At 39.8% G+C, this 72,089-nt stretch overlaps 3 protein-coding genes across 3 annotated transcripts; all 3 read left to right on the forward strand.

The window, feature by feature from the left end:
• Positions 1–9,153: 9,153 nt before the first annotated feature.
• LOC132107553 (olfactory receptor 52K2-like) lies at positions 9,154–10,101 on the forward strand. Its single transcript, XM_059513668.1, has one exon. The coding sequence runs from the start codon at positions 9,154–9,156 to the stop codon at positions 10,099–10,101; it is 948 nt and encodes a 315-aa protein (XP_059369651.1).
• A 21,786-nt stretch (positions 10,102–31,887) lies between these two features.
• Positions 31,888–33,136, forward strand: or55e1 (odorant receptor, family 55, subfamily E, member 1). The gene has a single exon (XM_059515196.1). It carries the CDS (start codon positions 31,910–31,912, stop codon positions 32,879–32,881), a length of 972 nt encoding a protein of 323 aa, XP_059371179.1. The 5' UTR covers positions 31,888–31,909; the 3' UTR covers positions 32,882–33,136.
• Positions 33,137–35,339: 2,203 nt separating this feature from the next.
• or55c1 (odorant receptor family 55, subfamily C, member 1) lies at positions 35,340–36,284 on the forward strand. Its single transcript, XM_059515197.1, has one exon. The coding sequence runs from the start codon at positions 35,340–35,342 to the stop codon at positions 36,282–36,284; it is 945 nt and encodes a 314-aa protein (XP_059371180.1).
• The last annotated feature ends 35,805 nt before the right edge of the window (positions 36,285–72,089 follow it).

Consider the following 72,089-nt stretch of genomic DNA (forward strand, 5'->3'; position numbering starts at 1 on the left):
CAGCCTCACTAAAACCTGACAAGTTATGTTAACCCAAACCGTTAGAGTAAACAGATTGCCTTAAACCATTTAAGTTTAAAAACAAATAGTTGTCGGTACTCTGAACTTAATTCAGTTGGGTTCACTGAAAGAAGATATACATTGAAATTAAATAATTAATTGATTCATTAATTGAGTGATAATTGAGCATTAGTGATGAACACCTGCTTTTAACAAAAAGATTTACTGAAGAAAAGAGAAACACAAGAACTACTACAATTGACTTCAGACACAGCCTTAATGAAATCAACTGAAATAAAATACATTTAATCTCTCAAGTTCTGATTAAACAACCCCACAAACAGCATCACCAGCTCCCAGAGGTGTCATGTAACGAAGTACAAATACTTCGTTACCTTACTTAAGTAGAAATTTGGGGTATCTATACTTCACTTAAGTAATTATTTTTCAGCAGACTTTTTACTTCTACTCCTTACATATTCACGCAAGTATCTGTAATTTCTACTCTTTACATTTTAAAAATAGCTTCGTTACTGCTATTTAATTTCGGCTTGTCATCATTCAAAAATAAACAAACCTATCCAGATAAATCGCGCCATCCGGATGGAGTGAATTTGATTGTGGTTGGATGAGAAGTATAAACATATACCATTCCTACACCCTATTGGTTTGTACACGATCTATCACACCTGACATGACATAAATCACATCACACTCCAGCAAGGACATAGCCAATGTTGTGTTCATTTATCAAAAAATATATTTCTTTAAAGTAGGCTTGGGTATGGAACTGGTATCCGATCGCCTCAGAGTCAGTCCCCTTAAATGTCATATGAAACCGGCGTCAGACCGGTCTTCTCTGTCTTTCAGCGCGCTCTTCAATCCACAGACCGCGGCAGAGCAGCGCGAGCGCACTTAAACACAAACAGAGGTCACAAGCCACAAGGTATGAGTTTATCGATAAATTGTTAGAATATCTGTATCTGTGCAGTTCTTTGTCATAAATACAGTTTACAAAAGGTCACGAGGGAGCAGTCGGTTTCTCATCTAGCTACTGTAAAGTTTTCGCTTTTCACACCACAGGCGTTTCCTCCAGCGAAAATCTAGCCCTTAACACATATGAACGACCACATGCTTTAATTACACTTATTTACATATACTTCATTTAAGTATAAAGTATAAAGTATACATACTTTATACATACACTACTGTGCAAAAGTCTTAGTCACGTTAATATTTTCATCCAAAAGAATGGTGTTTGGCCAGTTATTTATATATTTTGCTGTAGTGTGTCAGTAAAAAATATCAGTTTACATTTCTAAACATTCATTTTGCCATTGTCAGACTGCTTGTGCATTCACAATCGTACTAGATTATTATTAAAATTAATGGCAAACTGATATTTCCTACTGACACACTACAGCAAAATATATAAATAACTGGCTTAAAACCCTTTTTTGGGGTGAAAATACTAATGTGCCTTAGACTTTTGCACGGTACTGTACTTTACAAACGACATTGTTGCTACTTTATAGAGAATGAGCATACAGTAATTCACAGAACTGATTAAAGACAGTGACAGACAGCACCCATTTTAACTAAATATCAGAGTGAGTGAGAGATACAGTAGAAACATTATGTGTGGTTTTGTATTAAATAATGAGCCAGATTGTGAAAAACATTTATTAGCCTTAGATTAAGGGAAGCACAACTTGGGAAATGAGAGCATCCAAGGTGAAAGCTATGGATTTATTTTAAATATTTGTAATGTTCTTTAATGTTATCCATAGTTTTTTTGTGGTTCTTTTTTTTAAGTATCGATTCAGGCACCATTTAGGCGCTGGTACCATTTTAAAAGTATTGAAATGGCACTGGACCCTACTTAAAAGTTATTATTTCTCACTGGCTCATTTACCAAATGGGTGCTTTCTCTTCCCCCTCCACAAATTAAGTTCCTGTAGGTAGTTCGGTAGCGAGACGTTTTAATTAGCGTTTGCGATTGACGACGCTATTGAGGCTATACCAACTTTGTAACTCGTTACCAACCCCCCCCCCACTGGACATAGCAGACGTATATAGCGAATACAGGAAGCTATCAATCAAGAAAGTATCAGGATTATGAGTTATTTTTCATTTTTAGTTTTTGATTAATCACTTAGATTAATCATTCATTTTGACAGCACTATAATGTTTATTGTAAATAGACAACCATACAAGAGTAATTGTTACTAAGCCTGCACCAATGTTCTTGTCAATTGCCCTTGCAGATTCCTGCAGCTAAGCTTGGATGTACATTTACATTCCATTAAAGCTTATTGATGACATGTCTCTGAAGTTTGACTTTTTGCACCATAACAATACTTATAGGCAATTAGTCATCATATCTCTAGTCCTTTAATGTATTTGCATTGTACTAAAGTGTGTTCATTTTCAATGGGCATATATGGGCCTGAAACATATATGCGGTAGCCTAGTGCATCCCAAAATTTTCAACATGAACATTTTAATATAATATTATAGTCATTATGGCCTATGGCCTTTAGAAAAATGTTTTTTTGAGGAGGTGGGGTAGTGCACAATAGGCCCCTGTGGCGTGGCCTAAGCTTTTGTTCTTAATGGCATTTTTTTCCTTACATTATTTTTACTTTTATACTTTAAGTAGTTTTTTAAACCAGTACTTTTACACTTTTACTTGAGTAAAAAGCTTGAGTTGATAATTCAACTTAACTACAAAAGTCTTTTTAAACCCTAGTATCTATACTTCTACTTGAGTAATGAATGCCAATACTTTTGACACCACTGCCAGCTCCACTTATTAATAACCAGACTAACTTTATTTCTGTCAGACATCTTCAGAAGATCTTATTGAGAATGAACTAAGGTTTAGATGTTGATTTATTGTTTCATTTGAAGTAACCATGTTAGAGATCAGTTGGGCTCTCTATAAAGGACTATCCAAAAAGTTCCATCTTCTATGGTGTCAATTAGTCACACACAGAGATCAATAATCAGCATATGAATCTCAACAATGGTGACCAAGACAAGGGTTAAGATCCCAACTAAAGCAAACACTGATCTCTAACATGGTTACTTCAAATGAAACAAGAAATCAACATCTAAACTTTAGTTCATTCTCAGTAAGATCTTCTGTAGACGTCTGACATAAATAAAGTCAGTCTGGTTATTAATTAGTGGACCTGGCGATGCTGTTTGTGGGGTTGTTTAATCAGATCTTGAGAGATTTAATGTATTTTATTTCAGTTGATTTCATCTAAGGCTGTGTCTGAAGTCAGTTGTAGTAGTTCTTGTGTTTCTCTTTTCTTCAGTAATTCTGTTTGTTAACAGCAGCTGTTCATCACTAATGCTCAATCAGCACTTAGTTAATCACTTAATTACTTAATTGCAACGTTTTAAAACATACATGGTTTAAATCAAGGCAATCTGTTTACTCCAAAGGTTTGAGTTAAGTTTACTTGTCGGGTTTTACAGTGAAGTATTGCTTGCACTGCTTTCACTGCTTTTTTTTATTGTTATTCTGCATAATATGTGGTTTTTTAAAGGTACACATCTTAAAATCTAATCAATAAACAATTAAATGAGCAAAACCCTTTTTCTTCATCCCTCGTAAAATAGTGTGTATGTCAATGTCAATGTCACCTTTATTTATATAGCGCTTTAAACAAAATACATTGCGTCAAAGCAACTGAACAACATTCATTAGGAAAACAGTGTCAATAATGCAAAAATGATAGTTAAAGGCAGTTCATCATTGGATTCAGTTATGTCATCTCTGTTCAGTTAAATAGTGTCGTGCATTTATTTGCAATCAAGTCAACGATATCGCTGTAGATGAAGTGTCCCCAACTAAGCAAGCCAGAGGCGATAGCGGCAAGGAACCGAAACTCCATCGGTGACAGAATGGAGAAAAAAACCTTGGGAGAAACCAGGCTCAGTTGGGGGGCCAGTTCTCCTCTGACCAGACGAAACCAGTAGTTCAATTCCAGGCTGCAGCAAAGTCAGATTGTGCAGAAGAATCATCTGTTTCCTGTGGTCTTGTCCTGGTGCTCCTCTGAGACAAGGTCTTTACAGGGGATCTGTATCTGGGGCTCTAGTTGTCCTGGTCTCCACTGTCTTTCAGGGATGTAGAGGTCCTTTCTAGGTGCTGATCCAGCATCTGGTCTGGATACGTACTGGATCCGGTTGACTGCAGTGACCCTCTGATCTGGACACAGACTGGATCTGGTGGCCACGGTGACCTCGGAACAAGAGAGAAACAGACAAATATTAGCGTAGATGCCATTCTTCTAATGATGTAGCAAGTACATAGGTTGTTATGGGAAGTGTTTCCGGTTCCGGTTTACCTAATTAATGCAGCCTAAAAATCCTTTAACGGATTTGGATAATAAAAGCATATTAGTATGTTATGTGTATGCCAGGTTAAAGAGATGGGTCTTTAATCTAGATTTAAACTGCAAGAGTGTGTCTGCCTCCCGAACAATGTTGGGTAGGTTATTCCAGAGTTTGGGCGCCAAATAGGAAAAGGATCTGCCGCCTGCAGTTGATTTTGATATTCTAGGTATTATCAAATTGCCTGAGTTTTGAGAACGTAGCGGACGTAGAGGATTATAATGTAAAAGGAGCTCATTCAAATACTGAGGTGCTAAACCATTCAGGGCTTTATAAGTAATAAGCAATATTTTCAAATCTATGCGATGCTTGATAGGGAGCCAGTGCAGTGTTGACAGGACCGGGCTAATATGGTCATACTTCCTGGTTCTAGTAAGAACTCTTGCTGCTGCATTTTGGACTAGCTGTAGTTTGTTTACTAAGCGTGCAGAACAACCACCCAATAAAGCATTACAATAATCTAACCTTGAGGTCATAAATGCATGGATTAACATTTCTGCATTTGACATTGAGAGCATAGGCCGTAATTTAGATATATTTTTGAGATGGAAAAATGCAGTTTTACAAATGCTAGAAACGTGGCTTTCTAAGGAAAGATTGCGATCAAGTAGCACACCTAGGTTCCTAACTGATGACGAAAAATTGACAGAGCAACCATCAAGTCTTAGACAGTGTTCTAGGTTATTACAAGCAGAGTTTTTAGGTCCTATAATTAACACCTCTGTTTTTTCAGAATTTAGCAGTAAGAAATTACTCGTCATCCAGTTTTTTATATCGACTATCCAATCCATTTTTCAAATTGGTGTGTTTCACCGGGCTGCGAAGAAATATAGAGCTGAGTATCATCAGCATAACAGTGAAAGCTAACACCATGTTTCCTGATGATATCTCCCAAGGGTAACATATAAAGCGTGAAGAGTAGCGGCCCTAGTACTGAGCCTTGAGGTACTCCATACTGCACTTGTGATCGATAGGATACATCTTCATTCACTGCTACGAACTGATGGCGGTCATATAAGTACGATTTAAACCATGCTAATGCACTTCCACTGATGCCAACAAAGTATTCAAGTCTATGCAAAAGAATGTTGTGGTCAATTGTGTCAAACGCAGCACTAAGATCCAATAAAACTAATAGAGAGATACACCCACGATCAGATGATAAGAGCAGATCATTTGTAACTCTAAGAAGAGCAGTCTCAGTACTATGATACGGTCTAAATCCTGACTGGAAATCCTCACATATACCATTTTTCTCTAAGAAGGAATATAATTGTGTGGATACCACCTTTTCTAGTATCTTGGACAGAAAAGGGAGATTCGAGATTGGTCTATAATTAACTAGTTCTTTGGGGTCAAGTTGTGGTTTTTTGATGAGAGGCTTAATAACAGCCAGTTTGAAGGTTTTGGGGACATGTCCTAATGACAATGAGGAATTAATAATAGTCAGAAGAGGATCTATGACTTCTGGAAGCACCTCTTTCAGGAGCTTAGATGGTATAGGGTCTAACATACATGTTGTTGGTTAAGATGATTTAACAAGTTTATACAATTCTTCCTCTCCTATGGTAGAGAATGAGTGGAACTGTTCCTCAGGGGGTCTATAGTGCACTGTCTGATGTGATACTGTAGCTGACGGCTGAATGGTTGCAATTTTATCTCTAATAGTATCGATTTTAGAAGTAAAGTAGTTCATAAACTCATTACTGCTGTGGTGTTGGGAAATGTCAACACTTGTTGAGGCTTTATTTTTCGTTAATTTAGCCACTGTATTGAATAAATACCTGGGGTTATGTTTGTTTTCTTCTAAAAGAGAAGAAAAGTAATCGGATCTAGCAGTTTTTAATGCTTTTCTGTAGGATATGTTACTTTCCCGCCAAGCAATACGAAATACCTCTAGTTTTGTTTTCCTCCAGCTGCGCTCCATTTTTCGGGCTGCTCTCTTTAGGGTGCGAGTATGCTCATTATACCATGGTGTCAAACTGTTTTCCTTAACCTTCCTTAAGCGTAAAGGAGCAACTTTATTTAAAGTGCTAGAAAAGAGAGAGTCCATAGTTTCTGTTACATCATCAAGTTGTTCTGAGGTTTTGGATATGCTAAGGAATTTGGATACATCAGGAAGATAACTTAAAAAGCAGTCTTTTGTGTTAGAAGTGATGGTTCTTCCATACTTGTAACAAGAAGTAGAATTTACAATTTTGGCTATATGAATTTTGCAAAGAACTAAATAATGATCTGAGATATCATCACTTGGCTGAATTATTTCAACACCATCAACATCAATTCCATGTGACAGTATTAAATCTAGAGTATGATTTCGACAATGAGTAGGTCCTGAAACGTGTTGTCTAACACCAATAGAGTTCAGAATGTCTATAAATGCTGATCCCAATGCATCGTTTTCATTATCAACATGGATATTAAAATCACCAACTATTAAAACTTTATCTGCAGCCAGAACTAACTCAGATGTAAAATCACCAAACTCTTTAATAAAGTCTGTATGGTGCCCTGGTGGCCTGTATACAGTAGCCAGTACAAACATAACAGGGGATTTATCATTAACATTTGTTTCTTTGGATAATGTTATATGAAGTACCATTACTTCAAACGAGTTATACTTGTAGCCTGCCCTCTGAGAAATCCTGAAAACGTTGTTATAAATTGAAGCAACACCTCCACCTTTGCCTTTTAGACGTGGCTCATGTTTATAACAGTAATCTTGAGGGGTGGACTCATTTAAAATAATGTAATCATCAGGTTTTAGCCAGGTTTCTGTCAAACAGAGTACATCTATATTATGATCAGTGATCATATTATTTACAAAAAGTGTTTTCGTAGAAAGGGATCTGATATTCAATAAGCCAAGCTTTATCATTTGTTTATCCATATTGCGTCTGTTTTTTACTTGTTGAACCTCAATTAAATTGTTAATCTTAACTTGGTTTGGACGTTTTTTGTTTTTTCTAGTTCGGGGAACAGACACAGTCTCTATAGTGTGATATCTAGGTGAAAAAGTCTCTATGTGCTGAGAATTAACTGACCTCTGTGACGGGAGGCAGCTAGCAGACGGTCGGTTTAGCCAGTCTGTCTGCTTCCTGACCTGGGCCCCAGTTAGTCAAGTATAAACACTAAGACTTTTTGCCATATTTCTAGAGAGAAGAGTGGCGCCACCCCAGGAGGGATGAAGACCATCTCTTTTAAACAGGTCAGGTCTAGCCCAAAAGCTTGTCCAATTGTCTATGAAACCTATGTTATTCTGTGGGCACCACTTAGACATCCAGCCATTGAGTGATGACAATCTGCTATGCATCTCATCACCACGGTAAGCAGGGAGGGGACCAGAGCATATTACAGTGTCTGACATCGTGCTTGCAAGTTCACACACCTCTTTAATGTTATTTTTAGTGATCTCCGACTGGCGAAGTCGAACATCATTAGCGCCGGCATGAATAACAATCTTACTGTATTTACGTTTAGCATTAGCCAGCACTTTTAAATTTGCCAAGATGTCAGGCGCTCTGGCTCCCGGTAAACATTTGACTATGGTGGCTGGTGTCTCTATATTCACGTTCCGTACAATAGAATCACCAATAACTAGAGCACTTTCATCAGGTTTCTCAGTGGGTGCATCACTGAGTGGGGAGAACCTGTTTAATGTTTTGATCGGAACAGAAGAGCGGTGTTTTGACCCACGACTACGCTGCCTCACCGTCACCCAGTTGCCCTGCTGCTGGGGCTCTGTTTCCGGAACCGAACAATGTACAGGAATCCCTGAGCTAGACGCATCCAAAGCCGTATCTAGAGCCCTAACATTTTTACTGTCCTCAATTAAAGTTTGGATGCGTGTCTCTAATTCTGAAATCTTCTCTGTCAGCCTAACTATTTCCCTGCATTTATCACATGTAAATCCCTCATCAGCGACAGAGATAGATAAACTGTACATGTGGCAAGAGGTGCAAGAAACAATGATAGGAGAAGCCATTACTCACCGTGCTTGATGAAATATTCTTACTGCGGTTGTTTGATGAACTTGTGAAAAACTGGAGCGAGGGAGAGGAGAAAAGAAAACAGCGATAGGTTCGAATGAAGACGCTAATGACAAGCTAACGAGTGCTAACGCTTTGCAGGTGTACTGCACTCACGGAAATAAAATAAAAGTGAACGATCAAAGTTAATCTGATAAGATTGATCGATAATATCAGAAATATGGTGTGAATTAAGTTATATTTTACCACTTTAAAAAACAGAGAGTGATAGTAAGATAAAGATTCTAGAGAAAAAAATAAAATAAAAACAGCTACACGGAGCTACAATTTGCTACAGAAGGCCAACAGGAAGTAGAGAAAACACTGTCCAACAGCGACGATGTATGCTTGTATGCTTTACAAGTTTGTGAGGGTGATCTCTGTGGGAGCAGCACATAGACTCTTGGGGAGAAAATATGGTGTATTTAGAGACTATGATAGGTTTCTACTTTTCATTTCATCCTGAGAGGTAAAGAAGACAAGGCAGTGACTGAAAAATTATTTTAAGGAGAAAGACGTGATTTCTGTTTTTACCACATATACATATATTTTTTATTCCTCAATTTTCTGCCTGTCAAATGATCTTAAGTATCTAGTTTGGACCCCTTTTATTTAGAAAGTTCTCATGAATAGATTTATGTCACAGTAAAAACAAAGCCTCAGATTTCATAAACATAATTTGAACAGAATATTGCATCTACAGAGGGTTTTATCCAGCATGAAGGATCTTCCTGCAGAAAATTTTTCATGCACAGACTTCAAACTGATTGGTTTCTACAGTCTAGGAGAATGGAGACCTTTATTATTTTTGCCTTTCTTTCTGATTTTTTTATTAGCTATAACAACAAATTCTATTCTCATATATTTAATCACCTCTCAGAAGTCTCTGCATTCTCCTATGTATGTACTAATTGGTCTTATGGCTGTTGTAGACCTTATGTTGCCTATATTTTTTGTACCTAATATGCTTCTAAACTTTTTGTTTAATTGGACTGGGATATCGCTAACTGGTTGCTTGATACAAATGTTTAGCCTTCATTTTGTTGGAACATTTCAGTCCACTTTGCTTTTGTGGATGGCACTAGATCGTTACTTTGCAATTTGCAAACCTCTTTATTATCACAAATACATGGAAATCCCTAACTTTCTAAAGTTTGTTTTTGTGCCAGTAATCAGAAATGTACTCCTGGTAGTCACCACTGTCTCTCTGGCAGGAAAACTGTCATTTTGTGTAACAGATATCATTGATCATTGTTTTTGTGAACACATGGTATTGGTTCAGTTAGCATGTGGAGATATAACTATTAATAATTTTGTAGGACTTTTGACTGTTTTCTTTATCCCAACTGCAGATTTTATTCTTATCAATATTTCTTACTTTGTGATTTTCACCTCTGTGTTCAAGTCTGGCAAAACTAACATGAAGGCCTTAAACACCTGCATTACTCACTTCATTGTTATGTCAGTTACTTTGACCTTTGCCTTAATTGCATTTTTGTCATACAGAATAAGAAATAATTTTTCTCCTAGTGGTCGTGTGTTTGTGAGCACAATGTACTTACTTTTTCCAAGTTGTTTTAACCCAATAATTTATGGAGTGAGAACAAAAGAAATTAGACAAACATTTATGAAGTTCATTAAAAATGTAAAAGTATTACCATTGTAATGAATCAAATAAAAATTAATGTACATAGGTTACTGTACTATAGCATGGTAATATGCTGACTCTGTCTTGATATTGTTTTGATAAAATAATAAGAAAAAAAGTCTATTAAGTAGGTGTATTAATTACATAATTAGTATGTATATTTATTTAGATTATGTACATAAAATTTAATTTCCAGAGCAAGATATCTGGTGGTGTTAATAAACTTGCAACATCTTTCAATACACTCATGTTCAAAACAGTTATAGCATTTCCGTGGTGATTATTTTGAATGTTGCTTATAATGTTTGCTTTTAATGTTGCCGTCTCTACTAATGTGCTGATGACCTGAATCAGATGTGATTGATTAAGGAGACATTCAAAATGTACAGTTTTGAGGGGGCTTCAGCATGCAACACGGTCAGGTACAACATTGACATAAGGAAAACACATTTAGAACAGGATGTTTTAACTTTAAAATCAACAGTATATTTGATCATAGATAGCTCAGGCTGATAAAATTCAAACAAAACCATATCAAGATTTTTAGTGGCATACTACTCTTTAAAAATGTCAGGGACTAAGGGGAGTGGTTGGGGGTTTAGATATATGAAATAAAAAAATAAAAAAAAGTTGTCATTTAATTCTCTCCATCAGAACATTATCAGATGTCTACAACAAATAAAAATGACTTTTACTGTCATGCCGCTTGAAAAAAAAGAGGCATTTTTGTTTTGTTTCAAGAGTAAAGCATGATTTTCATCCTTGTAAGACTATGAGAAGGCTAAGTTAGCTTTACATTTATTACTGCCGATTGTTTACAAGCTCGATTGCATTTTATAGATCACCGCCGTGTAAATAATCTGTGCTGTTTTCTCGGTCACTTGTATTTGGATTTTATAATGATATATACAAGCGGCAGTTTCAGTGATTTAGCTAAATTGTGGTCGGGTTTCATTTAAATTTTTGTATCTGTTAATATTAAATATTTTAACTACAGTGTTGTTCTTTCATTTTCCACGACTGCAGCCATCGAATATAACACATCAGTCAAGGCAAAGGTAACAACTATTTGTGAAAATGTGCTTTGATCCTTTGTTTGATAACTTGTGGTCAAAGCACCACTTAGCGGTCAAGAGCTGCAAATGCACTTTGCATACGTGGTGGCGGTGGCACTCGCCGTGGTAGAAAAGAACACTCTGGTTGGCCACCTACTGTACGTGTTTTTAATCCATTATTTCACTTGTTGCCATTTAATTACAAATATATTTATTAGTGATGAAATAGGTTTGTTATTATACATTTTTTATTATTATTATTTTATTTTATTAGGGGCCAAATACCGGAGGTGCTTAGGCACCTATTGTATCCATTAGCGTGATTTTTTTTCTTCAAGTTGATTAGTCATATAGTTTCTGAATAGCAAGTCAATGAATTCTGTGAAAAACATGCAAAAGTGGACATGAGGCTATATCTCCACAACAGTTTGCCATTTTGAGATCAAACTTGGTGTGTGTTATAACAAGCATGACCTGAGACTACCTGCAGTGTTTCGCGCTGTGCCCCCTAGTGGTCAGAAGATATGAAAAATGCTAATTTTTGCTCATTACTTCTCAATGCTTTGTCCAAAAATGGTCTCTTTAGATTCAGTGCATCATGCCGAATCGAATGATACCCAGTTTTCCCATGTCAGCAATTTTGGGTGTCGGCCATTTTGAATTATGTTCTAAAATGCTGTATTTTACTAACGCATTAGCGTATCATTATTACTAATTACAAAAATCTTCGGCTTCATACCTTCATGGTTCTCAAAGAGTTTGGGGGCAGCGCCACCTTGTGGTCAAAAGTTATGATAAAATTGAGAAAAATGCAAATTACTTTTGGTTACATTAACCTATTGTAATTGGACTGATATTGCTATATTCCATGGATTAAGACGAGAACACAGATACCAGTTTTACCAATATTGGCTGAACTTCCCGTCCACCATTTTGATTCATGTTGACAACTTACTTTTTGAACTCCTCCTAAATAGTTGGTCCGATTTTCATCAAATTTGGCTCGGATCATCTTCAGACAAAGCTGGCAAAATGTTATGGATTTTGTGTCTATACACAAAATTGTTTTCATTTACCACATGAACGAATTTGCTGAAAAGATGCCAATCTGCATCTGAGGGCTATATCTCTGCAAAGATTTGATATATTTACACCTAACTTTGTATTTGCCATTGTCACTTCATACTGACCACGGCACATCAATTTTGGTAACAGCGCCACCTATTGGCCAAGAGTAATAAACCATTCATTAACCTTTAATTATGAAATTTCCCAAAATGCAAATTACTTTTGATTGCATTAGGCTATTGTAATGAAACTGTTCTCAAAATATTCCTTGGGTCATGCCAACAACATACATACCAATTTTTGCTTAGGATTTCTGAACTAGCTGTCCACCATTTTGATTTATGTTAAACACCTACTTTTTCTAACTGCTCCTCAACTTTTGGTTCGATTTTTACCAAAATTGAGTCAGATCATCTTTAGACTGTACTGACAAAAAGTTGTGCACTTTGCGTTGATTGACAAAGATTGTTTGGAGACATGGTGCCAAAATGAGTCTGAGGCTATATCTTTGCGAAGGATTGACATAATGACAACAAACTTTGTGTCTGCCATTGTCTCCTCACACAGAACACACCAAGATGACTTGATTACAGTGCCACATGTTGGTCAAAAGTGATTTTATCATATTGCTAGAGGTTGAATTTATGATTTTTCAGCCATTTCAATTGCAATCATCCTAAAATTGCTTCTGTTACTCATTGTTGCATTTGGTCTGATGCTCCATGCCATCCTTAACTCTTAATTTTGCTGCTGGAGTGCTTGGCCCAATAATTGCTGCTTGCAGCTATATTTATTTGTCACAATCAGCAGCTGACCCAAACCACAGATATATTACTTTAGCTTGGTCAAATTCAAATTAATACCAATATATCTAAGATAACTGAGCCCTTGGTGATGTCAACTGTGCCTCCAGGTCCAATCTAATCTTAAACCTGTGCTCCCTGGAGTGCTACTTAATGTGTTTACTGGCAAGGTAGTATCTTTGACCTTTGATATAGTAACAAAAACCTAGTGGGCCATTGAGATGGGCTTAATCAAACAAAAGTACAGTAATTAGAGCAGTGTTTCCTAACCTGTATCACATAACCTGAATAGCAGAAAACAGGTACACAAGACAATGCAAAAACAGATCATGTAACCACAACCTAAACACATCACAACCCTGTGGCGCTGCAATTGTCGACAAGCCGTGGCATGCCACAAAAGCTATGCTTAAGGTCGTAACCTTCCCAAAGCCCCAGTGCAAATTCACTGACCTTGCTATCAAAGGGGCCAAAGTGTGAGTACCTCGCTGCTGGAGAAGGCCACGCTGTTGTTCCGCCCACACAAAGTTAGTGGAAGGGTTTTCAACCTTCGGAGAAAGATTGCTTCAAATCTTCCCTATTTTTTCTTACAGCTTGGCAAGACGATGAGGAAGCGAGCCTTAGGAAAAGGTCGCTACGGAGACCACATCCTACACGTAGGGAGGTGACATGTGGAGATACTGATATGGACTGACCCGGGGGGGCAGTACTACAAATGGAATGGGTCTCTGAGGCAGGTCCTACCTTAGAGTAGGGATGGAACAGCTGCCAGAAGAGACTGACAGAGTGGGTCTGTCAAGGGAAGACACGGGTTTACCAAGAGGGAAACCTTACCGTGGAAGAATACACATATGGAATTAACCATAGGGAATCAAGCCATATGGACACCTCGCCCAGTACAGGGGCTGACCGGGGCTCCGGGCATGTTAACACCAGTACTGCGCCTGATGACAGACTGCTCCGCCAAGTGCCAGGCACTCACATCCCCGTGTTAGGGGGAATGGCGCAGCAAGCGTGACACCCAGCCAGCCCTTCCTGCCAATTACCTGTTACCCAACACACAGGAAGAAACTGGCTCTACATGAAGGTTGTAAAACCTTGCAAAGGTGTTAGTTGTCGCCCTGCCCACAGCTCGACAGATGTCTGCCAGAGAGGCTCCGTGCGCCAGCGCATAGGAGGAGGCCACACTCCATGTGGAGTGGGCCCTCACCCCCAGGGGGCACAGCTCGCCTTGGGAATGGTACACCATGGTGACGGCATCCACTATCCAGTGGGCCAACCTCTGCTTGGACACAGCCTTCCCCTTCTGCTGACCTCCAAAGCAGACCAGGAGCTGCTCCAAGCTTCAGAAGCTCTGGGTGTGGTCCACGTATATGCGAAGCACTCTTACAGGATACAGCAACACCAAGGCTGGATCTGCCTCCTCCAGGGGCAGCGCTTGCAGGTTCACCACCTGGTCTCAGAAGGGAGGGGTGGGAACCTTGGGCATGTATCCCGGTCGTGGTCTCAGGACAATGTGAGATTAGGCCGGTCCGAACACAAGGCACTCTTCACTTACCGAAAATGTTTGGATGTCCCCGACCCTCTTGATGGAATTGAGCGTGACCAGGAGCGATGTCTTGAGAGACAGGAACTTAACCTTCTGGCACCCCTCAGGAACCTAACATTCAGGTCATGCCTCCCCAGGGACCGGCCGTCCACTGCAGTCCACTGCTGTGCGAGCAGGCTCACTGGGGGAAACGCATACTTGCGTAGAGCACGAGGCCAGCTGTGTGCAAGTGTAACCGTGCCCAGGGGGCCTGGGACAGTGTATAGTACAGCTGTCAGTGGGAGGACTCATAGGAAGCGAACAGGTCTACCTGGGCTTCCCCAAATCCACTCCAGATCTCATGGACCATCTGGGGATGGAGTCACCATTCCCTTGGAAAGGTGAGCTGTCGTGAGAGTGCATCGGCTGCACGATTGAGCTCTCCCGAGATGTGGATAGCGCGCAGCGACTTGAGCCGCATCTGACACCATTGATGTGCCAAAGCAGTCGAGGTCCTGTCCAGGACCCTGAAGCTTGTCTTTTTGCTTTAGCTGGTTTCAATTGTATTTCCAGTTGCAAATGGTCACACGGCAACAGCAGGTTGCGATGCAATATCCTACGTCCTCTTGCTTTGCCCTGTTCTGATATTACTTCATATATTGGCATGTCTGTTCCCACCTGACGGATAACTTTGTGAATGCAATCCTCCCAGTGATTTCGGAGCTTGCCTGTTCCACCCCTGGGTGTCAAATTCCTGACGAGAACCCGGTCACCCTTGTGCAATACAGAACTCCTCGCTTTGTTGACATAATTTCTCTTACACTTTTCAGCACATTTTTTTGCATTTGTCGTTGTGATCTCATACGCCTCTTGCATCTGTTCTTTCCACCTCCTCATATACTCCTGATGATCAGCAGTCCCAGCCTCTGGTGTCAAGCCAAATAACAAGTCCACAGGTAATCTTGGTGATCTTCCAAACAGGAGGTAAAAGGGGGAGAAACCTGTGACTTCACATCGAGTGCTGTTATATGCGTAGATAAGCTTGGGCAATGACTCCCTCCAATTTATTTTCTGCCTCTCTGTGAGCGTTCTCGGCATTTGCAGTAGTGTTCTGTTCAGACGCTCCACCTGCCCATTACCTTGTGGGTGATACGGTGTTGTTCTCGAGCCCATCACTCCACAGTTCCTCTTCAGCTGTGCAAACAACTGGTTTTTGAATTCCCCTCCCTGATCATGATGGATCCTCAGAGGGAACCCAAACTTCAGCGCGTAATCATTAAATATCTTATCAGCAACAGATTTTGCAGATTTCGATGTGGTGGGGTAGGCTTGTGCATAGCGTGTGTAATGATCTACGATTACCAATATGTATTAATATCTACCTGTACACTTGTCTAGATGCAGAAAGTCAATAGATACAAGCTCGAATGGCTGAGTGGTGACAATCGGTGTGAGTGGGGCTCTTGTTTCTCGACAAGGTTTTTTCTGTTTAAGGCAGGTACAGTTTTGAGTGACATAGTGTTCAATCTCTCTCTGCATGTGTGGCCAGAAGAAGCGATCCCGAACAAGTGATGTTGTGCGTTCCACACCTTGGTGTCCCATGTCATTGTAGAGCTGTCTCATAACTGTTGATTTTTGTGTCCTGGTTGCAGTCTTTCTATGAAGTATCCCATCTCCATCAAAGCTAAGTTTCTCCCAGTCACGGAGGAGACACCTGCTCCGGGCACCAAATGATTTTAAGCATGTCTTTATCCATCTCCGCACACCCAGTAGCCATAATGGACCAATCAGTGTGTGAAACATTAATTTCCACAGCTTGTACTGTAGTTTGCACAGAAGGGGAGGACATTTCCTCTGAACATTCTTCAATCATTGTCTCTATGTCACAGGGCATTCTTGAAAGGCCATCAGCATCACAGTTCTTTCTGCCAGGGCGATATTTTATTGTTATGTCGAAGTCTGCTAATTCGGCAACCCACCTCTGTCCTGTTGCGTTCAACTTGGCCGTCGATAACATGTAGGTAAGTGTGTTGTTGTCCGTATATACAGTGCAATATGAGTTAAGTAGTCTCGAAAGCGCTCTGCAACGGCCCACTTCAGAGCCAGAAATTCAAGTTTCCCTGAATGAAGGTTCTACTGAAGACCAGGGTGTCGTCTAAATATGGTATACAGATCTCATCCCTCAGCCCCTCCAAGCATTCTTCCATACAGCACTGAAAGGCGGCTGGAGCATTCATTAGGCCAAAGGAAATTCTGATCCACTCATAGAGACCCCATGGCGTGATGAAAGTGTCTGCTCTCCTTCGCCATAAAGCCCTGATGGTACGCTTTCCCTTGATCCAAAAGAGAGAACCACGAGTTTCCTCCTAGGCCATCCATTATGTCTTGCATTCTGGGGATATGCTGGCGCTCAGGGAGGGTCTTTCTGTTCACTTCACGAAAATCTATACACAGTTGGAGACTCCCATCCTTTTTTCGAATGCACACGACTGGTGATGCGTACGGTGAGTTAGACTTCTCTACCCAACCCTGAGTGATGAGGTCATTCAAGTAGTCCTTCATTTCCCGGTAAAGTGGCTTAGGCACAGAGAGGTATGCGAGTGACAGGCTCGGTGTCTTTCAGGGAGATGCAGAGTTTTTCTATATAACCAATATCATCCTCTGTTCTTGAAAAGGAGGCACACTCCTCTCGTAACATCTTATTAAATACCTCACGTTCTGGCTCATTGAGGTGGCCCAGGTCCACAGGTGGATCCCAAACATTACCTGTAGTCTGAGTGTTATCAGCTCTGATGTGATTTGTTGTAGCTGAAGGTGGAGGGCAGGACATCTCTAATGGAGGCGGGGTAGACTGCTTGGACCTGCTGGACATTCCCCATTACAGTTTTCCCTGCTAACATCATGTCATGATCTTTAATATTCTGCACACTGACAGTAATAGAGGGTGTTTTGCTGCCCTTATTCACCTTCACGAGTATGTCACATAGTTCAAGTCCCTCTGTCCTGCCGGGGGTTCTAACTCGCTCTACGACAGCAGTTACCTGCTGTACAAAAGCCGGTGCTTTGCCTGGAAAGGCTGCCCTTGCTGTTCTACTTAACCCTTCCCTGTCAGTAGTGTTTGACTGTTTCAGTTCACTGTCTATAATAATCCTAATCACATTAGACACAATGATAGGTTGAACAAGCTTACCACCCTTTATTAAAGTGTGGGTACAATAACCTCTATGTTGGATGCAACCCTTGAAGCTAATCTAAAAGTTACTTTGACCCAACCGGTGTATTACATGCTCTCCCCATTTGCTGCCTGTATGTCAAAAGTCTGTGTTATATCCAGAATTTCGGTTATGTCTCTTAGTCTTGCTTCTGGCAGGTGTGTTTCTTTCCATCGCTCATCAATTATGGTTACTTGGGAGCCTGAGTCCCACCAAGCCTGAAAACTTTGGCCTTGGATGAAGCAGTTAACCATGTGCTTTCCCCCTACCAATGGCGCCCTTGTAGCCCTCTTTGGAGTGGTATTTGTAGTCATACATGAGAGTGCTCGACATTCTCTTTTGTGTGCTGTCCAATTATCAACTTGAAATGGCGTAGAACAGTAAAACACTTTCTTACAGGATGCACATTGCTTCAAGATTAGTCCTTCACCCCCCTGTCCCAAATTCACACATTGCTGGGACATTGCTGCATTACTGGTCACTCCCTGTCCCGTGCGAGTGACGTTGCCCCATTTAAAGGCTCATCTCCAAACTGTCTCTGTCCCCTTGCTCGACAACCAGCCAGAAAGTCCTCGCTACTGCCACACCTGTAACAGTGCATGCAATAATCTTCGGCTCCACTCTGTAGACAACCAAAACATTTTCTCCTTTGGCCACGATTTGATGGGGGGAAGCTGGGCTGTGGGGCAAACCTTTGCTGATACTGAGTAGTTCCTCCTCTGTGTCTGGGGCCCGCAGTAAACCAGTATCCCTGAGCCGAGTCCTGCACCTGTTGACATGATAAATGCAGTCCTGATGTGCCATCAGCCCCCCCTGCTGGCGGTTGTTGTTTAGGCATCTGCTGGGGCTGTTTCATGGACTCCCTAATGTGAGACACTTCAGCTTTAAGATCTTTCAACAGAGCCATCTCAGATTTAATTTCCTCATGCTGGGAAAGGACAGCTGGGGAAACTTTAGACTTTTGTTGAGTTGGTGGGTTTTCATTCTTTTCAGCAGGAGCATCGCTTGACTGAACTGAATGGATGGTAACAGGTCTTTGTTGTCCTGACAATTTTTTCTTGTTCTGCCTCTCAGTCTCATAAGCACATGCTGTATTCAAAAGTTCATCAGCAATGTCAGCTTGCTCCAAATAAGGCTGAAGATCCCGCCTGATGTTGTCATTCTGCAGGCCAGTTAGCATAGTGTGAAGAAACTTCTGAACTAACCCAGGGTCATATTGGAGGCCCGACTCAGATTCCTATGAAGCAAACAAATGTTTTTGTCTCAGGTCGAAAGTTCGAATAAGGAAGTTCTGTGGGCTTTCTTTGTTGCCCTGCACCTCTGAGGTCAACTGCTTATAAAGGTCGGTTGCACTTTTCTCTTGATAATGACATCTGAGTATTCGTCTCAGTGTGGGTAAGGTCAGGTTGGTTTTGCCCTCTAAATAGCTGCAGAGATGCATGCCTGGGGATATCGCTCTTATCACTGCATCTATTATCTCAAGTTCGGGAACCCCTTGCTTAAACCATGTTCAATATGACGTGCTAAACTTGAAAAAGTCAGCTTGTCTTTCTTACCAGGCTCACCGATTTGGCCAGCTATCTTAAAATCCTTTTGCCATGGGTAGGGTGCAGGACTGTGGACTACACTCTGTGGTGACTGTCTGGTGTGGGTAATGCTTTTAATTCCTTTTGTTTCTGGCTTATTGTTCTCATTCTGTTTCTGTGCGCTTGCTAATTGAAGCTGTAAGGCCTCAATTCCCTCCAATATTCTTTTCTCCTCCCAGTCCTGTTGCTCGCCTACTTCTTTTGATGTGCCAGCTTTACCAGCTATCTGGAGCTCAGAAATTTTGTCTTGAAGATGGACTAAGTCAGCAATACCTTTATCCTCAAGCTCGTCTAGCTCCGCTCTCTGTATGTGGTTTGAAATTAGTGTGATGAGAGTAGTTCGGTTCTTGTTGGTAACATGTTTAAACTCTGCTCCAGCAATGATTAGATAGTCACACAGCTCCACGAAACTTTCTCGGGGCAACAGATACAATGCCCTTATTACTTCAAGCTGTAACTCCTCTAACCCTGTCGACTCCATCTTCCCAGCTGAGTGTGTGTGCTAGCAGTGAAGTGGTACCTTCCAATTTTTGGGTAATAATAGCAGCTCTCCTGGTATGCGGAAATACCTCAGATCACATGCACGCTGCCCAAGACAATCGGAATACCACTGTCGCTGATTCGCCACCTGCTTCTGATGTTTGGGGGTTGTTTAAAAGGGATGTGTGACAGCTGGGGACATCTGTTGTAGATGCTAAACCACACTGCACACCATCCCAGCGGTGCCTCCAAATGTTACGCCACTGTAAAAGAGGAATTAGAAAGTAAAACACGGACACGATGTAGCTTCAGTCAAGTCCAATGTTGTAATGTATTTACCATGAACAGCATAACAGCATATTTACACAGTATCACACTTAAACATGTTATTTTCCCTTTGCGTGACATAATAATGTCTCTCTAAGAAACTACACAATTAGGAAAAATATCAGCTGGTCAGTTATAACTCCATATCACTAAAATACCTGAGTTAACCTTTAAAGTGAGTTACCTAAAAAATATATATCACAATATGTTTAAAGCATCTTAAAACAGTATTGGCAGATAACATTGAAAAAGTACATTCAATAAAACAAATTATTTAAACAAAAATAGATTTAACGTTTAGAAACAAACAGCACAATAGAATATATTCTGTAATGCTAAATACTGTTGTTTTATAGTCATTAATTCAGAATACACTTAAAATTTTACCCTCAGTAGTAGCATTGCACTTAAACAGATAAACTATCTTGCCTCTTCACATTAAACACCAATTTCTCTTATCCCTCAGATATAAAACATATACACACAGAGAAAATGGCAGCTGCGGTGTACCGCCATGCTTTAACTTTATCCATGTGCTACACCATGTGCTACACAATTAGCATGGGCTAGAGAGGTAAAACACTTCACGTTTAGTTGCTAAATGTGATTACATAAATTACTACAATCATTAACATTTACTCCCTGCATGTTCCTTACAGTATTGAACACAAATATAAATAGTTCAAACATATTACAACCCTCGTTCTTACCTGTAATAGAGGAAATAAAAAGTAAAACACGGACACGATGAAGCTTCAGTCAAGTCCAGTGTTCTTCTTCTTCTTCTTCTTCTTCTTTCTTTTTATTGGCGGGTGGCAACCGACATTTAAGGTGCATAACCGCCACCTACTGTGCTGGAGTGTGGGCCAGAAATGTAAGCATCACAAGCGAAGAAAAAAAAAAAAAAAAAAAACCTCACTTTAGCTTCTTTCTACCTTTATAATAACTTCACCAATCAATTAAATCCTTTTCATTAAACCAGTTTCTTTCAAAAAGTTAAACAAAGCTCCCATTACCTGCTCTCCAATTTTAAAAAGATTTTTAAGGTTCAACACATTTTCCCCAAATTTCAGTAATTCCTCTTTTAATTTTATCCTTTGATTTCCATATTTAACACATTCACTAATCACATGTTCAGCTGATTCCTCTCCCCCTCCACAATCACACAAACCTGAAGGGTGCTTTTTCAATAAATACATAGTTTTATTTAATCCAGTATGTCCTAATTTCAACCTCGAAATAATGCTACTTTCTCTAGTACATCGATCTATAGATTTCCTTTTCCCTACTTCTTGCACAATATTTTTCAAATGTCGCCCTTTCTTCCCTTCATGCCATTGTCTCTGCCATGTCTTCATAATATTTTCCTTTATTTTTACTTTAACTTCAGCTTTACTTAGTGCCACTTTTGTAATTCTGTCGAGTTTCAAAGCTTGCTTAGCCAACATATCTGCTGTCTCATTTCCCTCAATCCCACTATGAGCTGGAATCCACAAAAATCTGACCGCTGCATTAATATGTTGCAGTCTATATACAGTCTCATAAATTTCGTACACAATATCAAGTCTACTATTAGATGATAACGACTGAAGAGACATTAATGATGATAAACTATCCGAGCAAATTAGAACCTTGGTAATTTTGTTTTCCTCTACCCACTGTAATACCCTTAAAATAGCTAACATTTCCACAATAAATACTGTCAAATGATCAGAGGTTCTTTCCTTAACATTAATCTTTAATTCTGGAATAGTGAATGCAAAACCAGTAACACCACTCTTAGGATCCTTTGAACCATCCGTAAATGCAGCTATAAATGAATTATATATAGACCTTATTCTGTCCTCCACTTTTTCTACCCAGTTTCCTTTCCCATTAAGTCTTTTTATTTCTCCTTGAATATTGAAGTCTATAATTAGTGGCGAAAACAACCAAGGCGGCGTACTTGAAAAAGGAACAATAGGACTGAACTTATTCTCCAGCAATTTCATTTCAATTGCTATTTTACTAGATGCCCAAGCAAAACATTCTATCTTAGCCTTCCCACTTTCCCAACAAGGAATAAGACACTTAACTGTAGGATGCCATCTTTCATTATGACCTTTTAGATTAGTCCAATAGTTCATCATCAGTTGCTCAAATCTTAAACTTAATGGAAGCTCGCCCACCTCAACTTGTAATGCACAAGCCGGAGAGGACCTTATGGCTCCACAACAAATTCGTAGTGCTTGATTTTGTACAATTTCCAGTCTCTTTAATGATGTTTTCGATGCAGATCTAAACACTATACTTCCATATTCAATCACTGGTCTTACTAAAGCCACATATATCCCTCTTAAGGCTCCTTTACTAGAACCTCACTCTATCCCAGTTAAGCACCTCATTATATTTAAAATCTTCTTACACTTTTCCTCTACTATCCTTACCTGCTCTGTCCAAGTTAGTTTAGAGTCAAACGTTACCCCTAAAAACCGAAAGTAATTTACCTGCTCAATTTGATTCCCATACAATAATACCTTAGCCACCCTATCCCTCTTTTGAGTAAAAACCATCATCTTTGTCTTTTCCACTGAAAATTTAAAACCCCATGAATAAGACCATTCTTCAATTAAACCTACAGCTTCCTGTATCTTCTCTTGAACTAACAACAAGCTCTTACCATTTTTCCAAAGGGCAGCGTCATCAGCAAATAATGATTTCCCAATATCATACCTTATTTTACTAAAAACATCATTAATCATAATAGAGAAAAGTAATGGGCTTATCACACTACCCTGCGGGGTGCCATTATCCACTTTGAATTTATTAGACACTGAAGCACCAATTTTAACCTGAATATACCTTTCAGATAGAAAAGTTTTGACCCAATTAAAAACTCTTCCCTTAATACCCATTTTATCTAATTTAATCAATAGCCCCTCTTTCCATACCATATCATAAGCTTTTTCCACATCCAAGAAAACTGCCATAACCGATTCCTTATTTATCATAGCTTTTCTAACTTCTGTTTCCAAGCAAACCACAGGGTCCATTGTTCCCCGTCCTTTCCTAAACCCACTTTGATAAGGGGATAAAAGATATTTACTTTCTATATAAAATGTCATTCTTTCTACAATCATCCGTTCCATAATTTTCCCAACATGCGACGTAAGGGCAATGGGCCTGTAATTTGCTGGATTCGTTGAATCCTTACCTGGTTTTGCTATAGGTATAATAATAGCCTCTTTCCAACTTATTGGTAATCTCCCTTCTTCCCAGCTCTTATTATATATACCTAAAAGTTTCATTTGCATTAAAATTCCAAACTGTTTCAACATACTATAACTAATCTGGGGCCTCATTTATAAAGCGTGCGTACGCACAAAACGGGGCTGGAAACGTACGTACGCCAGTTCCCACGCAAAGGTTGTGATCTATAAAAAACAAACTTGACGGGAGAATGTGCGCACCTTTAAGCAAACTTTGAGCCGTGCGTACGCACATTCTGGAGACAAAGGGAATTGGCGACACCGATGGTGAGGTCGTGAACTGAAGTTAGATTGTAGAAAATAAATGTGAGAAGAACGATTATAAGAATGAATGACATTTAATTTTCACTCCATTTCATACGTTATATCCACATTATCATGAAGATTAAATCCAACAGTGTTATTTGTGCCGATTGTTTTAGGCTATATACATCTAGTAAAATCCAAACGTAATTCAAAATGTATTAAAAGTAAAATAAAATAATAATCAGTGCTGCCTTACAGTCACATTGTCCACAACGGGAGCACAGGAGGACATGGCGCGATACATGTGATAGCCTACAGAATAGCATGAAATACCCTTTTATTAGAGAACTGCAGAACACAGTGTAAAAAGGAAATATTTTCCTTAATGTACATAGCCTATATCATAAAATGTCAAAGTCTGCAAATACAGTCATGAAGCACAATCGCTACTCATCATCGGTCCTAACTATTACGGTGTTCATTACAAAACCGTCAAGAAGCATGTGTTCACTATAACATTTTCGTTTTAAATTTTCGCCCACAAATTAATTAAGTGATTTTGTCAAGGTGTTAACGATCAGTCTATTTGCTAGAAACATATAAATTCTCCGGTGACCCGGGTATGTAATGCTTCATGATGGCACTCCTGGCACTGTTGGAGGATTACGCTAATGGCAGAATAAGGAGAGAACGAGTTTTCAGGGACCATGATGATTTCCTGGCCCATGATGATGACTGGCTAATAAGCCGATTTAGATTCCCTAGAGCTGTGCTCTTGGATCTATGTGCTGAATTGGGTCCAGTATTAGAGAGGGCAACACGCCGGAACCATGCCATCCCAGTCCAAATACAAGTCCTCACCACTCTGGGGTTCTTGGCAACCGGCTGTTTCCAGCGGGAATTGGCAGACAGGTAAATTAATAATATAAAAAAACTATAAGTAATCCTCAAATTTGTCTCTAAGACCTTTTTGTATATGAAATAATTCTATTGGAATCTATCATCTCACCCTATAGGTCTGGTATATCACAGCCGTCCCTGAGTGCCATAATATCTGTCGTTTTAAATGGTATACTTAATATGGTTAGTCGATACATCAGGTTCCCCTACACTGTGCGAGAACAGGCCGAAATTAAAACGCAATTTGCAGCAATGTCTGGTTTCCCAAATGTAATCGGCGCAATTGACTGCACTCATGTTGCTATAAGGGCACCATCTGAAAATGAATTTGCTTATGTTAATAGAAAGCATGTGCATTCTATTAATGTGCAAATCATATGTGACTCCAACATGACCCTCACAAACATTGTGGCACGCTGGCCTGGTTCAACACATGATTCCTTTATCTTGACACATAGCAGTGTAGGGAACAGACTAAATGCAGGCGCAGTACGTGATGGCTGGCTTCTTGGTGAGTTTAACAATATTAAAAAGTAGAAACTGTAACAATTTTGTTTTTAATATAATTATAACCTGCAGGCGACAGTGGCTACCCCCTGAGACGCTGGCTCCTCACCCCATTTTTAAACCCGCAGAGCGCAGAGGAAACTCATTATAACGAGGTCCACTCTCGTGCCCGCGCAGTTGTGGAGCGTGCCATCGGCATCCTGAAATGCAGATGGCGTGCTCTGGATGCCTCGGGTGGCAGACTTTTATACCATCCAGCAAAAGTGTGCAAGATTGTCAGGGCGTGTGGTGTTTTGCACAATATAGCACTGAGAAACGGTATTCCTCTCCCTCTACCCCAGCATTACGACCCCGAGCCACAGCCCCCTGGCCGACAAGAGGGATATCAACGAGGTGCAAGAATCCGTGAGGATGTCATGCGGCGTTTGTAAAGAAAGACAAAACTCAAGGTTCAGGTTTTAACTGCATCTTTTAATGATTGTGCAATTTCTTGCATCACTTCTCTCATCTGCCGTAGCTCATCTGCAACCCTGTTGACAGCGTTTATTGTCTCTCGCTGTAACTGCAGGACTGCGTCAGTGAGTACCCGACCACTTTTGGACGTGCCAGACGCAGAAGGGGCACTGCTTTGAGCCGGACGCTGTGCATCTGCATCTGAGAACCCCTCACCCTGAACCTCCTGTTCATTTACAGCTTCAGACTCCGGAAGGACTGGAGGACAAACAATTGGCAACATTTATCCATTTATCACCCCACACACTCAAATGTACAGCGTTAATGATTAAAAATCGGTTTAACCTTGCTCCTCTGTGGTTTCAGTCACGTCAGTGTCTCCCTCCTTTTCCGACACAATACCACACACGCTGACCTCCCCAATTATAGCCGCGATTTTGCTGTCCACTGATGTGAGATCAGCTGTACATGGGCCCCCACCAGTTGCAGCCACGCTCTGGCGGTGGGAGGACAGTTTTCTCTTTGCCTCCACCTTGAATGAATGAGAATCTTTATTTCACATATTTTGCATACTGTAAGCACATGTAAATAAAACTTTTTGAAAATCAATATTGCTATTTATATAGGTATATAGCCTAATAAAACACAAATGTAATATGTTGGTAAAAAAAAAATTTGTATACCTTCAGGTCGGACCATTTTTTCTTTAATTCTGCAACTGTCCGTTCTGTCCCACTGACACAATTGACGGCAGAAGCAATACTTTGCCACTCGCACTGCTTCTTTTTATTAGTGACCCCACTGCTGTGGCCACCAAATAACACAGTTTTCCGAGCCTCCACCTCCCCTACAAGTGTTTCAATCTCAGTATCTGAGAAATTACGTTTTTTTCCTCTTTTCTCACCTGTCGCCATTATTAAAATTAGGCTTACAGAAATGCACGTTTTCACTTTCTTGGATTAATTAATTGGCGGGTCGCATGCCAGTTTTCCAGGTATATATGGGATTCCACTCTCATTTACATGCTGATCAGCAATCATGAGGTGATTTGCATTGACTATTTATGGTTAAAAATGGGCGTGTACAGGGCGGGATATGAGGCTGGTTCACGTACGCACATCTGCGGGTGATCTGTGATTTATAAAGGGAACATTGCTTACAGGTGTGCGTACGCACGGTTTTATAAATCGGAATATTTTTTGGCGTACGCCATTTTTGGCTTTTGGGCGCACGTAAACTTTTAGTAAAGATCCTACGCATAGTTTTATAAATGAGACCCCAGATCTTTTCCTGGAGCAGTTACCTTAGCTTTATCTATTGCCCGTTTCATTTCACTTAATGTAAAAGGGGAATCCATAGCATCCTCTGTACTTTCCTTTCTTATTAGTGCCTCTGGGTATGCATCTCTAGTCACTTCTCTTCCTCTTTTCCCAGCCTCTGACAGATTACTAGAACTATGAATTTCAACCAAGGCCTTATGATATCAGCTTTTTCCCTATTTGTTACTGCTATGGTTTCACCTCCTTTTAAAACTGGAAACTGCCAGTCCTTTCTAATTCCCCTCATTTTCCTTATCATTCCCCACACATTTCCTAATGGAGTCGTTCTACCTATTTTATTACAATATTCTCTCCAACTGTCTCTTTTTGCCTTCTTTACTACTTTCCTAACTTGAACCTGGGCCTTTTTGTATTCTATCAATCTTTGGAAGTTAAGATTACTCTTCAGCATTTTAAATGCCTTATTTCTTACTTTAATGCTTTTCCCACACTCTTCCGTCCACCATGGAACTGGTTTCCTATTCATTTTTCCTTTGCTTTTTGAATACATAAGTTAGCCACTCTAATCAGTACTTCTTTAAACTTTTCTTCAATTTCATCTATATCCTGGCTTAAATCAATTTCACTACTCGCCTCCTCACATAGATATTCAAATTTACCCCACATAGCCTTATTTAATATCCATTTATCCTCTCTTCCTTCTTCCCTCTCATCCTTTCTCACACCTAACTTACATACAACAGGAAAATGATCACTACCCATAGTTGATTCCTCCCATAACTCCCACTCACAAATACCTGCCACCTCTTTTGACACTAGTGTTAAATCAAGTGCTGAACTTTTACCCGTGTGAACATCTATTCTTGTGCTTCTCCCATCATTAATGCATACCAAATCAAACTCATCCAACAACTGTTCTACTATTAGCCCATTTAAATCAGTTCTCCCCCCTCCCCATAATGAACTATGGGCATTAAAATCTCCACATAAAACAATGCGGTCACTTGCTAGTTCAACAATCTGATTTAATTTATTACCATCTAATCTTCTACATGGATTATAATAATTTACCACAGAAAACTTCTCTTGCTTAGTCCATATTTTAACAATAATATACTCTTCCTCCCTTCCTTTTGATATAACTTGCTATGGAATATTCTTCTTGATAAATGTAGCACACCCACCCCCTACACCATCTTCCCTATCATTCCTTACACTACCATAATTATATATACTAAAATCTAATTTCTGTGATAACCATGTTTCTTGTATACAGATTACATCAGGTGTAGTTGGTAACGAACTGATAAAATACTTAAATTCTTGCCCATTTGCCACCAAGCTTCTTGCATTCCATTGAAGAATAAGAACCATAATATCAGCCAACAGATGAAGCTTCCTGACTGGCCTGAGCACTTAACTCATTCCTCACCTCTTCCCAGGACAAATCATTCAGGCTAAGATGGTTCACTGCTGCCTTTACTATTATTTGTATCCTTTCCGTTTTTGACTTTGCCTCAGTGGTAGCATTGATGACCCCTGCTATAAAGATGACTAATTTCCTTAAATCAACCAGAACTTTACCCCCTTTTATCTGTTCATGTTGATCATTATTCAGATTCTCACTTGCCTCATTTACTACTCTTTCATCCCTGTGATTCACCAGTCCAACGGCCTCTGCATATGATATTTTATTTTTCACTCTGACCTGCTAAATCTCAACCTGCCTTTTCATTACTTCACATCCCCCATATGCCACACTGTGATTTCCTCCACAGTTACAGCATTTCAGTTGCACATCCCTTCTACTTTTCTCATAATCATGGTCCTCACCACATCTAGCACACCTTCTTTTCCCTTTGCAATTCATGGCTGTGTGACCAAACCTCTGGCATTTAAAACATCTCAAAGGTTTAGGAACGTATTCTCTCACATTATACATCATATATCCTAGGGATACTCGGTTAGGAAGCATTTCATCCTCAAATTCCAACAACACACTTTCACTTACTTGTCTCACCCCATTCTTAAAGCTGGTCAATCTTCGGGCATCTTTCACTTTCCCTCCTTTTAAGTTTGCTTTTATTTCATCCACATTTACATCAACAGGGATCCCCCAAATCACCCCCCTATTCCACATGTTTCTCTTCTCCACGCGACTAACGCTACTTACTTTAAACCTTCCTATCTCCTTCATTCTACAGGCCATTTCTCTTTGATCTTCATTTTTGCATATTATTAAAAGGTTTCCATCCCTCAAAACTTTGGCCATTTTGACATCTCCCACTTGGTTTTTTAATATTGTAGTCAACTTCACTGGATTCAAACCAAGCACTCCATTTTCTTCCTCAAATCTAAGTATTACTTTGCACTCATCATCTATCTTCAAATTATCATCCTTTCCATCCACTTTAGTCATCATCCCTTTGAATTTCTTTGACCCCTCTTTTCCACTTTCACCACCCCGTTTCTCTCTTATTCTATCTCTTTCCTGACTAAACTCCATATGATCTTCATTCTCAGTGTCATCCGAGTTAGCCCATTCTGGCCCATTTCCAGCACAGCTTTGCCTACCCGACATCGTTTTCACTCCTTTGTCACGTTTCCCCATTTCTTCCAATAAAGTTCCTTGTCTTCTCTTCATTAGGTGACAGCAACTCGAAGAACTTTTATCATCGCTTCTTCAACTTTTCTTCCTGCGTAAACTTTCCAAAGGGTAAGTCTCCAGTCACCAAACTTCCAACAAAATGGCTCACCCAACGGACTCGTCACTCCCAAGTCCAGTGTTGTAATGGACGACCGTAAGCCACACGTTCCGCACACTGGCTGAACGAGGCATTAGCAATCGTTAACAGATCCTCACTGAACGAGGCATTAGCAATCGACCACAAACTGGTACTTAAACTTACGGCAAAAGAAAGTTAAACTTATATAAACAAGCAAACACTGCATATTGTAATTTAAGGTGCATTTCCCCAAAATGTTATAGAAGTAAATAAAACAGCTTTTTAAACACAGGTAGTCTTTTTATCCTATTAATCTATTTAGACTCTTTTACCCAAAAAGCAAAAGATTACTGATCTACAGACCATAAGTGTGTTTTAACTTTCTCCTGTTTATGGACCATTTTAAGTATCTTTTGACTTATATCAACCCATTCAATGTATCAGTATTACATCTTTTTTATCATCCTTACACTGACTCTCAATATGATTATCTCCAGAGCTCTGGAAGTTCACGTCTCAACAACACAACAACACCTTGTAACTGAAACACTTGTAAATAAACTGTTCATTTGCAGTAAACTCTCCGTCTCCATAGCGGTTTGTGACAGCTATGTTGAGTATTTTCCTTTTTTGTTTAGTTTATATATATATATATATATATATATATATATATATATATATATATATATATATATATATATATACTTCTGGCATAAATGTAACTGGAATTACTGAAATGACCTACAACATACTCTCTATTAAAAAAAAAAACATATATATTCTCTGCAACCGTGTACATACCCCCTTTTCCTCAATTTTTAAGTGCTCTTCTTATGTAAATACAATTATGGGTTAACTCTGTTTTCAATTAGTGTTCACTTACTGTAACCTTTTAATTTAAAGCTATTACAAATGCTATAGATTTTGTTTACACAACACAAACCAAAAACCAACCTAATGCCGCATTTTAAGTGATCCCCTGAATAAATTTGCCACATACTGTAATTAAATGAATATCAGAGCTATGGCACAGTTCTCAGAGCGACTGACTCATGGAGACAACATGCATCTGCCCTTTGTTGTGTCCCAGATGTTAGATTTTAAGTTGTTAAATGTTATCGTATAATTTTATTGCCATATATGTTACTATGATGAAGTTTTGTCTTTTTTGTTGGTATATTATCATTATATCACTTAATTTTAATTTTCAGTTATAAATTGTAAAATATACATTTACATTGTACATTTAGTCATTTAGCAGACACTTTTATCCAAAGTGACTTACAAATGAGGACAATGGAAGCAATCAAAAAACAACAAAAGAGCAATGACATATGTAATCTTGTAATACCTCAAACCTTGTCACCATATTTTTACAGCAGATTTCTGCCAATCACAACAGCCATGATAACTGTAAATTTAACAGGATTTGTGCCAGTGTGTACATTAAATACATGACTATCATGGCTATTTCACTTTAATACCTTTGTGAGTATACGCTTTATTCTTTTTTTATTCTCAATATTTTGATTTAGTTATCTAATACTTTTATAGGTGCAGGACGATACTACAATGAAGCAATGGAGATAAAGTATGTTTGTTGTCAAGGATGTTGCAAGAGTTCAAGCTGCCTAGTTCCCTCTGCAAAACTAATTAACCTGAACAAAAATGATCAGGTAGCCTAATTGCTTCATTCTTTCTGGAACAATACCTTCATTATTGTTTAGGTGGATGGAGTAAAGGTCAAAATATATGTTGTCAGTGGCTGTATAGTTTTTTGAATTATTCCTATGGGAGCAGTGATCCAACTCAGTGTACAGTGTATATATATGCTCCCATTCAAATGGCCTCAAGTCCTAAAAGGGGCTTCTGCTCTACAGGTGAATGACCAAACAACAGAGAAACCAAGAAACTCGGTCAGGTATGTTTCACCATGCAGTGGATTCTGCATGAGCAATTATGAACAGTCTGAACAGAAAATGGATTATGTATTTTTACATAATTAGGAATGAATGTATATATGTCTATTGGAAATAAACCAGCGTAATTGATAATTATCTGTGGTTTTGGGTTTTAATTTTTGAACTTTTATTTGTTTAGTTGGTAGTTACATCTAATTTACAAATAGTGTACAAATAATGTCTGTACAGCTAGGATGAGAAATTTTAAATACACCAGACAATTTATAGATATTTCATAGATGATACATTTCCTGTAATTTCAAGTAATTGTATTTAGTGACAATTTAGTTAAATGTGTAACAAAGAACATTTAATATAGAGGTCATGATGATTTGCTGAATTATATGGCTCACTACAAACATGATATTTACTTTATTACCTGATAAATAGTAATTATTTTGTACTTACCCTTTGAAATAGGTTGATGTCACCACATTCAGAGGGCCATGATTGAAGAACTCCAAGGAGCAAACATCTCACATACAAAATTCTTATTTATGGGATTTCCAGAGATCTACAAATACAGACGTCTGCTTTTTCTGCCATTTTTTCTAAGTTACATCTTGGTTGTGGTGGGGAATTCTTTGTTACTTTCTGTGATCAAAAATACCGAAAGTCTTCACAGTCCTATGTACATACTTGTGTCTGCTTTGGCGATTGTCGACATCATTGTACCCACTGCCATTATCCCAGCAATGCTTCTCAGTTTCCTCTTTGACTTTAATGAGATATCTTTAACTGGATGTTTGACACAAATGTTTGTTACTCATTTCTTTTCTTCTGTAGAATCCACCATACTTTTAACTATGGCTTTAGATCGTTTTGTGGCCATTTGCAAGCCACTACATTACAATGAAATCATGAACCCATCCATGTTTTTGAAAGCGCTTCTTTTCACACTGATCAGGAGTGGCACTATAATGTTTGCGTTGGTCGCTTTAGCTGCACCTTTGTCTTTTTGTGAGTCTAACATTATCCATCATTGCTACTGTGACCACATGGCTCTTGTTAGCTTGGCCTGTGATTCAATAAGCAAAAATAATGCAATGGGACTGGTTGTGATTATCTGTTTTGTGGGAATTGACATATCTGTTATTTTCTTCTCCTATGTAAAAATCTTGCATGTCGTGTTGGGGGCTGCAGCCAGAGAGGATCATTGGAAAGCATTTCATACCTGCGGTACACACTTAATGGTTATGATGTGTTTTTACTTTGTAGGTAGTATTACCTTTCTCTCTCGAAATCTTAAAATTCCAATCCCAGTTGACGTTAATACCTTTCTGGGTGTGATGTATATAGTATTTCCTGCAAGTGTCAATCCAATCATTTATGGTGTGCGGACAAAAGAAATAAGGAATGCTTTACTGAAAATGTTCAATAGAGTTTCCATTGTAAAGGTTTCAGCGATAAAGATTTGAGTGTCTGGGCAGTCTTTTAATTTTACACTTTTTCTATTAAGTGATCACAGCTAATGAAACAAAAAATGTTTGCAGTACTATAAGTAGTCAGAAACAGTCATAATAAAGAAATAAACCACATTAATCTGCACACTCTGAGAAACTTAAGTCTGTTCAACTGTGAGTTTCAGATAAACACTTTGTTAGTAAAGAAAACTCTCTTGATTTACTAACTTGTAACCCAGCCTGTTAATGTTAACTAATGTCCACTTTTGTTAGCTTTTACATAAACACTGTAATAAATGGATTAAATGGATGAACCTTTAGTTTAGTTTTTGTTAGATTTTTTTCTATAAAATTGACATTTCTATGAAAATTGATAAAAGTAAATTCAAAGAAATGGAAACAGTGAGATCCTTCCTGCTAACACCCTATTTTAGGTGTGTTGGTTCACCCTTAAATTAGGGTGACTCAGGTAAAAAGAGTTACAGAGATAACAATCCTATTTTATCACAGTTAGGTTCATAGGAACAATCCAAAATGTAGAAGCAAAAATGATCATCTTTGCAGCAATTAATATATTATTTTAGATCCATTTCCATTCCAAAATGTGTACAAAATAATATATATATATATATATATATATATATATATATTTTTTTTTTTTTTTTTTGTGGAAACAATAAAAGATAGAAACAAAAATTATTTAAGTTAATTTCAAAGTCCTAATATAACAAACTAATTAAATGATCATGAGACATTTTATACATTATCACTGTTTGTTTACATGAGAAGGCACAGGTTGATAATTTGCTATAACTTATTATACTCATTATGTTAGCTCTAAATTAAGCAGTGACAACAGAATAAATGAGCTAAGGGATCATCAGAAATTCCCAAAGTGATCAATTGTGCAAAGAAAGGGGCACTTTTAACCACTCCAGAGCTAATTAAATAACCATCTCCTTGACACATCTGCTAATAATTAACCACTCGTGTCCAAGTTGCTCAAACAGTAAATGTTAATGAATATGAACCGACTTACAAAGTAAACAAAAGGGCAATATACATGAAGATCTCCATGTAAGCACATTTTTAAGTTTGCATGTCTGAAAAAAATCATGTCAAGTGGGAAGTTTATAAAAAAGTCTTGATATATATTTATATATTTATATATATATATATATATATATATATATATATATATATATAAAATGGTCATGCATGTCTATAGATTAGACTTTTGCTTGTGGCTGAATACGTTTAAGGCAAGAAAATAATGTGTAACTTACGTAACTGTAAATGAAGTTTTTATTATTTATATATATATATATATATATATATATATATATATATATATATATATATATATATATTTTTTTTTTTTTTTTTTTTTTTTTTTACTTTATTGTGACTATTTCAGAAAAATAAACTATAGGGTGACGTGGATGGTGAAGCCTATCCCAGCATCTCAAACTTTAGACAGGGAAACACCCTGGACAAATGCTGCATGTCTTTGAACTGTGGGGCAATACACAACCAACACCAACTCAACCCAGAATGGCTCAACCATGACTTTCACTGAGATGGCAGTGCTACCTACTGTGCCACTCATGTATTTTGTATATTACACAGTTAACATGTGGAGCACAAATATATATTTTGCAAAATGGGCATGCTGCTTTGACCGTACAATGAAAGTGAATGAATCCAGGGATCATTAATGTTTTAGTGATGTTGAATCTTTTTATATTTTTACTATGCCATTACTTTGCAATTTTTTATTCTTTATTATTTTATCAAATAGTAATTAAATAGTACATTTAAGTATGTTTCCCAAAATAAATTCATAACATTATTTAAACAATATTCATCATTGTGCTTTAGGTACCTGCATCTTATACTGAATATGTATTTATTTATTGCAGCACTTATGTTGAATATCAGATGATATATCTGTACCTCCAAAAAAATCCTTCAAGAGCACTTTTAGAAAAGATCTGTTGTGAAAAACTGTTGCAATTTAACAAGTCCCAATTCCCTGTGCAATGCTGGGGGAGGTAAAGAGTCGAGCAATGAAGCATTTAAGAGCAGTGAAGAGTTTGCTCAGTGGGGGGAGAGGCAGAAAAGACAGATACTGCATAAGACATACTGTTTTAAGGGGAGACAGCAGAGCTTTAGAATAAATATGAATAGCAGTAATTTTGCTGATTTCTTCTAGACTATTTCTTATGCTTAATACATTGTATAGGTAACCACATATATTCTTTGTTTTGTTAAGCTATGCTTTAGATTGTCTTTAAAATGTTTCAATTGTTATGTATTTGAGAATAATATTAATTAAACATATTATTCATTAATATGATTCATATATTCAGTATAATGAGATTAAATAGCTTACAAATTCTGAGGAATAACTGCTATTTATTCTTGTTACTTTATTTTTGAAGGTCTGTACTGCACACTTTTTAAAAGCGGAATGGGTGACCGATCAGTCAACATGTCATTTACTGAATTCCAGTTGATTGGATTCACAGACCTAAAAGGGTACCGACCGCTACTCTTCATTCCTTTTGGCATCATCTTAGTTTATACATTATTTGCTAATGGCGTGTTGATGATCATTATTGCAAAAGAGAGAAAATTACATGCTCCCATGTATATTCTAATTGGTCTGATTGCAGCTTTAGGTTTTTTTGTGCCAATATACTTTATTCCAAGGATGTTGGTTGGTTTTTTGTGGGAAATGAATACAATTACGCGACATGAATGTCTAATACAAATGTTTTGTCTGCATTTTTCTGGTTGTTTTCAGTCCACCATCTTACTTGGGATGGCTGTGGACCGATATTTTGCTATTATATATCCTTTGCGTTACAATGATTTTGTAAATTTGACAAACTCGCTTATGTTCTCTGCTATTCTTAGCATTCGGAATGCTGTTAGCATTATTGCCATGGTTGGTCTAGTTGCACCACTTACTTTTTGCAGAACAAATTTGATTTACCACAGTTTCTGTGAGCACACATCAGTTGTAAATCTAGCTTGTAATGATATTACTAAAAACTATTTAGCTCTCACAGTTGCTTTCAGTATAACATCCGCTGACTGTCTTCTGATTTTTTGCTCTTACGTCATAATTTTTGTAGTTATATTTCGCTCACCTTCTGGTGAATCCCGCCATAAAGCCATTCACACATGTACCACACACATAATAACTATAGTAATAGCCTATATCAGTGTTACCGCTGCATTTGTTGGATATAGAGTAGCTACAATCCCCCGAGATGCACGTATCTTAACTAGCACAATGTATCATCTTGTTCCTGCAATATGTAACCCTATCATTTATGGTCTCAGAACCACAGAAATTAGAACTCAAATTGTGAAATGTTTAAAATTGTATAAAATTGCCACATATTGAATGGCAAATGCAATGCATGAAAGAAATGTATAAATGGAATAATAAGAAAGTTGTATTACTGTCAGTTATGTTATATTTTCTGGACTTCTGGATGTGCTGTGTTTTGTTCCTTTGTTCTATGTATTTGCTTCTTCACACTAAGTGACACTGCTTATGTTGCACGTTTCTCTTGTTTTATCCCTTGTTATCCTTTGTAAATATTATCTTCAGTTTGTTCAGTTCTTTGTCTTGTGTTTATACGTATTTACCTGTGATTTTCATTGTTTCCTCATGGATTAACCTCATTTTTAAAATTCAACTTATCCACCTCATCCTCGTTTCTCTACCCGTGACATTCGAATGTTCATACATTGTATACTATATATTGTTTTTTCCCACAAAACTGAATAAACAATAGATGTTCATTAAATTTTTAAACACATTCATTACATTTTCAAATAAATATTTATGTAAACCATCTTTAGAAACAGTTATAACATCAAAACTACTACTTATTGATGACATTTTACAATGAAATTTCCCTCATTGTATCTATTACCATAATTTCTTTATTGTCACAAAATGAATATACAGTAGGTAGACAGCCTAAATGGGCATCACCGCCGAGCGTACCGCCGTGTTAAAATCATTTCTGAAAGGGACGGATTGCGAAATGAATGTAATTGTAAAATGAGATAAAAGGAGGAAGTAAAACAACAATAACATTATGATTTACCATTGTAACATCTTTAAAAAATATGAAAACATTTACAGTGAGTTCATTTCAAAACGTAGGATAGTCTTAGGCTACAGTCTACTCATCAAAAATTTAAAGAAGACCTTTACACAAAGGATCATATGCATGCTATTGTTATTAAACAGTAAATAAATATAAGGCCTATATGTATGTGTTACAAACACTCCAGGTTCCACCTCCACACAATCACAACGCACACCCTCACCGGAGTTCTAAATCACATCCACCTGATCCTCATCACCAGCCTATAACCGCAGCACCACAAAAGCCACACACATGCACTCAAACATTGTCCGGTCACGTTTGCGACAAGATCATTCATGTATGCTTACTATAAGGACTAACTCCTCTTCTACTCTCTCCAGCGATTCCCTCCGAAGCCCCAGTTCCCCAAGTGTGCGTGTGTGTGGCTCACCGTCCCTCCAAGAAGTCTTCACCCTACCTTCACGGATCCATCCTCATTGTCACTCATCACTACCTGCTCCTCTGCTTGTGTCTGTGTACAATAGACATCTTCATTCTGTTACTCCTAAGCTTCCCGAGTGATCCGTAACAGATGACCGGTCCAGCACCGCCAGGCACAAGCATGAGCCTCACGGACACCTTTCAAGATCTGGTTGATGCACTCCGACGAACACTCATGGCAACACCAGCACCTCCTACACCAGCGAGCACTTCCGCCGACCCTGTCATCACTTCCTCACCTGCCGTTCATGCCAGCCCCATGGCCAGGCCGGCGCCCTACTCTGGTTCGGCGGAGGAATGCAGCGGATTCCTCCTTCAATGTTAGCTGGTCCTGGAGATGCAACCGCACTTGTACCCCACTGACCGTTCAAAGGTAGCCTTTATTATTTCCCAGCTGCAAGGTAAAGCACTACTGTGGGCAGATTCTCTCTGGACTCAAAATAACCCAGTTATCCAGTCTTATTCTAGCTTCATCGACAATTTCCATGAAGTTTTCGGCAGACCAGCTTGGGACTCTTCCATTGGTGAGAAGCTGTATAATCTAAAACAAGGAAAAATGTCTATCAATGAATATGCCCTTCAGTTTAGGACTCTGGCGGCCTCCAGTGGATGGAAGAAACAGGCTTTACTGACGACCTACCGTCAAGGATTGGAACCCCGAGTGCGGTTGCATCTCGCTGCATACGAGGATACCATCGGACTCGAGCGATTCATCCAGCTATCCATCTGCTTCGCCACTCGTATGCAGTCGTGCTTAGAAGAGCACCAGGGCCAGTCGCATTCCTCCACAACACTCTGCTGACCAGAAAACGTCAGCTCCCCAGAACCAGCCAGCGAGCCTATGACACTCGACTCCTACCGCCTCACTATGGCGAAGCATCAAAGACGGCTGGCCCAGAATCTGTGCCTCTACTGTGCAGCCCCGGGGCATGTTATAGCAGTGTGCCCCGTCCGTCCTCCTTGTCCTATGGTGAGTGCCATTCTCCCTTCAAGATACCAAATGAAACCACTCACCACTATTGTGACACTTACTGCTGCTGACATGTCACATCCAGTTTCCGCCCTCCTCGATTCTGGTTCAGCCGGCAACTTCATCTCCGGCGCCCTCTGTCGTCAGCTCAAACTCCCTACCACGGCCACGCCGTCAGCCAACCAGGTCCACACAATCACCAGCAGGCCGCTAAGCAGGAAGTCTGTGCGCCATAGTGTGGGCCCCATATCCCTCCAAACTGGACTACTCCATCACGAGGAGATCCATCTGCTGGTTCTGGAGGAATCCACCGCTGACGTTATTCTAGGGCGCCCGTGGCTGGAGCAGCACAACCCCTTGATTTCCTGGAAGACGGGCGAGATCCTGAAGTGGGGCGAAGCCTGTTTCCAATCATGCATCTCTGGTTGTCCAGTTCCAGTCACACCGTCCCCTGAACCTCTCCCAGTCTACTCCACGTCTATTGAGAGCCCAGTTGAAAATCAGTTCATCACCATTCCTCAATGCTATGCCCCCTTCAGCGACGCCTTCTGCCCTAAACGGGCCTCCAAGCTGCCTCCACACCGACCGTGGGACTGTGCCATCGATATGCTGTCGGGTGAACCAGTGCCAAAGGGAAGGAAATATCCCCTATCCATTCCCGAGGAGAAGGCCATGGAGGAATACATCAAGGAGGCGCTGGCCCAAGGGTATATTCGTCCATCTACCTCCCCTGCTGCTTCAAGCTTTTTCTCTGTAGAGAAGAAGGATGGAGGCTTGAGGCCATGTATTGATTACCGAGCACTCAATAACATCACTGTAAAATTCCGGTACCCACTTCCCCTTGTCCCAGCTGCCCTGGACCATCTCCGTGGTGCCACTGTGTTCACCAAGTTGGACCTCCGCAGCGCATACAACCTCATCCGGATACGTGAGGGGGACGAGAGGAAGACCGCCTTCATTACCCCTACTGGTCACTATGAATATTGTGTTATGACGTATGGGCTTGTTAACGCCCCCTCCGTATTCCAGGATTTCATCCACGAGGTGGTCCGGGATTTCCTCCACAAGTCCGTCTTGGTATATATCGATGACAAGCCCGCTGGGCGTTATTCTTCACCCGCTACCAATTCACCATCTCGTACCGCCCAGGGGTGAAAAACGTAAAGGCCGATGCCCTATCCAGATGCTACGCACTCGAAGAGAAATCTGAAACTCCAGAAACCATCCTCCCAGAAAATATCATTGTCTCTCCGATTACTTGGTCTTCTGACACTCTTCCTCCAGCCGAGCCTCCTACCAACACCCCGCCGGGTTGCCCACCGGGACACCTATACATCCCCAGGACACGGCGCACCCCACTCATCCACTCCACTCATACGTCACTTGGCACTGGTTACCCGGGGGTCAATGAAACCCTCTCGCTGCTAAGGGAACGCTTCTGGTGGCCCAACATGGCCTTGGATGTCAGGAGGTACGTGAGTGGATGTACCAGCTGCACCATGTCCAAAAGTCCTCGCCATCTACCATCTGGCAAGCTCCATCCTCTGCCCGTTCCTAATCGCCTGTGGTCACACCTAGGGGTGGACTTCATTACTGACCTCCCGCCTTCAGATAACAATACCTGTATTTTGGTTATAGTCGATAGATTTTTTAAATCCTATCGCCTTCTTCCTTTAAAGGGCCTACCTACAGCCATGGAATCGGCTGAATTACTGTTCAACCATGTCATCAGGTACTTCGGCATCCCAGAAGATATCGTATCGGACCGAGGCCCCCAGTTCATCTCCCGGCTGTGGAAAGCCTTCCATTCCCTCCTAGGTGTGGCCATCAGCCTGTCCTCCGGGTATCATCCCCAATCAAATGGGCAGACGGAGAGGAAGGTCCAGGAGATCGGACGCTTCCTCCGTACCTTCTGTCGCTGCCACCAGAACTCCTGGAACCAATTCCTGGGGTGGGCAGAGTACGGACAGAATTCCCTCCGCCAACCCACCACCGGACTCACTCCCTTCCAGTGCATACTCGGCTACCAACCACCTCTATTCCCCTGGTCAGGTGAACCCTCGGATGTCCCCTCCATTGACTACTGTTTCCGGGAGAGCGAGAGGGTCTGGGACGCGGCACATCACCAACTTCAGCGGGCACTTCGCAGACGCAGGACGACAGCCGGCCTTCGCCGATCCGAGGCTCCTAACTACCAAACCAGTCAGAAGGTCTGGCTGTCCACCCGGGACATCCGCCTGCGTCTACCCTGCCGCAAGCTCAGTCCCAGATTCATTGGCCCATTCACCATCACCCAGCAGATCAATCCGGTCACTTACAAACTCCAGCTTCCCCCTGAGTACCGGATTCACCCCACATTCCATGTGTCACTCCTTAAACCTCACCATCCTTCTGTTTCTCCCTCCACAGAACCTGGCGAAGCCGAAGCCCCCCCTCCTCTCCTCCTAGATGATGGCGTGGCCTACACAGTCAAGGACATCCTGGACTCCCGGCGGCGTGGTGGGCAGCTGGAATACATAGTGGACTGGGAAGGTTACGGTCCAGAGGAACGTTCCTGGGTCCCACGCAACGACATCCTGGATCCCACCTTACTTGATACCTTCCACTCCAATCACTCAGGAGTGGGCCGTGGGGAGGGGGGTACTGTTACAAACATGCCAGGTTCCACCTCCACACAATCACAACGCACACCCTCACCGGAGTTCTAAATCACATCCACCTGATCCTCATCACCAGCCTATCACCGCAGCACCAAAAAAGCCACACACACGCACTCAAACATTGTCCGGTCACGTTCGCGACAAGATCATTCCTGTATGCTTACTATAAGGACTAACTCCTCTTCTACTCTCTCCAGCGATTCCCTCCGAAGACCCAGTTCCCCAAGTGTGCGTGTGTGTGGCTCACCGTCCCTCCAAGAAGTCTTCTTCACAGATCCATCCTCATTGTCACTCATCACTACCTGCTCCTCTGCTTGTGTCTGTGTACAATAAACATCTTCATTCTGTTACTCCTCAGCTTCCCGAGTGATCCGTAACAGTATGTGTGTATATATATATATATATATATATATATATATATATACGGATAAAAAGCTAAATGTTTTCATTTCATTTTCATTTCTGTTTACTATTGGTTTAAAAAAAAAGTCATCAGGTTCCATATGCAGAGCGAAATGAGAACGGTGCAGCATTTAGCAATAATTATTATTAACTCTGTTATTATTCTTGATTTTTTCAAACTACTAACACTTTGCATTTTTGAATTATGCCTTATGTGTGACCAAAAATTTAGTATTTTCTGTTTCAGTTGTTTGATCGCGCTGGTGCCTCGCGCACATATTCACGGAAAACAGCGTTCACCTTGACATTCAGCGTTAGGAGCGGTCAACTTACTCCACATATTGTTAATTATGATTTTTTTTCCATCGAAACTGAAACACCCGTGAACTACAAAGCCTATTTTACCTCATGAATAATAGTTAGCTTCAAATGGGTAACATCACAAATACGGAAACGTTTGGATTTCTCCTGAGTGAGAGAGCCCAACCTTACCTTATGCTTAGCTTTAAATGATAATTATTTTTTGTTTGTTTATAGCTAAGCCTATATTATTATATACAGCAATTATATTTATCCATTACAATTATATATTTTTAATTATTGCTTTGTTTTGATATATTTGTTAAATTTAAATGATTTGTTGTAAAATGAAGGGAACTAAATATATCCTAATGGTACATTATAACATTATTAGGCGTTATTATTTCTAAATGTAATAAAATGTTAAAACTTATACATGAATTATATAATATAAAAAAAAAAACATGCAGCAAACGAAAATAGGTGATTAATCTGTTAAAATGCAACCTATACGCGATTCATATATATTTTTTACTCTCACAAACTTAATTTATTTTTTAGCGTGTTTAAAAGACAAATAAAGAAAGAAAACATGCAGCAAATGAAAATAGGCGATTAATTCGTTAAAATTTGTCACTCTGGGTTAACAGTAATTATAATTATTATATACTTCAGAGCAGAGCTTGCATATACTGTAGGCTATCAAAGTTTTTTTTTGTTTTTTTTCATTGCATCTGAAAATGACTTTGTGCAGTATATTCACTTTGCATGCTCTAGTGCAGATCCACCTCCCGCAATGCTCAGCTGTAGAAGATTTAAAAATGTTTGATATAAAGGTTGCTGTCCCATTTTATACAGGAATTGTTCATGTAAAAAAAATCAAATTATATTGATAGTTCTAATTATATTGTTAAGGCACAAGTTCATTTAGGCTATTTAACATGCACTGTGACATTTTATCCTTTTTAATTTATAAACACCTTGAGATTTTAAAGTTTAATAGTATTTAAATTCAAGTTTAAAAATAGGTTTTAACTGCTTAAATTATTTCTATATGAACTAGTAATATGTTACCATGTTTATTCTTGTAGAAAATAAGTGTTTATTCTTTAAGAAAATAAGGGAAAAAAAGGGACGATCAAAATATTTGTTTTGCTTCACCTATTTATGTAGGCTACAATTATTCAAAAATAAATAAATAATACAATGTCATTAAAAAATACAATTGGCCTGAGTAAATTTGACCATTATAGAATTGTTACTTTAAAGGTTAGTGATTTAGGTGGTGAAAATACTGTGAAATTACAAATCGCATTGGATTTTAGAGCATAACAACTGAAGGTTTATGAAACGTTAGCCAATAAAGCATTTTTTTAAACAATGGAACTTAAAGTTGTGAACTGAAATATAATTTCAACCATACAGCATGCGAATAAATAAAATGCATACTTTTCATAACATTTCATTATTCATAAAATGCATAACGTTTCTGGTGTTTGGATTTGTACTTCAATATAATGAGCTCCAAGTTTAAGAATAGCCCTAGACTAGTTTCTCTCTCTTTCTCTCTCTCTCTCTCTCTCTCTCTCTATTTGACAGCATTTGTTCAATGAAATATGTCTTCCTTCAGTTAGAATGAATGTTTTCCTGCCTTGCTAAATATTGGGCTCATGATCAATAAGTTGTATTCGCCTCAATCTGATTTAGTAAAGTCAAACCGCAGACAGTGAAGCTGCGTAATGAGAGGAGTCCTGCGCGCTGTGAAGCAGGAAAAGAGGATTCCGCTTGGTCTTAAAGCCTTCAGCAAACATCCACGATCACAAATAACAATGATTTTCGTAAAATAATGATTAATTATTAATTGATGATTTTTTATTATCATTATGGTCTTGTGAAAATAATAATATGGGCCGCGAGAAAATAATGAATACAAAGAGTAGTGCTGCTGAGTGCAGGCATGTTTCAGCCCAGTAACACACCGTTCCTCAGAGCCAAAACAAAGACAGAATTCTGTTCAGCTGGAGGGGGTTGGGTTTTTGGGGGGTAGTTATGTATGACTTGTGGGGGTCGAGACAAAGGTGTGAATCTCTTGCTCTTTCATATGGATAGTGTCTTCTGAGGCTTTCACTTGCTGAACTGGTTTATATAGAACTGTTGTTTTGGTTATAGACTAAAAAATGGTCTGCCCCCACGTAAGATTTTTCTAGTTCTGGTCGTTCATTTGTTATATTCAACTAATCAGAGGTTTATATTATATTTACATAATCAAGTCTTAATAAATTCTCGCTCAAGCACATGCATTACGTTTGCCACAAATCACATGCAGAAATAGCCCTGTCATTAATGCGCATTAATTATTTTTGCACAAACACTTGAAAATGAATATTAATTCACATTTTGCCTATGCATTACAACGTAAATTATTTTTTCTACATGCAATTATCAAAAAAAATAAAACCAAACAAGATTTGTAATGAAGATAAAACAAATAAGAATAAATGCTGCACATCTACCATCACACGTGCAGTGCAAATCTTGCACATATTTTACACACCTGCATTTAAATGCAGCTGCATCTTTTTTTTAAATTATATTAAAGCAAGTAGGGCTGGGTGATAAATAGATTTTATCGATTAACTTGAATTTGTAATTTACATCGGTTTGTTTGAATGAAAATCTGTTTTCTTTTTAACATCCACCGACGCTCCACTCAGGCTCCCGTAGTTCCAAGTGGACTCCTCCCCGCGAGTCTGACAGAGACACGCTGCCAAGCAAAGGATGAGCGGAGGGGTGTGATTCTGACTGGATCAAGGCGAGGATATAAAGAGTCAGAGCATCGCGGTTTTCACTCGCTTCAAGAGCCTCCATCACGAGTACAATTCATGCCAACAGCCTGTAATATAACTGCATATTCAGCAAGAATTCATGTTAAACATATTTAGCTATGGTTTGATCAGGTTATAATGACTGCAAGAGTCGAGCGGGATGTTAAAGGCTAAGGAGTTTGTCTGTTTCTTTTACTGATTATTTTCGGGTTAAAGCATGATTTAAACAGGTACAGCACATTCACACGCAATCGCTTTAGCAATATTGCATTCAAACAAATGTAATCTCACAGTGCTACTACATTTACAGTAGGCTATTTGATTTTGAAATCTTGAAGAAATTAATCGATCTGTTTAGATAAAATAACTGACAAAATGTACTGTTATTTTCCTCTCAAGCTAAATTTGCACAGCAGAAAGCATCAATTAAAGATTTAAAGCTTACAATGTTATTAGTTTGGCATGTGATAGGGAAAAAAAAGTTTACACATAGTTTGGCATGTGATAGGGAAAAAAAAGTTTACACACAATAGCCTAAGCCACTTTCAAACTCTCCTGTTATTTTTTTATTATTATTTTTTATATAGGCTACGTTATGAACATAACATTTCAAACATAATGAAGGTGGAGCAGTGTTTCTAGTATCAGTGCGCGCGGAGCTGATGCTCTGAGCCCGAAACGAAGTTGTTTCTGCTCTAGCTACTCTCACAGACTCTGCTGCCGTAAATAATACGATGATATGACCATGCAGTCAATACAGATATTTAATAAAAACATTAAAAACAAGCAGGGCTGTAACATAACCCATTAAAAAACGCACGCCAGGTTTACACCGGACAAGAGTGGCATGATCTGACAAAAGACAACAGAACCCAGTGATGGATACACTGGACACGATCCCCATCAGTGAACTGATGCTCGTTCTGTTTATGATGAAATGTACTGATACTGTGTTCAGATGATTTGACACTATAGTGTGATGTCATCAAGTTTAGACACACTTTTAGTGCAGTGGGGCACAGATGACAACCCTCGAGTCCGATGTAGACACAGACAGTGTCTGCTCTACGCTGTAAAAAAAAAAGTTCCGTCAACTTAAAAAAATAAGGCAACTTATCGCATGTGCTTTTTTGAGTAAACTTAACAAACGGGGACTAAATTCCACCCAACTTAAAATAATAACTTAATATCACAAGTTGTCACGACATAAATAGTCATGTTAACCTAAAAAATATCAGAACAAAATATTTTTTGTTTACTGAACACAAAGCCTATTATCTATAAGCATACACAATTTTAAAGTGAAAAGTGACATGACATTCAGCCAACCCTGGTGACCCATACTCAGAATTCATGCTCTACATTTAACCCATCCAAAGTGCACACACACCCGGAGCAGTGTTCATCATTTATGCTGCAACGCCTGGGAAACAGTTGGGGGTTCAGTGCCTCGCTCACGAGGTCACCTAAGTCGTGGTATTGCCGGCCCAAGTTTCGAACCCACAACCCTAGGGTTAGGAATCAAACTCTCTAAGCACTAGGCCACAACTTTATATTATTCAAATAGTCTAAATAAATAAAAGACCATAACACGGGTCAAATTAAAAAATGTATTATTGAAAGTTTGTGTCCACAGCACAAGGACATACCAAGTCTTATATATTAACTTCTTTACTCAATGCATTTTACACTGAACTCAACACATGGTACATAATGCTTGTTAAATAAATCCATTGTTAATTATACCTTAATACGTAAGCAGTCTTGTGGCATGAAGTCACATGTATTTAACATTGTTGTTTGTTTATAAAGGAACTATTACGTAAAAATTACTATATTGCGTATTTTAACATCAACCTAATCCACTGGGCAAAGTTACTTCCAGTGGACGTCTTTTTATGTCTTTGCAGACGTTGAAAAGAAGTCCACTGAGGAGACATAATGTTTTTATGACGTCTTTTTTTTAAAATATTTTTTATGTCTTCTGTACGTCCGATATAGACGTTCACAGATCCTCCTTACAAGGTTCTGTGATTTATTTCAGTTAGACATCTAGAGAAGCTCTTATTGAGAATAAACAGAGGTTTAAATGTTGATACTTGATTCATTTGAAGTCACCATTGTGGTGGACAGTGTTTGGTTTAGTTGCAAATCCACATTCATTTTCATCATTTATTTGCGCATCTTCTCAGTTAACAACGGCTCTGTGTAGTAACAGCTGCACTATGTAAAATCACGCACCTGATGGAATTTACCGCTGATTAGAGAACCGGCTTTACTGACGAGATGCGCATAACGATCGGCCGATCGTGATCGGTGCACCCCTAATATACACAGAGGTTGTCTTAAGGGTGAATAAATCTATCCCTTTAAGGAAAATAATTTTAATTCACTGTACATGTATTTTGTAAAAAGGAAATTAAGTCTTACTAGAAAATGGGTTTTCTAACGACAGAGACAAAGTCACACTTCCAAATGCATGCTGATCTCTCTGCGTTGAGGTTGGATGACTCCTATTAAAATGAATGCACATAAATGGGACAGCACATAAATAAATGATGGTCCAAACGTGTGTGTGTGTGTATATATATATATATATATAAAGCTTACAGTCGAATTTTTTAGAAAGAGATCAGACTCTTTATTATTATTATTGTAGAAAAAATAAACATGACAAACATGATCATCTTAAAATATGCAATTGTGGCTAACTCATGTATTGGTGGCTTCATAATCTTCAAGCACATCATCTCCTTTTGATTTTTCTTTTAAGCCAGCATGAACCATCTGTAACAATATTTAAAAAGGTCTAAAATTGTAATATCAAACCCATACAACTCCCTTTTGCTAAATACAAAACATAATGTAATGCTTAATGATAATATCATAATAAAGTGTCTAAAGTAGTTTGTAAACTGCAACTCATGTACATACCAATACATGCCAATACCAATTGTCTCTGGCCATACTCCACTCCAGTGTTATTTTCAAATTAATTCAAGGAAAACTGCACTCAAATCCAACATAAAATCCACAACATGAAAACTCAATTCATGCTTAATGAAATCACAAAAATTGGTCATGAGACACACAAGAACAATTTACTTATATTGCCATTTATATTTGAGCAGTTTTGCAGTGGTTTGATTTGACATTATGACGTGTTACATACTGTATTATAAATTAGGTAATGCTAAAAACACTTCTGGCGTTTCCCTTCAGTTTCAGATTTCATCTGTGAAAATGTTTCGGATCGTTTTGGCACGCACAGCATATAACTATCGTCATAAAGTGATTTTAGTTTCTAAAACACATAAAGTAAAATAAATAAAACACTTACTTATGGTGTTTTCCTTGTTAAGACCAATTTCCCCATCTGATCCAGAGCATAGTGAATGAAAGAAAATCTTTAGGAAAAAGTTTTAGGAGTGTAACGTTACAGCATATACGTTAAATATCACTATAAATAACATGATGTTATAAAACACATTTTAAATTAAAGCTGCAAGCAGCGATGAACGGGCCCTCGCACCCGGGCTCACCGGCAGCAAGTGGCTTTAGTAAATAGGTGAACAGTGAGAAATATGCGTTTAAACTCATAAATATAAGTTGAATATATCAATGTTTATTCCATATATGTGCCAATCTTCCTGTTGCCAGCAGGTGGCGCTATCATTATAATGGAATATTGGCCTTCAGATGTGTTCAGGGCAGGACTCTTATCGACCATGTGAAGTTTGGGGAAGATTGAACATTTTATGCCTGAGTTACAACAACTTCTCTTGCTGTGGCGAGACATCAAATTTTGTCATGGCGTTATGGACACGCCCTTTAACAAAAACTCAAGATCTCCTCAATTTACACTTGCACAGGCCTTTAGATTAGACTGACCACAAAAAATACATTAATGTCAAAGATTTCTAGGAGTAGTTTGTCGCAGCGTAAAACATGTCACTTCCTGTTGCCAGCAGGTGGCGCTATGACTATGACTGAATATGGGCATGTAGATCTGATAACGGCAGAATTCTTATCTAACATGTGAAGTTTGAGGCAGATTGGACATTGTATGTCTGAGTTACAGCAACTTCCTTTTTCATGGCGAAACATCGAAATTTGTCAGGCCGCCATGGACACGCCCTTTAACGAAACCTCAAGATCTTCGCAATTTAACATTGCAAAGGGCTTAAGATTACACTGACCAAGTTTGGTGTTGATCTGAATAAATCTCTAGGAGGAGTTTGTTAAAGTAAAACCCCTGAAAATGGCAAAAACAACACCAATTTTGCAGGGAAAATTCAAAATAACCGACTTCCTGTTGGGATTTGGATTTTGTAGCTATTGGTGTCTTACATATGTGTACACATTTTCGTACATTTACGTCACACGTAGCTCGAGGCGCACTCAATTGAATGTGTATAGGTGGCGCTATCAAGCCATTTTGCCACACCCAATGGAATATTGGCCTCCAGATGTGTGCAGGTCAGTACTCTTATCAAACATGTGAAGTTTGGGCAAGATCTGATATTTTATGCCTGAGTTACAACAACTTCTACTCCCATGGCGAGACATTGAAATTTGTCACGGCGCCATGGACACGCCCTTTAACAAAAACTCAAGATCTTCACAATTTAACATTGCACAGGCCTTTAGATTAGACTGACCACAAAAAAGACATTGATGTCATAAAATTTCTAGGAGTAGTTCTTCGCAGCATAAAATATGACACTTCCTGTTGCCTATAGGTGGCGCTATGACTATAACTGAATATGGGCATGTCAATCTATTCAGTTCCAGAGTCTTATCAACCATGTGAAGTTTGGGGCAGATTGGACATTGTATGTCTGAGTTATAGCAACTTCATTTTTCATGGCGAATCATCGAAATTCTGACACTGACACGCCCTTCGACGAAAACTCAAAATCTTCGCAATTTAACATCGCAAAGTCCTTTAGATTAGGCATACCAAATTTGGTGTTGATCTGAATAAGTCTCTAGGAGGAGTTCGTTAAAATACAACTCATGGAAATGGCAAAAGACACAAAATTTGCTCATAATATTAAAAATAACCGACTTCCTGTTGGGTTTAGAATTTTGCTCCAGGAGACTTTTTTGTAGGTATTGGTGTGTTACAGATGTGTGCCAATTTTCGTGCATGTACGTGAAACATAGCTGGAAGGCTGTTGATTTTCTTAGTATGAGTGGCGCTGTCGAGCCATTTTGTCACACCCTCTTCTGAATCCTATATCAGACGAAAATTTTCACCAGGTTTGACGCGTGTGCAAAGTTTAATGACTTTTTGAGCATGTTTAAGCCCTCAAAAATGCGATTCATTCGGGAGAAGAAGAAGAATAATAATAATAATTAAAGCTGCAAGCAGCGATGAACGGGCCCTCGCACCCGGGCTCACCGGCAGCGAGTGGCTTTAGTAAATAGGTGAACGGTGAGAAATATGCATTTAAACTCATAAATATAAGTGGAATATATCAATGTTTATTCCATATATGTGCCAATCTTTCTGTTGCCAGCAGGTGGCGCTATCATTATAATGGAATATTGGCCTTCAGATGTGTTCAGGCCAGGACTCTTATCGAACATGCGGAGTCTAGGAAAGATTGAAGATTTTATGCCTGAGTTACAAACAACTTCTCTTGCTGTGGCGAGACATCAAATTTTGTCATTTTTGCCATGGACACGCTCTTTAACAAAAACTCAAAATTGCCACAATTTAACAGTACACAGGCCTTTAGATTAGACTGACCACAAAAATACATTAATGTCAAAAAATCTCTAGGAGTAGTTTGTCTCAGCGTAAAATATGTCACTTCCTGTTGCCAGCAGGTGGCGCTATGACTATAATTGAATATGGGCATGTAGATCCGTTAAGGGCAGAAGTCTTATCTAACATGCAAAGTTTGGGGCAGATTGGACATTGTATGTCTGAGTTACAGCAACTTCCTTTTTCATGGCGAAACATCGAAATTTGTCAGGCTGCCATGGACACTCCCTTTAACGAAATCTCAAGATCTTCCCAATTTAACATCGCAAAGGCCTTTAAATTTAACTGACCAAGTTTGATGCTGATCCGAATAAATCTCTAGGAGGAGTTCGTTAAAGTACAACCCCTGAAAATGTCAAAAACAACACCAATTTTGCAGAGAACATTCTAAATAACTGACTTCCTGTTTGGATTCGGATTTCATACCAAGAGACTTTTTCGTAGATATTGGTGTGTTACATGTGTGTACCGATTTTTGTACATGTACGTGAAACATAGCTTGAGGCGCACTCCATTGAAAGTGTATATGCACTCAGTTGAAAGTGTATAGGTGGCGCTATCGAGCCATTTTGCCACACCCAATGGAATATTGGCCTTCAGATCTGTTCAGGCCAGGACCCTTATCACACATGTGAAGTTTGGGCAAGATCGGACATTTTATGCCTGAGTTATAACATCTTTTATTCCCATGGCGACACAACAAACTTCGTCACGGCGCCATGGACACGCCTTTTAACGAAAACTCAAGATCTTCACAACTAAACATCACACAGGTCTTTAGATTAGACTGACCACAAAAATAACATTGATGTCATAAAATTTCTAGGAGTAGTTTGTCGCAGTGTAAAATATTTCACTTCCTGTTGCCAATAGGTGGCGCTATGACTATAACTGAATATTGGCATGTAGATCTGTTCAGGTCAAGAGTCTTATCCAACATGTGAAGTTTGGGGCAGATTGGACATTGTATGTCTGAGTTACAGCAACTTCCTTTTTCATGGCGAAACATCGAAATTTGTCAGGCCACCATGGACACGCCCTTTAACGAAACCTCAAGTCCTTCGCAATTTAACATCGCAAATGGCTTTAGATTACACTGACCAAGTTTGGTGTTCATCTGAATAAATCTCTAGGAGGAGTTCGTTAAAGTACAACCCCTGAAAATAGCAAAAACAACACCAATTTTGCAGGGAAAATTCAAAACAACCGACTTCCTGTTGGGATTAGGATTTCGTACCAAAAGACTTTTTTGTAGGTATTGGTGTGTTACATGTGTTAACCAATTTTTGTACATGTACGTGAAACATAGCTCGAGGTGCACTCCGTTGAAAGTGTATAGGTGGCGCTATCAAACCATTTTGCCACACCCGATGGAATATTGGCCTTCAGATCTGTTCAGGCCAGGACTTTTATCACACATGTGAAGTTTGGGGAAGATCGGACATTTTATGCTTGAGTTATAACATCTTTTATTCCCATGGCGAGACTTTGAATTTTGTCACGGCGCCATGGACACGCCCCTTAACGAAAACTCAAGATCTTCACAATTTAACATTGCACAGGCCTTTAGATTATACTGACCATAAAAAAGACATTGATGTCAAAAAATTTCTAGGAGTAGTCTGTCGAAGTGTAAAATATGTCACTTCCTGTTGCCTATAGGTGGCGCTATGACTATAACTGAATATGGGCATGTAAATATGTTCAGGTCAGGAGTCTTATTAAACATGTGAAGTTTTGGGCACATTGGACATTGTATGTCTGACTTATAGCAACTTCATTTTTCATGGCGAATCATCGAAATTCGCCAGGCCGCCACGGACACGCCCTTTAACGAAACCTCAAAATCTTCGCAATTTAACATCGCAAAGGCCTTTAGATTAGGCATACCAAATTTGGTGTTGATCTGAATAAGTTTCTAGGAGGAGTTCGTTAAAATACAACTCATGGAAATGGCAAAAATGACACAAAATTTGCTCATAATATTAAAAATAACCGACTTCCTGTTGGGTTTAGAATTTTGCTATGAGAGACTTTTTGTAGGTATTGGAGAGTTACATGTGTGTACCGATTTTCATACATGTACGTGAAACATAGCTCGAGGCGCACACCATTGAACATGTATAGGTGGCGCTGTCGAGCCATTTTGCCACACCCCCTTCTGAAACCCATATCAGATGTACATTTTCGCCGGTTCTGAGGTGTGTGCAAAGTTTCATGACTTTTTGAGTATGTTTAGGCCCTCAAAAATCCGATTCATTCTGGAGAATAATAATAATAATAATAATAATAATAATAATAATAATAATAATAATAATAATAATAAACGGAGCAATTCCAAGAGGGTCCTCACACCATCGGTGCTCGGGCCCTAATTAAAGCTGCAAGCAGCGATGAACGGGCCCTCGCACCCGGGCTCACCGGCAGCGAGTGGCTTTAGTAAATAGGTGAACGGTGAGAAATATGCATTTAAACTCATAAATATAAGTGGAATATATCAAAGTTTATTCCAAATATGTGCCAATCTTTCTGTTGCCAGCAGGTGGCGCTATCATTATAATGGAATATTGGCCTTCAGATGTGTTCAGGCCAGGACTCTTATCGAACATGCAGAGTCTGGGGAAGATTGAAAATTTTATGCCAGAGTTACAACAACTTCTCTTGCTGTGGCGAGACATCAAATTTTGTCATGGCGCCATGGACACGCCCTTTAACAAAAACTGAAGATCTCCACAATTTAACATTGCACAGGCCTTTAGATTAGACTGACCACAAAAAATACATTAATGTCAATAGATTTCTACGAGTAGTTTGTCGCAACATAAAACATGTCACTTCCTGTTGCCAGCAGGTGGCGCTATGACTATAACTGAATATGGGCATGTAGATCTGTTAAGGGCAGAAGTCTTATCTAACATGTGAAGTTTGGGGCAGATTGGACATTGTATTTCTGAGTTACAGCAACTTCCTTTTTCATGGCGAAACATCGAAATTTGTCAGGCCGCCATGAACACGCCCTTTAACGAAACCTCAAGATCTTCGCAATTTGACATCGCAAAGGCCTTTAGATTTAACTGACCAAGTTTGGTGTTGATCTGAATAAATCTCTAGGAGGAGTTTGTTAAAGTACAACCCCTGAAAATGGCAAAAACAACGCCAATTTTGCAGAGAAAATTCTAAATAACCGACTTCCTGTTGGGATTCGGATTTCGTACCAAGAGACTTTTGTGTAGGTATTGGTGTGTTACATGTGTGTACCGATTTTTGTACATGTACGTGAAACATAGCTTGAGGCGCACTCCGTTGAAAGTGTATATGCACTCAGTTGAAAGTGTATAGGTGGCGCTATCGAGCCATTTTGCCACACCCAATGGAATATTGTCTTTCAGATCTGTTCAGGCCAGGACCCTTATCACACATGTGAAGTTTGGGCAAGATCGGACATTTTATGCCTGAGTTATAACATCTTTTATTCCCATGGCGACACATTGAACTTCGTCACGGCGCCATGGGCACGCCTTTTAACGAAAACTCAAGATCTTCACAACTAAACATCACACAGGTCTTTAGATTAGACTGACCACAAAAATAACATTGATGTCATAAAATTTCTAGGAGTAGTTTGTCGCAGTGTAAAATATTTCACTTCCTGTTGCCAATAGGTGGCGTTATGACTATAACTGAATATTGGCATGTAGATCTGTTCAGGTCAAAAATCTTATCCAACATGTGAAGTTTGGGGCAGATTGGACATTGTATGTCTGAGTTACAGCAACTTCCTTTTTCATGGCAAAACATCGAAATTTGTCAGGCCGCCATGGACACGCCCTTTAACGAAACCTCAAGTCCTTCGCAATTTAACATCGCAAATGGCTTTAGATTACACTGACCAAGTTTGGTGTTCATCTGAATAAATCTCTAGGAGGAGTTCGTTAAAGTACAACCCCTGAAAATGGCAAAAACAACACCAATTTTGCAGGGAAAATTCAAAATAACCGACTTCCTGTTGGGATTCGGATTTCGTACCAAGAGACTTTTGTGTAGGTATTGGTGTGTTACATGTGTGTACCGATTTTTGTACATGTACGTGAAACATAGCTTGAGGCGCACTCCGTTGAAAGTGTATATGCACTCAGTTGAAAGTGTATAGGTGGCGCTATCGAGCCATTTTGCCACACCCAATGGAATATTGTCTTTCAGATCTGTTCAGGCCAGGACCCTTATCACACATGTGAAGTTTGGGCAAGATCGGACATTTTATGCCTGAGTTATAACATCTTTTATTCCCATGGCGACACATCGAACTTCGTCACGGCGCCATGGGCACGCCTTTTAACGAAAACTCAAGATCTTCACAACTAAACATCACACAGGTCTTTAGATTAGATTGACCACAAAAATAACATTGATGTTGTAACCCATATAGAATATGTTGTCACTAAAGGGTTAACTAGTCGAGTGTCAAATTACATGATGCCAGTAGAGGGTGCACTAGCACTGTTTTTTGCATTCGTCATTGGGGGATTCTCTTTTGTATCAAGTTGCATTAGAAAGAAAGCTCTAGTTCACGTGGCGAAAATAGATCGAAAAACAGTAATATCTGGTCAATTCTAATCAGGAGTTGTGTGGATAAGATGATCTTTTACTAGTAACCCGAGGATTGCATTGTTGGAGACGGTTTACGGTGTTCTTTATCGTGTTTTCTGCTGAAACCTCCGATTGGTTTTTATCCTGGATTCAGTTTGGTTCCAAACCATACCGACTTCGATGGCGAGCCTGTCCCAGTGAGTGAAATTCTACAGAAGGAACGTTTGGACGTAGTGTGGCCAGCTGTGTCGGATTCTCTTCTGCGGAGTGACTGAACTGATTCGTATCCAGACCTCGGATATTGGATTCCATGGATTTCAGATAAGGAAACTTGAATGTGTTTTGGTTTACTACCCGGGTAGATTGACTATCTATTTTCCCAAGGACAATTTATTTTGTTTTCCTATTTTTTTTCCTAAATGAAAGAGCTCTATTTTATTTTGGGGTTATTCTCTAATGTAAGAGAAATTAATTCTGTGAATAGTGTGTTGCACAGTGATTGTGTAATAAACCTGCCAGCTGTTCTGTTTAAAAAAAAAAGGGTCACGTCTCCTTGTGAGTCTTGTCAATTACTGCTCAGAGCCTAGGTAATAGATATATAGCTATTATTCTAAATTCAGGTTAGAGGTGCTACATAAAGCTTGGCGAGTCCAGCCAGGAGCAGTTTGTGGTTATATCTATATTTATACAGAACAGCTTTGGCACATTTGTTCACAATTCATCATAATCTCTTAGACTGTAAATTTATGTGTTTTATTTTTTTGGGTTGTTTTGCAATTTTACTTACTGCAGCATGGATGTTATTCAGTCTAAGAACATTAAGGTGCCCAATTCAGTCCTAATCAGTGGGCTTTATGGTACTGATGTAGATGATGAGGTGGTTGGTTTTTTGGAGAAATATGGGTCCATTGAAAGAGTAGTTAAGATAGAAAGTTCTGATCCTGATTTCAAGAACACAGCTGTTGTTGAGTTTCAATTTGGCGCAGCTATTCAAACACTCCAGAGTGACTTACCATGTCACAGACCCTCTTCTGATCCTAACATTGTTCACCACATCCAGCTTTTATCTAGCATTTACACTGCTAATGTAGGATAAAGCTTAACCCAGTCCTACCTTTCTGAGTTAAAAGATGTAGCAAAAATGAGTGGTACAGATTTTGAGAAAGTACTGCTAGAGGAGTTGGCTAGAATTCAACACTCTGCAAAGCAGGACCGGCCATTTGAGCATGAAGACCCCTTGGTCAACATATCCCCACTGTATACCCCTGATACAAATACAGTGATAGCCCCAGTAACTGACCAGACCCCAACTGAGCCAACTACTCAGTCCAAAGTGACAATGAATATGGATAGCATCCCGTTTCCGCTCAAACAGGCTTATGAGGTTCCACATAGTGGTAGTAGAGCAACCTACCAGCTAACACCTGAACAACTTACTACACCTGATGTCCAAAGAGTGGTGGTAGAACACATCGTGAAGAGCAATGATATGTCATCAACACCTTATAGCTTTTCCAAGTGGAGGCCTTTCTCTGGAAAAACTCCATGTCCAAGCCTAGAAGTTGATTATGACACCTGGCGTAGCAATGCAGAGTTTTACATCACAGATACCACAGTCTCTGACAAACAAGTGGTCAGAAAGATTTCAGAAAGCCTGCTTCCTCCAGCTGCCAATGTTGTGAAACATCTAGGGCCTCAGTCCAGTTCCCGTGACTATCTGAGTGTTCTTGACTCAGCTTATGGTACTGTGGATGATGGTGATGAACTCTTTGCTGCATTCCTAAACACCAACCAAAACGCAGGTGAAAAACCATCTGCTTACTTACATCGACTACAGGCTACATTGAGCAATGTAGTCAAAAGAAATGGTATTGCTGCTGGAGACTCAGACCGCCAACTGCTGAAACAGTTCTGCAGGGGATGCTGGAACAACAGCTTCATCACAAATCTCCAGCTGGAACAAAAAAAGAATAATCCACCCTCATTTCCTGAGTTGTTGCTCTTACTACGAACTGAAGAGGACAAGCAAACTGCCAAGTCCTGCCGCATGAAGCAGCATCTTGGATGTCCCAAAACGAAAGTCCAGCCTAACTCCCTGAATGTGTACGACTTTGACATTGATGAGAAAGACATAGCAGCTACTGCTGCAGAAGACACCCCTGATGTTGGTACAAAGAAAATGAAAAAACAAATAGCACAACTTCAAGCCCAGTTGGCAACCTTGAAAGCATCTATGGATGAGTCCTCAGCAAAGGCTACCTCCAAGACATTCAAGTCAAAGAGATCTAAGCCGAAAGAGCCTGCAGAGAAATCACCACAGCACAATGTGGGAAAATCCGGCAAGAAACCTCGCCCATGGTACTGCTTTAACTGTGGTGAAGATGGACATATAGCCCCATCCTGCAGCAACGAACCCAACCCAGTCGTTGTTGAGGCTAAACGAAAAGAACTCAGAGAGAAGCAGCGGTTGTGGGAAGCCCAAACTCAGCCAGAGTTAAACTAGGTTCTGTTCCTGTTGAGGGGCAAACAGGAACAAAGACTAATCACACTCGTCCCAAACCAAATGTTAAACAGAATATTTCAAGTTACTCGTTGAGCACAAAGCACCGGTCTAAAATACCAAAAGGGTTAATAGGGGAGAAATGCACCAGCAATGTTACTGTGTCAGGAGTAAACTGTAACTGTCTCCTTGACACCGGATCTCAGGTGACCACAGTATCAATTGCATTCTACAAAGAACACTTATCAAAGCAGCCAATCCAGCCTTTTAATCTACTTGATGTTGAGGGTGCCAATGGTCAGTTTGTTCCATACTTGGGGTACGTAGAAGTCAGCATTGGTTTCCCAAAAGACTTCATTGACACTGCACCTGAAGTATCCACATTAGCATTAGTTGTCCCTGATCTACGCTCCAACAGTGACTTACCTGTTCTGATAGGGACTAACTTACTTGATGTGCTATATGATGAACACTGCCAGAACAACACTCGGAAAAACACTTCAACTGTCTATGGCTATAGACAAATCCTCAGGGCACTTGAGCTCCGGAAAAGGCTGAACACCACTGGAGAAATTGGCCTCATGACACTTAAAGGAAAAACACAGCAAGTCATTCCTGCACATGAGAAAGTTGCTGTGGAAGGTTATGCCAATGTCAGTTCTGCTAATACTGAGAAATGGGCAGTCCTGGAGCGACCAACAACCTCTGCCTTACCTGGTGGGATTTTCATTGATTGTTGTCTCATCACTCTTCTACAGCAGCACCAACAGAAGTTGCCTGTTTGGATCAGGAATGAAACAGACCATGATATAACAATCCCCGCAAACTGTGTTATTGCAGAACTTCATGCTCCCGAACAGATCCTTGAAAACGTTCACTTACCTGACAAAAACTCTGCTACTGTGAACTGTTGTAGTGCCACTGTTTCTCCATTGTGTCAAACCACCCAAAGCAACCTGACGTTTGACTTTGGTCAGTCTCCTCTGCCAGAGGAGTGGAAAAGGAGAATCACTGAGAAGCTCAACGGTTATACTGACGTTTTTGCACACCATGACCTTGATTTTGGCCATGCCACCAAAGTCAAACACCATATCAAACTAAAAGATGAGACTCCTTTCAAACAAAGAGCACGGCCCATCCATCCTAATGATTATGAAGCTGTGAGGAAACACTTGCAATCACTGCTGGAAGCTGGTGTGATACGAGAGTCAGAGTCCCCTTACTCTTCACCCATCGTTGTTGTAAGGAAAAAGAATGGTGATGTCCGCCTTTGTGTCGATTACCGTAAGCTTAACCTGCAGACCATAAAGGATGCTTATGCATTACCAAACCTGGAAGAAACATTCTCTGCCCTTACAGGGTCAAAATGGTTTTCGGTGATGGACCTCAAGTCAGGCTATTACCAAATCGACATGGAGGAGTGTGACAAAGCCAAGACTGCTTTTGTGTGCCCCCTGGGCTTTTGGGAGTTCAATCGGATGCCACAGGGAATAACCAATGCGCCTAGCACCTTCCAACGGTTAATGGAGAAATGTATGGGTGACATTAACCTGAAGGAGGTGCTAGTGTTCCTTGATGATCTAATCGTGTTCTCAGACTCCCTGGAGGAACACGAAGCCAGACTTCTGCATGTACTGCAACGGCTAAGAGAAAATGGTCTCAAACTCTCCCCCGAGAAATGCAAATTCTTTCAAATTTCTGTGCATTACCTCGGACATGTCGTCTCAAGAAATGGTGTGGAGACTGACCCTGGGAAAGTCAGTGCACTGAAAACCTGGCCAAAGCCCCAGAGTCTTAAAGAACTGAAGTCCTTTTTAGGCTTTTCTGGCTATTATCGTCGTTTTGTGAAGGACTATTCCAAGATAGTTAAGCCACTAAACAATCTGACTTCTGGATACCCACCTCTCAAAAACAGTCAGAAGATGACGACATGTAAAGGGAAGTATTACAACCCAAAAGAGCCGTTCGCAGAAAGATGGACACCTGCTTGTCAGGAAGCTTTTGAGTGCATAATAGAAAAGCTGACCTCCTCTCCAATCCTGGGGTTTGCAAATCCAAAGCTACCATATACTTTGCACACAGATGCTAGCACTACTGGTTTAGGGGCTGCTTTATATCAGGAGCAGGACGGACAAACACGGGTCATTGCCTATGCCAGTAGGGGCCTTTCAAGTAGCGAGGCGAGGTATCCAGCACACAAGCTGGAGTTTCTAGCTTTAAAATGGTCAATTCTAGAGAAGTTCCAAGATTATCTCTATGACAATACCTTCACTGTCGTAACGGATAACAATCCTTTAACCTACATACTCACCTCAGCAAAACTAGATGCCGCTAGTCATCGTTGGCTTGCAGCCCTTTCCACATTCAATTTTAACATCAAGTATAGGGCTGGAAAGAGCAATCAGGATGCCGACGGCCTCTCTAGGCGACCCCATGGTATGTTGGTTGATGATGACGCTGAACTGGAAGAGAAAGAAAGGATAAAACAGTTCACATCACATCATTTGGCATCATCAGCTGATCATCTAAACTTACCTGCAGATGTGGTTACAGCTGTATGTCACAAACACCTTCTAAGAGAGCCAGACAACTACTTACTTTCCCTTACGTTGGTTGAATCTCTGGCTCTCCAAGCTGAGGCTGTACCAGACATCTATGGTGAAGAAGACTTAATAGGACATGAAACTGTACCCACCTTTAGTGAAGTGGAACTCAGAGAACGACAGGAAGCTGACCCCATCATCAACCATGTCATTAACTGGTTAAAAGCTGGAGACGAAGTACCCAGTGACATCAGTCCTGACTCCCCTGACCTCAAGCTGGTGCTTAAAGAGTGGAAGCGTCTTGAAATGCGAGAGGGTCTACTGTACAGGAAACGTCAGTGTGAAGAGAAAACATCCTATCAGCTCGTACTTCCAGAGTCACTCAGGGCAACTGTACTCACTTGTCTTCATGATGACATGGGGCATATGGGGATAGAGCGTACAACTGACTTAGTAAGGTCAAGATTCTATTGGCCACGAATGGCTGCTGACATCGAGCACAGGGTCAAAACATGTGGACGATGTGTTAGAAGAAAGACTCTGCCTGAAAAAGCAGCACTTCTTGTTAGTATCCAGACATCTAGGCCAATGCAATTGGTTTGCATGGACTTCTTATCACTTGAGCCTGACACCCACAACACTAAAGACATCCTGGTCATCACAGACCACTTTACAAAGTACGCAGTAGCCATACCTACTAAAGACCAAAAGGCTACTACTGTTGCAAAGTGCCTGTGGGAGCAATTCCTGGTGCATTATGGGTTTCCTGAACGCCTGCATAGTGATCAGGGCAGGGACTTTGAGTCTCATACTATTAAAGAGCTCTGTGCCATAGCTGGCATCAAGAAAGTGCGGACCAGTCCCTATCACCCGCGAGGAAATCCGGTTGAGCGTTTCAATCGCACCCTTCTTGGCATGTTGGGTACCCTAAAGGATAAGGAGAAGAGTCACTGGCGGGACTTTGTAAAACCACTCACACATGCCTACAACTGTACCAGGAATGAGGTTACAGGGTTTAGCCCCTATGAGCTGATGTTTGGGAGACAACCCAGGTTGCCTATAGATATTGCATTCAGTTTACCTGTCAGAGAGGGGAAACCAGCATCTCACTCACAATATGTGCGGAATCTCAAGTCTAGGTTAGAGGAGAGTTATCAAACAGCCATTGAAAACGCACAGAAAGTTGCTGACAGGAACAAACGCCGTTTTGATAAGAGGGTCAGAGAATCTACCCTTGAAGTGGGGGATAGAGTCCTGGTCAGGAACGTCCGGCTGCGGAACAAGCACAAACTTGCTGACAAGTGGGAGTCTGCAGCGTACTGTGTTCTGAAACAGATGGGAGATTTACCTGTGTACATGGTTCAGCCAGTAAATCAAGATGGTCCAATCCGCACTCTGCACAGGGATCTTCTGTTACCATGTGGGCAGTTGTATGAAGCTGAAGAAGATGAACCAGATAAGCCAAGGGCCACACATCGTCCCAGGACACGACAAAATTCTCCTCAGCAGCAAGAAGAGGAAGATTGTGAGTCTGAAGATGACTACACCGTCTTTCCTGTGAAATCCTCAGTCTTTACTGAGGAAAGGTTCACAAATGTATACGACATCCAAAGAAATCTGGATACATCTGCCCATTTTCCCGGAAAGAGTGATTTGAACAAGACATTACCACCCCAGTCTCCAGAGGAGCTCTTGGCAGGTAATGAGATGGCATTGCCGGTAAAAGAAGCAGAGGCATGTCTTGAAGAGGCTGGAGAAATCCAGCCAGAGACTACTGTTGAACAACCTTCTACTGAGGATGTGGAGATCTTGCCTGAGCCAGGCAATGTGATGCTAGCTATCACTCTGGAAGATGATGATGTTCCCTTGTTGGATTTTGGTGATCCAGAAGATGGAAATAATAAGATAGGAGTACAGAAAACTGACATTGAAATCCCTGATGGTTGTGATCAACAAGATGAGGAAGTACTTGGAGAAGTTGTGGACGACACGTCTGTACGTCGATCTGAAAGGTCAAGGCGAGCACCGGGCCGATTCCACTACCCACAGTTGGGAAAACCCCTCATCTCATTTGCTCAAAACCTTTTAGATAGTTTCAACCAAACACTCAGTATATTTAGTGAATATGAACATAAAGAACTTATAAGTGTTTGAGCCAGAATATTATAGCATATGAAGGGACTCATGCTGATTTAGGAGGGGAGTGTGTAACCCATATAGAATATGTTGTCACTAAAGGGTTAACTAGTCGAGTGTCAAATTACATGATGCCAGTAGAGGGTGCACTAGCACTGTTTTTTGCATTCGTCATTGGGGGATTCTCTTTTGTATCAAGTTGCATTAGAAAGAAAGCTCTAGTTCACGTGGCGAAAATAGATAGAAAAACAGTAATATCTGGTCAATTCTAATCAGGAGTTGTGTGGATAAGATGATCTTTTACTAGTAACCCGAGGATTGCATTGTTGGAGACGGTTTACGGTGTTCTTTATCGTGTTTTCTGCTGAAACCTCCGATTGGTTTTTATCCTGGATTCAGTTTGGTTCCAAACCATACCGACTTCGATGGCGAGCCTGTCCCAGTGAGTGAAATTCCACAGAAGGAACGTTTGGACGTAGTGTGGCCAGCTGTGTCGGATTCTCTTCTGCGGAGTGACTGAACTGATTCGTATCCAGACCTCGGATATTGGATTCCATGGATTTCAGATAAGGAAACTTGAATGTGTTTTGGTTTACTACCCGGGTAGATTGACTTTCTATTTTCCCAAGGACAATTTATTTTGTTTTCCTATTTTTTTTCCTAAATGAAAGAGCTCTATTTTATTTTGGGGTTATTCTCTAATGTAAGAGAAATTAATTCTGTGAATAGTGTGTTGTACAGTGATTGTGTAATAAACCTGCCAGCTGTTCTGTTTAAAAAAAAAAGGGTCACGTCTCCTTGTGAGTCTTGTCAATTACTGCTCAGAGCCTAGGTAATAGATATATAGCTATTATTCTAAATTCAGGTTAGAGGTGCTACAATGTCATAAAATTTCTAGGAGTAGTTTGTCGCAGTGTAAAATATTTCACTTCCTGTTGCCAATAGGTGGCGCTATGACTATAACTGAATATTGGCATGTAGATCTGTTCAGGTCAAAAATCTTATCCAACATGTGAAGTTTGGGGCAGATTGGACATTGTATGTCTGAGTTACAGCAACTTCCTTTTTCATGGCAAAACATCGAAATTTGTCAGGCCGCCATGGACACGCCCTTTAACGAAACCTCAAGTCCTTAGCAATTTAACATCGCAAATGGCTTTATATTACACTGACCAAGTTTGGTGTTCATCTGAATAAATCTCTAGGAGGAGTTCGTTAAAGTACAACCCCTGAAAATGGCAAAAACAACACCAATTTTGCAGGGAAAATTCAAAATAACCAACTTCCTGTTGGGATTAGGATTTCGTACCAAGAGACTTTTTTATATGTATTGGTGTGTTACATGTGTGTACTAATTTTTGTACATGTACGTGAAACATAGCTCGAGGTGCACTCCGTTGAAAGTGTATAGGTGGCGCTATCGAGCCATTTTGCCACACCCGATGGAATATTGGCCTTCAGATCTGTTCAGGCCAGGACTTTTATCAGACATGTGAAGTTTGGGGAAGATCGGACATTTTATGCCTGAGTTATAACATCTTTTATTCCCATGGCGAGACTTTGAATTTTGTCACGGCGCCATGGACACGCCCCTTAACGAAAACTCAAGATCTTCACAATTTAACATTGCACAGGCCTTTAGATTATACTGACCATAAAAAAGACATTGATGTCAAAAAATTTCTAGGAGTAGTCTGTCGAAGTGTAAAATATGCCACTTCCTGTTGCCTATAGGTGGCGCTATGACTATAACTGAATATGGGCATGTAAATATGTTCAGGTCAGGAGTCTTATTAAACATGTGAAGTTTTGGGCACATTGGACATTGTATGTCTGAGTTATAGCAACTTCATTTTTCATGGCAAATCATCGAAATTCGCCAGGCCGCCACGGACACACCCTTTAACGAACATTCAAAATCTTCGCAATTTAACATCGCAAAGGCCTTTAGATTAGGCATACCAAATTTGGTGTTGATCTGAATAAGTTTCTAGGAGGAGTTCGTTAAAATACAACTCATGGAAATGGCAAAAATGACACAAAATTTGCTCATAATATTAAAAATAACTCACTTCCTGTTGGGTTTAGAATTTTGCTCTAAGAGACTTTTTTGTAGGTATTGGAGAGTTACATGTGTGTACCAATTTTCATACATGTACGTGAAACATAGCTCGAGGCGCACACCGTTGAACATGTATAGGTGGCGCTGTCGAGCCATTTTGCCACACCCACTTCTGAAACCCATATCAGATGTACATTTTCGCCGGTTCTGAGGTGTGTGCAAAGTTTCATGACTTTTTGAGTATGTTTAGGCCCTCAAAAATGCGATTCATCCTGGAGAAGAAGAATAATAATAATAATTAAAGCTGCAAGCAGCGATGAACGGGCCCTCACACCCGGGCTCACCGGCAGCGAGTGGCTTTAGTAAATAGGTGAACGGTGAGAAATATGCATTTAAACTCATAAATATAAGTGGAATATATCAATGTTTATTCCATATATGTGCCAATCTTTCTGTTGCCAGCAGGTGGCGCTATCATTATAGTGGAAAATTGGCCTTCAGATGTGTTCAGGCCAGAACTCTTATCGAACATGCGGAGTCTGGGGAAGATCGAACATTTTATGCCTGAGTTACAACAACTTCTCTTGCTCTGGCGAAACATCAAATTTTGTCATGGCGCCATGGACACGCCCTTTAACAAAAACTGAAGATCCCCGCAATTTAACATTGCACAGGCCTTTAGATTAGACTGACCACAAAAACATACATTAATGTCAAAAGATTTCTAGGAGTAGTTTGTCGCAGCGTAAAACATGTCACTTCCTGTTGCCAGCAGGTGGCACTATGACTATAACTGAATATGGGCATGTAGATCTGTTAAGGGCAGAAGTCTTATCTAACATGTGAAGTTTGGGGCAGATTGGACATTGTATGTCTGAGTTACAGCAACTTCCTTTTTCATGGCGAAACATCGAAATTTGCCAGGCCGCCATGGACACGCCCTTTAACGAAACCTCAAGATCTTCGCAATTTAACATCGCAAAGGCCTTTAGATTTAACTGACCAAGTTTGGTGTTGATCTGAATAAATCTCTAGGAGGAGTTTGTTAAAGTACAACCCCTGAAAATGGCAAAAACAACGCCAATTTTGCAGAGAAAATTTCTAAATAACCGACTTCCTGTTGTGATTCGGATTTCATACCAAGAGACTTTTTTGTAGGTATTGGTGTGTTACATGTGTGTACCGATTTTTGTACATGAACGTGAAACATAGCTTGAGGCGCACTCCGTTGAAAATGTATATGCACTCAGTTGAAAGTGTATAGGTGGCGCTATCGAGCCATTTTGCCACACCCAATGGAATATTGGCCTTCAGATCTGTTCAGGCCAGGACCCTTATCACACATGTGAAGTTTGGGCAAGATCGGACATTTTATGCCTGAGTTATAACATCTTTTATTCCCATTGCGACACATCGAACTTCGTCACGGCGCCATGGACACGCCTTTTAACGAAAACTCAAGATCTTCAAAACTAAACATCACACAGGTCTTTAGATTAGACTGACCACAAAAATAACATTGATGTCATAAAATTTCAAGGCGTAGTTTGTCGCAGCGTAAAACATGTCACTTCCTGTTGCCAGCAGGTGGCGCTATGACTATAACTGAATATGGGCATGTAGATCTGTTAAGGGCAGAAGTCTTATCTAACATGTGAAGTTTGGGGCAGATTGGACATTGTATGTCTGAGTTACAGCAACTTCCTTTTTCATGGCGAAACATCGAAATTTGTCAGGCCGCCATGGACACGCCCTTTAACGAAAACTCAAAATCTTCGCAATTTAACATCGCAAAGGCCTTTAGATTAGGCATACCAACTTTGGTGTTGATCTGAATGAATCTCTAGAAGGAGTTCGTTAAAATACAACGCATGGAAATGACAAAAATGGCACAAAATTTGCTCATAAAATTAAAAATAACCGACTTCCTGTTGGGTTTCGGATTTTGCTCCAAAAGACTTTTTTGTAGGTATTGGAGAGATACATGTGTATACTGATTTTCATACATGTACATGAAACGTAGCTCGAGGCGCACACCGTTGAAAGTGTATAGGTGGCGCTATCGAGCCATTTTGCCACACCCGATGGAATATTGGCCTACAGATGTGTTCAGGCCAGGACTTTTATCACACATGTGAAGTTGGGGGAAGATCGGACATTTTATGCCTGAGTTATAACATCTTTTATTCCCATGGCGAGACTTTGAATTTTGTCACGGCGCCATGGACACGCCCCTTAACGAAAACTCAAGATCTTCACAATTTAACATTGCACAGGCCTTTAGATTAGACTGACCATAAAAAAGACATTGATGTCAAAAAATTTCTAGGAGTAGTGTGTCGAAGTGTAAAATATGTCACTTCCTGTTGCCTATAGGTGGCGCTATGACTATAACTGAATATGGGCATGTAAATATGTTCAGGTCAGGAGTCTTATTAAACATGTAAAGTTTTGGGCACATTGGACATTGTATGTCTGAGTTATAGCAACTTCATTTTTCATGGCGAATCATCGAAATTCGCCAGGCCGCCACGGACACGCCCTTTAATGAAAACTCAAAATCTTCGCAATTAACATCGCAAAGGCCTTTAGATTAGGCATACCAACTTTGGTGTTGATCTGAATGAATCTCTAGGAGGAGTTCATTAAAATACAACGCATGGAAATGACAAAAATGACACAAAATTTTCTCATAAAATTAAAAATAACCGACTTCCTGTTGGGTTTCGGATTTTGCTCCAAGAGACTTTTTTTTAGGTATTGGAGAGATACATGTGTATACCGATTTTCATAAATGTACGTGAAACGTTGCTCGAGGCGCACACCGTTGAACGTGTATAGGTGGCGATGTCGAGCCATTTTGCCACACCCACTTCTGAAACCCATATCAGATGTACATTTTCGCCGGTTCTGAGGTGTGTGCAAAGTTTCATGACTTTTTGAGTATGTTTAGGCCCTCAAAAATGCGATTCATCCTGTAGAATAATAATAATAATAATAATAATAATAATAATAATAATAATAATAATAATAATAATTAAAGCTGCAAGCAGCGATGAACGGGCCCTCGCACCCGGGCTCACCGGCAGCGAGTGGCTTTAGTAAATAGGTGAACGGTGAGAAATATGCATTTAAACTCATAAATATAAGTAGAATATATCAATGTTTATTCCATATATGTTCCAATCTTCCTGTTGCCAGCAAGTGGCGCTATCATTATAATGGAATATTGGCCTTCAGATGTGTTCAGGGCTGCACTCTTATCTAACACGTGAAGTTTGGGGAAGATCAAACATTTTATGCCTGAGTTACAACAACTTCTCTTGCTGTGGCGAGACATCAAATTTTGTCATTTTTGCCATGGACACGCTCTTTAACAAAAACTCAAGATTGCCACAATTTAACATTACACAGGCCTTTAGATTAGACTGACCACAAAAATACATTAATGTCAAAAAATCTCTAGGAGTAGTTTATCTCAGCGTAAAATATGTCACTTCCTGTTGCCAGCAGGTGGCGCTATGACTATAATTGAATATGGGCATGTAGATCTGTTAAGGGCAGCAGTCTTATCTAACATGCAAAGTTTGGGGCAGATTGGATATGTATGTCTGAGTTACAGCAACTTCCTTTTTCATGGTGAAACATCGAAATTTGTCAGGCCGCCATGGACACTCCCTTTAACGAAATCTCAAGATCTTCCCAATTTAACATCGCAAAGGCCTTTAGATTTAACTGACCAAGTTTGATGCTGATCTGAATAAATCTCTAGGAGGAGTTCGTCAAAGTTCAACCCCTGAAAATGCCCAAAACAACACCAATTTTGCAGAGAACATTCTAAATAACTGACTTCCTGTTTGGATTCGGATTTCGTACCAAGAGACTTTTTCGTAGATATTGGTGTGTTACATGTGTGTACCGATTTTTGTACATGTACGTGAAACATAGCTTGAGGCGCACTCCATTGAAAGTGTATATGCACTCAGTTGAAAGTGTATAGGTGGCGCTATCGAGCCATTTTGCCACACCCAATGGAATATTGGCCTTCAGATCTGTTCAGGCCAGGACCTTTATCACACATGTGAAGTTTGGGCAAGATCAGACATTTTATGCCTGAGTTATAACATCTTTTATTCCCATGGCGACACATCAAACTTCGTCACGGCGCCATGGACACGCCTTTTAACAAAAACTCAAGATCTTCACAACTAAACATCACACAGGTCTTTAGATTAGACTGACCACAAAAATAACATTGATGTCATAATATTTCTAGGAGTAGTTTGTCGCAGTGTAAAATATTTCACTTCCTGTTGCCAATAGGTGGCGCTATGACTATAACTGAATATTGGCATGTAGATCTGTTCAGGTCAAGAGTCTTATCCAACATGTGAAGTTTGGGGCAGATTGGACATTGTATGTCTGAGTTACAGCAACTTCCTTTTTCATGGCGAAACATCGAAATTTGTCAGGCCGCCATGGACACGCCCTTTAACGAAACCTCAAGTCCTTCGCAATTTAACATCGCAAATGGCTTTAGATTACACTGACCAAGTTTGGTGTTCATCCGAATAAATCTCTAGGAGGAGTTCGTTAAAGTACAACCCCTGAAAATGGCAAAAACAACGCCAATTTTGCAGGGAAAATTCAAAATAACCGACTTCCTGTTGGGATTAGGATTTCATACCAAGAGACTTTTTTGTAGGTACTGGTTTGTTACATGTGTGTACCGATTTTTGTACATGTACTTGAAACGGAGCTCGAGGCGCGCTATGTTGAAAGTGTATAGGTGGCGCTATCGAGCCATTTTGCCACACCCGATGGAATATTGGCCTACAGATCTGTTCAGGCCAGGACTATTATCACACATGTGAAGTTTGGGGAAGATCGGACATTTTATGCCTGAGTTATAACATATTTTATTCCCTTGGCGAGACATCGAACTTCGTCATGGCGCCATGGACACGCCTTTTAACGAAAACTCAAGATCTTCACAATTTAACATCGCACAGGCCTTTAGATTAGACTGACCACAAAAAAGACATTGATGTCATAAAATTTCTAGGAGTAGTCTGTCGAAGTGTAAAATATGTCACTTCCTGTTGCCTATAGGTGGCGCTATGACTATAATTGAATATGGGCATGTCAATCTGTTCAGGTCAGGAGTCTTATTAAACATGTGAAGTTTTGGACACATTGGACATTGTATGTGTGAGTTATAGCAACTTCATTTTTCATGGCGAATCATCGAAATTCGCCAGGCCGCCACGGACATGCCCTTTAACGAAAACTCAAAATCTTCGGAATTTAACATCGCAACGGCCTTTAGATTAGGCATACCAACTTTGGTGTTGATCTGAATTAATCTCTAGGAGGAGTTCGTTAAAATACAACGCATGGAAATGACAAAAATGACACAAAATTTGCTCATAAAATTAAAAATAACCGACTTCCTGTTGGGTTTCGGATTTTGCTCCAAGAGACTTTTTTGTAGGTATTGGAGAGATACATGTGTATACCAATTTTCATATATGTACGTGAAACGTAGCTCGAGGCGCACACCGTTGAACGTGTATAGGTGGCGCTGTCGAGCCATTTTGCCACACCCACTTCTGAAACCCATATCAGACATAAATTTTCGCCAGTTCTGAGGTGTGTGCAAAGTTTCATGACTTTTCGAGCATGTTTAGGCTCTCAAAAATGCGATTCATCTTAGAGAATAATAATAATAATAATAATAATAATAATAATAATAATAATAATAATAATAAACGGAGCAATTCCAAGAGGGTCCTCACACCATCGGTGCTCGGGCCCTAATTAAAGCTGCAAGCAGCGATGAACTGGCCCTCGCACCCGGGCTCACCGCCAGCGAGTTGATTTAGTAAAAAGATGAATGGTGAGAAATATGCATTTCATGTCATAAACATAATTGCAATATGTCAAAGTCATTAATATGTGCCAATCTTCATGTTAACAGCAGGTGGCGCTATCATTATAATGGAATATTGGCCTTCAGATGTGTTCAGGCCAGGACTCTTATCAATCATGTGAAGTTTGGGGAAGATTGAACATTTTATGCCTGAGTTACAACAACTTCTCTTGCTGTGGCGAGACATCAAATTGTCACAGCGCCATGGACACGCCCTTAAACAAAAATTCAAGATCTCCACAATTTAACATTGCAAAGACCTTTAGATTAGACTGACCAAAATAAAATGTTGATGTCATTAAATTTCTAGGAGTCGTTTGTTACAACGTAAAACATGTCACTTCCTGTTGCCAGCAGGTGGCGCTATGGCTATAACTGAATATTGGCATTTAGATCCGTTCAGATCAAGAGTCTTATCCAACATGTGAAGTTTGGGGCAGATTGGGGACAGCAACTTCCTTTTTCATGGCGAAACATTGAAATTTGTCAGGCTGCCATGGACACGCCCTTAAAAGAAACCTCAAGTCCTTCGCAATTTAACATCGCAAAGGCCTTTAGATTAGGCATACCAACTTTGGTGTTGATCTGAATGAATCTCTAGGAGGAGTTCGTTAAAGTACAACCCCTGAAAATGGCAAAAACAACACCAATTTTGCAGGGAAAATTCAAAATAACCGACTTCCTGTTGGGATTAGGATTTCGTATCAAGAGACTTTTTTGTAGGTATTGGTGTGTTACATGTGTGTACCAATTTTTGTACATGTACGTGAAACATAGCTCGAGGTGCACTCCGTTGAAAGTGTATAGGTGGCGCTATCGAGCCATTTTGCCACACCTGATGGAATATTGGCCTTCAGATCTGTTCAGGCCAGGACTTTTATCAAACATGTGAAGTTTGGGGAAGATCGGACATTTTATGCCTGAGTTATAACATCTTTTATTCCCATGGCGAGACTTTGAATTTTGTCACGGCGCCATGGACACGCCCCTTAACGAAAACTCAAGATCTTCACAACTTAACATCGCACAGGCCTTTAGATTAGACTGACCACAAAAAAGACATTGATGTCATAAAATTTCTAGGAGTAGTTAGTCACAGTGTAAAATATGTCACTTCCTGTTGCCAATAGGTGGCGCTATGACTATAACTAAATATGGGCATATCAATCTGTTCAGGTTCGGAGTCTCATCAAACATGTGAAGTTTGGGGCAGATTGGACATTGTATGTCTGAGTTATAGCAACTTAATTTTTAATTACTAATTTTTAATTTAATTTTAATAACAACTTAACTTAATCTTAAGTTATAGCCGCCACGGACACGCCCTTTAACGGAAACTCAAAATCTTCGCAATTTAACATCGCAAAGGCCTTTAGATTAGGCATACCAACTTTGGTGTTGATCTGAATTAATCTCTAGGAGGAGTTCGTTAAAATACAACGCTTGGAAATGACAAAAATGACACAAAATTTGCTCATAAAATTAAAAATAACCGACTTCCTGTTGGGTTTCGGATTTTGCTCCAAGAGACTTTTTGTAGGTATTGGAGAGATACATGTGTATACCAATTTTCATACATGTACGTGAAACGTAGCTCGAGGCACACACCGTTGAACGTGTATAGGTGGCGCTGTCGAGCCATTTTGCCACACCCACTTCTGAAACCCATATCAGACGTAAATTTTCGCCAGTTCTGAGGTGTGTGCAAAAGTTTCATGACTTTTCGAGCATGTTTAGGCTCTCAAAAATGGGATTCATCTTAGAGAATAATAATAATAATAATAATAATAATAATAATAATAATAATAATAATAATAATAATAATAATAATAATAATAAACGGAGCAATTCCAAGAGGGTCCTCACACCATCGGTGCTCAGGCCCTAATTAAAGCTGCAAGCAGCGATGAA

The sequence above is a fragment of the Carassius carassius genome, chromosome 28 (genome assembly GCF_963082965.1).
Source record: "Carassius carassius chromosome 28, fCarCar2.1, whole genome shotgun sequence".
Taxonomy (NCBI): domain Eukaryota; kingdom Metazoa; phylum Chordata; class Actinopteri; order Cypriniformes; family Cyprinidae; genus Carassius; species Carassius carassius.

Coding starts and splice junctions, on each gene's coding strand:
- or55c1 (XM_059515197.1), top strand. CDS start 35,340: ATGGGTGACCGATCAGTCAACATGTCATTTACTGAATTCCAGTTGATT.
- or55e1 (XM_059515196.1), top strand. CDS start 31,910: ATGATTGAAGAACTCCAAGGAGCAAACATCTCACATACAAAATTCTTA.
- LOC132107553 (XM_059513668.1), top strand. CDS start 9,154: ATGAAGGATCTTCCTGCAGAAAATTTTTCATGCACAGACTTCAAACTG.